This window comes from Rattus norvegicus, chromosome 10, assembly GCF_021556685.1.
Source record: "Rattus norvegicus strain SHRSP/BbbUtx chromosome 10, alternate assembly SHRSP_T2T, whole genome shotgun sequence".
NCBI classification, from domain to species: Eukaryota; Metazoa; Chordata; class Mammalia; order Rodentia; family Muridae; genus Rattus; species Rattus norvegicus.
Window position 1 is genome coordinate 103,517,054 of NC_141543.1, and position 72,089 is coordinate 103,589,142.

Sequence of the window (72,089 nt, forward strand, 5' to 3'; positions counted from 1 at the left end):
ACGCCTGAAACTCAACCTTTTCTCTCAGGCTCTGTTAAGGGTGTTAATCTAATGGGAAGAGTTCAAGGAATTATTTGAAGGACTCAGAATTCCCAAAGCAAGAATGGATAAACCTGGGAGATGGAATAAAGAAACGGAATCACATCGCAGGATGTTTTTAGGCATTGAGACATAAGTAAATTCCAAGGACAGTGCCAATTCTCTGGAAAGTTCTATCCTTACCTATCTTCTATCACTTAGTTTCTTCAATTCCCTTCAGGCCCATACTGGCTTGGCTCTGCCCTGATTCCTGATCTTGACAGTTTTGCAAAATCAAACCAATCTTTATGACCTTCTTGAATCATATCCATGTGTGACCAAACATGTCTCTTCTTCCTGTCAGCAGAGAACTGGCTTATGTAGAGAGGGGCATGTGACCCTTCTAATTATCTGCATAACCCAAATCTAAGTCCCTTTTGAAGGACCAAGTGCTCCCCCTGTGTTTTATGCCTTATCCTTGGACTTGGTTTATATTTTTGTTTGTTTGGCTGGTTTTTTTATTGCAAGAATACCTATATGATTTGCTGACAACATCCAATTTTAGATACCTGAGCCAAGGACAGCTGAAATTTGGCAACAGAGAAATCTCTCTTTACAAATGGAGGAGGTCAGCTTTGAATAGGTTCCATAGTTCCCTTTAATCCAGGCATATGTTCAGGTTGAACATCAATTAAGCTAAGCCTATAGACACCCTCCACTAAACAGCTACCATGAGTCTTTGTCTTCTTCGTGTCCTCGAGTCGCCACAGTACATGAAACCACTGTCTAGTTTCTGATGTTCCCATTATTCCAGAGAGGCAAAGAAAATATTGTCATAACGTTCAATTAATAAGAAATACCTGTGGCAGGGGAGAAGGCTCAGTTTGTGCCATTACCACAGCGTAAGCTTGAAGGCTCAAGATTGGATCCCTGGTTCGTTCACAGAGCCTTGAGTGGCTACAGGTACCTGTGCGCAGTTATGAGAGGTGGGGTTTGGAAGTCAGAGACAGGAAGATGGCTGGAGCTTGCTGGCCCGCCAGCCTAGCCAAAACATAATAAACTTCCAGAGTCAGAGACGGACTCTGCTTCAAGGGAATAGAGCAGAGATGAACAGAAGAAGGCACCCTACCTCCTGGTCTCTGTAGAGACCGACCTGCTTTCTTCCACCTTTACACCACTATGCGTAAACACACAGGAATGAAATAAAATGAATAAATTATAAATTCTCACATTTAAAAAAATGTGGTGTTAAAGGAAAAAAGAAAACGTTTCCTTACTTAAAGCTGAGGAAGGAGGAGTGAGCCTAATTTGACCAAAACTCCGTCAGTGATATTCCTCTTTCAGTCCCTCATTATTTTGATACTCAAATCCTAGAATGGCATTTAACTACGAAGAGTCCAGCACTGTAACACCGGGTCTGGGTGGCTGTCTTGGGACAGTTCTTGGTATTTATTTTGTTCTGCTGGCTCCCTCCCTGCTTTCTAATCAGACCTCAAATCCCCCCTCCAGAGAATAGAAAGGCAACTTGAAGAAAGACATCATCAATAAGACCTTCAAAAATGATACTACGTACGTTGGTTTATGCTGTTTCTTGCTGGCCATCCTTGTCCAAGTCTCTTCAACCCTGTATGGCTTTCCCCACATCTTGGGTGATAATTTTACTTCTGGTTTTGTTTTGTTTTGTTTTTCTCAATACTTCATCTGATGCCACAAATCCCCGACACAAGGTAAGCTCTGACTTCTTTCTATATTTTATTGCCACAAATTAACGATACTTTCACTAAATAATTCAACACATTAAGTGATTAATACTTATCTTTTACAACATTGCCAGGAGAGTTAAATTAAGTGCCATCTTGGAAGTGGTGGTTACTGTCATTGGAAAAGGTGTACATCACCTTTTAGAAAGCCCCAAGATTATTTTTTTCCTCTGCTATTTACTGACCAGTGACCCAGAGCATACTTCTTGTCTTTATGTTTTGGAAGAAATGGGAAGAAGAATAAAAGTAACTCTTAAGTGTATAATGGATGACTAGATAAGGTACTCATGTGATTTTTTTTCTGGACAAATTAACATACTCCCTGAGTGTAAATGTCAATGCTTCTCTGAAATTCCTTCTTTCTCTGAAGCTGCCTAAGTACTCCACTCTCAGTAATTAATCACAGCTTGTTGATTGACACTGCTGCAAGCATGGCTTTCTTTGCCCTTTCTGTCTCCCTGAACATCTTCTTATCTTCAAAAGGTAGCCTGGCTCTCTGTAGGTCAGATCCTTCACAGAGAAACAGGTGATGTTGGTTGGAGAGGTTGAATGCCTGAGACAGCACGTAGCATTCGGAAACAGAATGGGAGAGGCCACCGAAAGGATCCTACCAACCGGAGTAGAAACGCGTCACCACAAGGAGCTATTTTGGGATACCAGGGCCAGAGAAATAGTGTGCAGCCAAAAATGGATAGCATGCTGTCAGCTTCGCCTTTTAATAATAAAATAATTGAAGAGTTGATGCAGTTAGGGGCCTTTTAAGAGCTCTAATGGGATGCTTGCTTCCATGAGAAGAGGAAGGAGCTCTAGAGGAAGAATCACCCTGTGTCTTTTCTCTGGACTTTTTTCAGATCTTTCCTCTCTCCTTCCTGTTCTCCCGGGCAAGGTTTTTCTACAACATCCCCTAGAGGGCGCAGTGACTCTCTTCCTCTTGTGTTCCCGGTTAGAGACCCTGGGCAAATAGAAAGTGAATGTGTTCTAAGCAAACTAGGTTCAACTAGTCCCCCATGCAGCCGTTAACAAGCCAGACTCAAGCCCAGCTTGATAGCTTCAGTAACTGGCACAAAGTGCCTACTACGTGCATAACTTTTTCTGTTGGCACCATCTTTCAGTTTAGACACATTAATAAATTCCATCTCCAGGCTTCACTGTCCAAAGGATCACTCCCAGAATAGTAGGTCGACTGGAATTTTAACATGGACTCTGTGTTATCTCATTTAAAATCAATTTCATCTGTCTCCCTCCCTAGATCAAAGAGGGTTTAAAATGTATCCTACTTTCTCACGACAGCCTATTAATCTTAATGTAAATGGTTCAAAGTGTCTGTGGTAAGATTGCTCTGTATTTGCCATTCCTCATATGATGTTTAAAGTACATCGTTAAGGTAGGGTGTGGCCCTGTGTTTAGAACTTCTCAGGTCCAAACAGAAAGATTGTGAGTTCAAGGTAGCATGGCTATCTAACAAGACCCATTCTCAAAATAAAACAAACAGAATAACGTATCCTTTCAATACCGGCATTTATTCTTTACTGGTAGAATATCTCCATGTAATAAAAGTAATGCTGAGGAGTACCTGAGGTGTGTTTGGTTATTCCAAAACATTGAGAATATTAGTCTACCTCTCAGAAGATTGTCCTGAAAGCAGATGGGACCATTTACATAAAATACTTGGCACAAAGCTTGTCAAAGTCACATAGTAAACAATTGGTAAGTACTAGCTGTTTTAGCATAGCTTGTGGCATGACTCTAAAACTGTTTGACAAAGGATAGCTTTGTATCAGTGCATTACATAACCATTTTAATTGTTGTCACCTTTTGGAGGTCAGTACTGACTTAGTGCATATAATTCACATGTGAGGAATGACTAGAAAAATGGTTGAAATCATACAGACTTTTCGCTTAGTTTGACTGAATCAGTTAGTAACCTAGAGGCTGAGATATTGTATGTAGTTCCTTCCATTTTAGTAACACCAGAATAATAGGTTTGGTGAAGAAGATTTCACACCTTCCCTGAGTATTCACTTGGATTCTCTTTCCTTACACAGAATCAAGATCATCCCTTGATCTTGATTAACATAACAATATCCAAAGCATTCAAAAAAATTTACAGAAAGCCCTAAGTAACCAAGGCTGTCTTCAATTCACTCTGTCAAGGATGACCATGAACTTCTTATCTTCCAGCTTCCGTCTCCCACATGAAGGGATTACAGGTGTCTACAATGATGCCCAATTCTTAAAGAGCTGGGATAAATCCCAGGGCTTCCTGAATGCTAGGCAATCACCCTTCTAAGTGAGCTATACCCCCAACCACTCAAAACCTCTTATTTATCTCAATCATTCAATTAGGATCAAAGGTCATGGAAGTTGGGATTCCGGGGACAGCCTTAACGTTGGGTCTGCAAGCTTCTCCACTATCCTACTGTGGTGACAGGGATTGACACTGGGACTCAGGCCATTGACCTCTGCTACCTGGTATTTCCATGACTAAATATATCTTGGTCCATCTAGGCATACATGTCACCAACTAAGTTTATTTAAGGTTACTCATGTGTGCATGGGGTTGGGGTTGACCATGTAGGATCTGGAACGGTAAAAGGGGGCTCATCCCAGGGGAAGACTGATTCTCTCTCTCTTAGCAGCTATCGTAATCACCCATAGCTCTTCATGGGTGACGTGTTTGTGATTTTTTTTTCCCCCATCTGTGCTGCCTGGACAACTGCAGGTCTATAGCTCTTGTCTAGGCAACCATATCGTTGAGATTTATACTTGGTGAAGTTTCCAGGTAAACTCATGAATTTGAGAGAGGGCACAGGAGGAGTTGGAGGGAGGGAAGGATGGGAGGGAGGGAAGGATGGGAGGGAGACAGAGAGGAGCTGAATGATATAACTACAGTATCCACCTGTGCATGGAGTTTCCAAAAGTAATACATTTAAATGTATTAAGGGCTCGTGGCTAAAATCTGGCAGCAATAGGGCAGGGTATCAATGCCTTCCAAGTTACATTTAAAAACTTGCCAGGTGATCAGGCATGTGGGATGATGTCACAGGTGAGGCAGGTACAAGATAGAAGGAGGCCTGTCATTGGACGAGAAGGAAGGATGGGCGGGGAGAGAAGTTTGAAGGAAGAGGAGAAGACTGGAATGGAAAGGAGGAAGAGACAGGAGGGAGAGGGAGAGAAGCCGTGGCAGGACAAAATGGCGGGTGACGTTAAGATTCCATGCTGTGTATTTACAGGTTGTTATGAGTGTTCTTAAGGGGTGGATGTATACTGGGCTTTGTATGTTTAGGTGGGCAATTATATCTTATCAATTGGGTCAAAGGTTATTGTGTTGTGTGCTCTTTTATGTGTAGATTTAAGTGTAAAGGAGTGTGGGGCGGCTGGTCTGGGCCACCACAGAGTTGGGATGTGTGTTTCTGGCATGGAAACCTGCCTTGGGAACTAGATAGGCAGAGAGATTGCTGCCAGGCTCAGAGAGAGGCCTTTGACAATGTGATATGGGATGGAGCAGAGCAGGTGAGACGCTTTGCTGACTGAGACTTAAGCTATCTAGCAGATATAATGAGGCACCGCAGTGCAGGACCTAGTGGGGATAGAAGACAGAATTTTTATTTTTTTATATTTTTACGACAATACAGGTATGAGTTGCAGTACTGTTTAACTACTTCTATCCAATTAGACCTGCAACCCTGACCACTTAGTCATGCTCTTCTCCTCCTATCCCCGGTCAGTACCTCTCTCAACCTTTGAAGTACAGATACACGCCCACGGGCACAAGTGTGTCTGTGACCCTCTCTTCTTGTGGGCACTTCACCCAAGGCATACGTGATTTGTGGCTTTGGCACTCTGGTTTGGGTTTTGCCCTTGAAAACGTCTCCAGTTCTCAAGTGTGTATATAGCAAATGAAGCATGTGAGTAGTGTAATTAGTATACAGCAGATCATGCTGTTACCCTGGGCTGCATGGACCTCAACAGAAGAATGACTTAGGAACAGCACGTTGTATTTTGCCTCTTGTAACCTCCCTGAGTCTTCCCTTCCAGATAACAAGCACAGAATTGTGGGTTGCGTGGCTTCTTGACAGTAGGTTTTATTCCAAGCAAACTTAATATGCTTACATAAAAAGCCTGTATGCTGCATCTGAAAAAAATGATTGTCCCAGGCACTGGGATTCTGGTCACTGGTCTCCACCTGTCCCAAGGGCACCACTGTATCAAAGAAAGGAAAGGCTTGGCGAAGTAGGAGAATATCCACTTCATCCGTAGAAGACAAAAGTGCTCTGTGTCTCCCTGGATGTCCAGATAACAGAGAATCATGCTCTACTTAAACTTAACCTAGAAAGTGACATAGGACAGGTGCTTCAAAGGTGAGGTCAAATCTGAATTTGAGCTGAGATGAAGAGGTATTTGATCCCAAAGATGACAATCTGGGAAGGAAAGAAACTCAGAATATATAAGAACTAATACCAAAAGGCACAACATGAATTCTGAAATACCAGAGTGACAAGTGCATATCATCACAAAACATATACTCCAGGGAGGGAAGGCCACTCTCCTAAGGCATTTGCCTCCAAAGAGACTTGGTATGTCTTTAAGTTGGAATAAATTTGATAATGTATTATGAGATGTTCAATACTAGACCCCAGAATGACCTGAGTAACCTGGAATGGGTTGGTGTATGATCGAATCAACCAGAAAGTTAGAAATATTTCAACAAAATTGTTCTGGTGGGTTGTTGGAACCACCCCACCTTCCCTTAGTACTGAGCTCGCCTGCTATGTATCTTCAGAGGAGATCCTTGGCCGAAGGATTTGCCATAAGACAATCTACATTGTAAAAATAGCTTGAAGTCCGAATGTAAAATTGATACTTAATGGACCTCTTTTCATTTCATCCACTTAGTTAATACCTTGGCATTGTCTCCACACATTTTGAGTTAAAATGAACATTGCCAGTGAGCAGGGGAATACAGATGCCCAGTTCTTTGCCATATTTCTAGGTTCGTGTAGGGATGTTTTCCAGCTCATTACAGTAAAACGAGCAGCATTATCACACTCTAACAACAATAATGAAATCATAAGCTGGGTAGTAATTAGCTCCAATAGCTTCCTTTGGTCAGGAAAACAACTGAGAACTCGTGCTGCAGAAAAGCTCATTTTAAGATCTTACATATGAGACTCTTTGCCCAAGTCTAACTCCCATTGCTTGGATTGACTAGATGGGATAGTGTTCTTTGGGCTCCATCCCACCAAGGACTTTGGAAATAGAACAGGAAATAAATGCTCATGCTCGCCCTTGTGTGCACTTGTAAGCTGCAGAACTCGGTTGTCTCCTCCCACTCTATCCATCATTGTTGCAAAGCTTTCTTTTTACACAGCATCGATTAAAAGTCTCTTTCAGAATTAGTTTTTAACATCCATGTTCCTATGGTATGATTTTACTAACATTGGTCAGAACGATGTACTAGGTCAAGCCTCTAGCTCATATCCTAGGACCCAAGCAATAGACAAGACATTTTTTTCTGAGGACTGGTCACTCTTCTGAACTCAGTGGCACTATGTGTTCCTGAGGATGAACAGCAGGTCCCTGGGCTGGACAGTAATTGCTGCTCAGGATAGCATCACAATGCTATACTGCCCTTACAAACATCTGCCCATCAGCACTGGAATGCCCGTCAGTCACTCTTTCACAGATGGTGGAATTGAACACTATATCCCCAGGGACAATGTCAGTTCACAAGCCCCACTTCTATACTAAGAAGGAGTCTTTAGTAGTATTTAAGCCAATCCATCAAATGTTCCTTAACATCTCAAGCTGGAGATGGTTCTTTCCCATAAACAGTATTAAAAGGGGGGGGGGGGGAATTAGAAGTTTTCCATCAAGTTACTTTTTTTTTTGTTTTTTGTTTTTTGTTTTTTGTTGTTTTCTTTCTTTCTTTCTTTCTTTTTTTTTTCTTTTTTTTTTTTTTTTGGAGCTGAGGACAGAACCCAGGGCCTTGCACTTTCTAGGCAAGAGCTCTACCACTGAGCTAAATCCCCAATCCCAAGTTACTTTTTAAATAAGCCTATTTATGAGTAAATTCAAGAGATACACATTTTAGAACCCAAGGGACATGGCACAGTAGGTCAAGTACTTGATGCAGACACATGAGGTCTTGAGTTTGCATCCCCAGTACTCATGTGATTAAGACTGGTGCATTGGTGGGCACCTATAATCCCATCCCAGCATTAAGAAGGTAAGGACAGCGGAACACCACGGCCTCCCTGACCACCCAGTCTAGCTGACTCAGCAGTAGGCATTAGGTTCTGTGAGACATTCTGTGTTAAAATGGAAAAAAAACGTAGGTAGAGAATGAATCCTACTATGCTAAAATCCCACATAGTGTGTCTTCCCAGAAGTCCATCATGGAGAGGTCAGCCCTGCTGGCCACCAGAATTGCCGTTCCCAAAGACAGGTGAAACAGTGGAGAAAAATGATGGCTTACATGTACTTTTCTGCATGTGCCTACTCAAAACCATACAAGTACCAAAAATTAGAAAAATTGAGTAAATAAGCTTTTGTTTTATTCTTGGTAGTATTATCGAAGTGACAGGATCAAGCAGTGGCATCTTCTGGTATCACGAACATCTTGTAGAATGCGTAGACAAGAATCATACCAGCGTGCATCAAACATGCTGTCCTGTGCTAGCTGCACTTAGGTCTGATGCACTAAGAAGTTGGTAGCATGCCTCCCGTGTACAATTTAAGCTTCTGAGATAAAGTATATTCTCAAAGCTAAAATAACAAATGATGATTAATAACCTCCAGGTAGTGGCATGGACTTCTTCCCACATACACACCCAACGTATTAACCTTCACGCTTCAAACCAGTCCGACAGGCATGAAGTATAGTGCAGGAAGGAGAGACAATTACTGGAAAATTGGACCCACATAGGAGGTTGGAAGCTGCCTCAGGAAATATGGCTTCTGGTAAACACGAAATCATGAATGCCTTAATTTTTGTCCCATTATGTTCCATTTCTAGCTGTGTAGCCACAGTCTCAAGACAGTACTGACTACATTGGTATTCATACAGGTATAAAAATTGTCAATATTGTCACAAGCTTTTCTTAAGGTTCCTTGTGAAATGTGTGCCCCGCCCAGACTGGTTGGCTACTTTGGTTATTATGGGGCTACATATAAAGGGACCATGCACTGCTGAGTACACGGGCCGAAGAGATAGATGGCTCAGGGGGTAAAACCATCTGTAGCCCAAGTACAGTCTCCAGAACTCACACAGCAGAGAAGATGTACTGGCTGCACACCTGAGATCCCAGCATTGTACACATGGCAGGGAGAGAGCGACAAGAGAACCACCGGAAAGCTCACAGGCCAGCAAACCTGCAGGATCAACTATGTCGGAAAAGAGAGGCCCTGACTCAGCAGGGTGGGAAAACCTGAGTAGGCAAAGTTGCTCTCTGAATTCAATACATATATTGTGGCACATGAACACACACACACACACACACACACATACACACGAAAGAAACACCAAAATTATTTGTGCACTTATTTTATATCTATATCTGTCTGCCTTATCTATGTCACTCTCTATATACATACATAAATAAATATAAATAAACTTGTATTATTCAACATAAATGTGAGTCTCTGGCCAGTCACGTTCTGCATTGAATTAACTCTCAACAAACATCTGATGGTGAACAGGACAACCTAGCGAGGGCCTGATAATTTTCCATTTGAAGAATCTTAGGCAGGATGAAGACTACACAGGAGTATCCGTTACAGTGCAGACAGAATCCTTGTTCCACAGACATTCTATTAAAAGATATAATATCTTCATTGCCGAAGGGATAGAGAGAAGGAGGGAGGGGAGGGGCGAAGAGAGGAAGATGGGAAGGAGGAACAGAGGGAGGAGGAGGACATTCTCCCAATTCTGCGGCAACTAGATATCAAACTTCTTCATCCAGAACATTCCAAAAAGGACCTATTTACAAAACTAGATTTCCGGGGAATTTAATTTTATGGTGTGGGAGTCCTTACCCTGCTGTGGAAATGTGAAACAAAAACACAAATTTTACAATAGTCATTGTAATGTAGTTAGGTTTGTACACTGGATAAAATTTCAGTTCTTTGAAGTGGGTTTTTGAAAGACAGGAGAGAGAGAGAGAGAGAGAGAGAGAGAGAGAGAGAGAGAGAGAGAGAGAGGAAGAGAGAGGGAGAGAGGAAGGAAGACAGTGGAAAAAAGAAAAAAAGAAGGAAGAAAGGAAGAACAAAAGAAACAGAGAGAAGAGAAAAGAGGAGAGAGAGAGAGAGAGAGAGAGAGAGAGAGAGAGAGAGAGAGAGAGAGAGGAAGCCCAGAGGTTACAGGCTAAGGCTCTAGACTTGTTCAGCTTCCAAGGACACTAAGAAGTAAGAGGGCAGCAGGACTCAGATCCAGCAGATACACTATTACCTAGAGTTACTTTTATGTCTGGTTAATTAGACAAGGCGACCAACAGGCATTCAGGACTGTGCAGAACAAAGATTTTCATCTGCATTTCAAGGACCAGTCTTTCTTTGGCACTTACTAAAGCTCCACAATCCTTACCATACTATCTATTCTTCTGTGTCACCTCTTAAAGCTTTCCACACACTTCACCACACCCCAACTGCTCTGTCTTTCAGCTTCAGACTTTGTATCGACAGCCCTTCTAGAATATCTCTTCCTTCAAATTTCCAATGCTAACTCCATACTTATCATCTGCTGTTCTTCCCATTCAACGTCTGGACCTTTGGAAATCACTGTATCCCCTGCTCCTCCTGGGCTCTGCGGCAGAGCTTACACCCCATTATCTGAGCTTATTTTCTCCTAAACACTGCCAGCACTTGCTAACTTCTGCCCGCTGGAATGCACATTCTGTGGAAGAGGGAATTATGTGTGGCTTGTAGACCACTGATGATTGGTCATGATGTATGTGTTCTTGACCCTTAAAAGGAGTTAGAAAGTACAACTGACCGGTGTAGGGTAAAATAAAGACAGCTTCCCTCTGTGCTCTCACCATTACATCGTTGTCTGGAATAATGCAGACAACAATGTGTGAGGAGGAGACGCTTCTGGATCAATGCTGGTCCTGACATAGAAGAGACTCTGCTCCAAGGTTTTATATTATTTTAGAATCTTCTACCAAATGAGTCTCCCCAAGACAACAGGAGCATCGTTCAGGATTTTGATAAAATACTTTTCATACTTCTGACATTAAGAGAATTTCCATAGCCTACAAAATATCTCTCCTCTCAGTCTCAGTCTTTAGAACCTATGACTTATGGAGTTAGAATATATATCACAAAAGGCACTGAGACAAATTTGACCCAAGGAGTCTGAACCACATAAGAGATGAAAGCTAGTGACGCAGTTGCAGGAGAATAAGAAGACTTGAATGTATTCAGAAATCAGACCTAGAGACACTCGATTTCATAAAATCACTATGTTGTGTTGCGGAATTTTCTGAAGCACTGCTCACAAGAAAGTGGGCCCAGAAATGAAACCTCCAGCTGGGTTTCAAAACAGAAAAAGAAAAAAAAAAGAGAGAGGAAAGGAAAGAAAGAAAAGCCTATAATGAAGTTTGTTGCAAATGCAGGCAGATAGCTGAGGAATTAGAAGGCCAGGTTGCCTTGGGCAAAAAACCACAACAATGGTCAGTCTGATAAAGCCTCTGAGAAAACCTTTCCACTTCAAACCCTGTGCTCTGAAATCATGCCCATTGCTTCTATGCCGAGACAATCATATCTTCCAAGGAGAAGCATTCCGGGAGCTGTGGGAGAGTCACAGGGGAAGTGTATCAGGATGTTGGTAGAGAATTGGAAGCCATGAGGGCAGGTGTAGAATCCACTTCTAAACAAACAGCTGAGGGGAGTGGAAGGTAGCCTGAGAAGCCCCAGTGTGTTCTAATCAGCCAGGGGAAGGAGGGAGGCTAGAAAGCTGTCCTTTCTTCCTGAATGAGTTCTTTAGTTTCACAAGTGGGTCCTTCACGAAGGGCTTCCCGCAAAGAATGGGGGAAGCTGTTCAAATCGTCTGAAGATTGCATGTGGCTGTCTGAGCGGAGTGCTGTGTTTCTCACCAATATTTTATCTTTAGGTTTCAAGATTTGGCTTAGCTTTATCCTAGCAATTTTTCATTCCTCCCTAAAATATATTCATCTAACATAACAAAATAGCAAATATTAATTGAGTGACTTTTGCCCCCAAACTGTCAGTTATCTGAAGCCATTTCTTGTTCAGTTGACCAATTAATTCTCTTTTATGTGTGTGTGCACATATGTGTGTATACATACATACATACATATATATATATATATATTGACATGTAGATGTGTGTACGTATAGCTGTTGATTGAATATTCATTTATTTATAAGCTTGTTGATTATCAGTGCCAATTCATGTATCTTCCATAGTCACATTTCCTGTACTTAGATGCATTTCCCTCAATGGCTCCAAAATCATGACAACACACACACACACACACACACACACACACACACACACACACACACACACACACTGGAGTAAAGCCCATAGTACAATTTCCCACTCCTTTTCAGGGATACGTTTATTGCTAATTTCTTTTTTAAAGGCAGATGGGCTAAGGGCATCTATCCAGAACAGAGAAACTTGTTTACATTGATTCATTTATTCTTGTGTCTGTGTGATCCGTGTGCTTAAGTGTGTGTACGTGTTGTACATGCATTTGTTGTGTCGTACTTACATGTATGTGTCAGTGCACGTGCACATGTGTGCACACGGAGGCCAAAGGTTGACACAGAATTGTTTCCTTGGGACCCCTTCAGCTTAGTTTTTAAGACAGAGCATCTTAGTAAACTTGTAGTTCTTTTTTTATCCCTTTTTAAAAATCTAGAACAGGTCTGTGTTGAACTCTAGGGGGTCTCCTGTCTCTGCTCCTCCTCCTCCAAGTCTCAAGGCTATAGATGGGTATCATGCTGCCCAGATTTTGTGAGGTTGATGGGGGTTTGAACTCAGATATTCCTGCTTACACCATAAACACATCATGAGCTGAGCCATCTCTCCAACACTTGTTAAATCACTTGGATGCAAAAGGAAACAATAAGGTTCTTCCAAGGGAGCTCTGTCCTTAAAAATGGATAAACTCATGGACCTGCTGTTCTATAATGAGAGAAGCTGATCACATCTCTACGTAGTGAATTTTCAGGAGATGATATAATCACTCCTTTCATTAACTACTCAATTAGTTTCAAGCCTAGAACTTTCAGTGGGATTCTCCTTAAACATGAAGAACTTTGTTATTGTAGTTTGAAAATGAAACTGGCCTCCAGTATGCAGTTAGTCATAAAGAAAGGAACATTTTCAGGATAGCCATGGGTATTTTTAAAAATAGTGCCCACAAAAAGGTCATGATTTTGATGCAATTTTCCAAGGACTGGTTTCATTTTTTCCCTGCAAGTTGGTAATTAGGTCATTGGGCCAGTTGTCCTCTGGACTGACCAGTGTCCTCTTACGAGGTGTGCTTCCAAAATTAGTCTCCTCCAGGGATTGTTAGCCTCTCTCTGCTTTTTAAAAGTTAATTTGGCTCTCCTCTAAGGTGCCAATTACACCTCCCTGGAAACTTCAATTTTCCATGTATTCATAGAATCAAGATCCACCAATCGGCCCTACCACAGTCTGACTTTTCCACCATCCTGATTTGGCTGAACTAACTGGGAAAGACAGTTTATACTGTAGACTTTGGACATCTCACCCTGGAATCAGCCAAAGCTTTGGCACGCATCATTTTGTTTTCATATGAGCAATCTCCTTGGAAATCAGGAAAACATTTCTGAGACATTGCCAGTAACTGCCTCAAGATCATTGGATATATGTCTACCCGTAGCTTGGCTATTGCTCTCCCTAAGATGGACAGATGTATGTATGTATGTATGTATGTATGTATGTATGTATGTACGTACGTATTATGTATGAATGTATGTATGTATGTATGTATGTATGTATGTATGTATGTATGTATCTTTGCTTCAAGGGTAATGAACTACTTTCCCAGAAAAGGTGACTGAGTTCAACAAGAAATACCAGTGGGAGGGCAGAAGAGAGTAAAGAAAGAGGTTTTCTTGAGAGCTGAGGCCTGAGGGATGAATATTATTTAGATTCAAATTGCCCCTACAAAGTATACTAATTTTATCAAGCTAAGAGAACTGTTATCATCCACTGACACACAGACATGGTATGAAGAAAGAACCAGCTGTCCTTCTGCCTCATAACTACCTGCTTGCAGCGCCCACCCAGATCCAGAGAGGGATAAATCTTCAGTGCAGTTTAGGAGAAGGGACCCTGCACTAGGTCACTAGGAACACGGATGTAAAAAAAAATGCCTAGTTCATCAAAGCACAAACACTTTCAGTCTCTAACTTACTGTAAGTGCAGGTATAGCCTTTATGAGAGGGTGTTGCCTCCCTCAACTGTCCTCAACTGTCAGAGAACCTCCTGCTTTTACAGAGAGAGAGAGAGAGAGAGAGAGAGAGAGACAGAGAGAGAGAGAGAGAGAGAGAGAGAGGGAAAGACAGATAGACAGGAAGGAAGGAAGGAAAGGAAAGGAAAAGAAAGGAAAGGAAAGAGAAAAGGAAAGGAAATTTCAGAAAGGAGGGAGGTAAGGAGGGAGGGAAGGAGGGAGGGAGGGATAGATAGATAGATAGATAGATAGATAGATAGATAGATAGATAGATAGATAAGGAAGGGAGGAAAGAAAGAAGACAGATAGGAAGGAAAGGAAAAGAAAGGAAAGGAGGGAGGGAGAGAGGAAGAGAGAGAGAGAGAGAGAGAGAGAGAGAGAGAGAGAGAGAGAGAGAAGAAATAATGGTTTCATGAAACAAATTTGTTTCTCAAATTGTAGTCCAGAGTGTTCCAGGAGAAATGAATTTATATTTTTCTGAAAATTTAAAAGTGAAGGAGCTTGCAGCAATGTCTGAGTAACTGAATTCCCCTCTACAAACCATTTGATAGAAATAAAGACTTGACTCCTGTAAGTTGTTCCTTGTCCTCCACATAAGCAACATGACACAGGCCACACACACACACACACACACACACACACACACACACACACACACACAAGACATAAGACATGTGTACATGACACACATGTGTAGACACACACATATGCACACACGTATACATGTACACAAAAATAAATGATGTAATTAAAGTTAATTTTAAAAATTACTTTCATGATAATGCAAAAACATAAAGTTGAATATCTCCCCTGTGTTTCATATGTGTACTGAATTCCCACACATAAGTCCTTTGCTATGAATCAAGGAAATTCCATTTTTTTTCCAGTTGATAAGATATAATTGCCCACTTAAACATACAAAGCCCGGTACCATCCATCCGTTAGGAACATTAATAACAACCTGTAAATACACAGAGCAGAGTCTTAACATCACCTGCCATGGCTTCTCACCCTCTCCTCTCTCCTGTCTCTCGGCAATTCCATTTTTAAAAAGGCAATTTCATCTGAATTTTGATAAAGTAATAGAGAATATTGATTGTTGCTATATCTAGAATGTTCATACATGCCTCTTTCCAACTGCATGTGATAAGTTCAGAGGAGTATATGTAACGTTTTCTTACTTCCTGCTGTGACACTGGGAGAGATAATATAAACTATAGTTCAGAGTTTCCAAAAGAAATGACACTTTTACTTGGGAAAGAAAAGATTAATTGTGACCACTCAGATGTAGACATTTAGCAGACAGTTTTTCAGAATTGGTGCAACAAATCTGTCAATCCCAGGAAAACAAGAGGCAGCAAGTGTTTGCAATGCTACAAGTGTTGAGTGCTAACCAACTCTACCCCTAGAGCATGCTTTACTCTAATGATAAAATGTAAGCTTTCCAGTGAAAAATGAATACTTGGGGGAGAACACGTCTCTACCATCACCCGCTTGACAGCAGGCCACTAGGTCAGACTCTTTTGCCATGGCTGCTGATGGTAAAACAGTGTGACTGTTCCATAAAATGAGATTTGTCAATATTTAATGACTCTAAATAACTTACTGATATTCTTCCCATGACCAGTATAGCTTGGAACAACATTATACAGTGCTGGAAGACCCATTCAGGAGGCTTAAGATTCTCTCTCTCTCTCTCTCTCTCTCTCTCTCTCCCTCTCTCTCCCTCCCCCCTCTCTCTCCTCTCTCTCTCCCCCTTCCCCCTCTCTCTCCCTCTCTCTCCTTCTCTCTCTCTCCCCCTTCCCCCTCTCTCTCCCTCTCTCTCCCTCTCTCTCTCCCTCTCTCTCTCCCTCTCCCTCCCTCCCTCTCTCTCTCTCTCTCTCTCTCTCTCTGTATGTATCTGTGTGTGTATGTACATGTGTATGTATGTATATGTTGCTGTGTGTATGTGTGTATGTGCCTGCTGTGTGTATATGTGTGCATGTGTGTATGTGTTTTTGTATGTGTGTAAATCTGTGTGTGTATGTGTGTGTGCTTTAATTATGTGTGGTCATGTGTATATTTTTGCTTCTATGAATGAGTGCCTATGGAGTCTAGAAGGGGCACATTGAATCCCCTAGAGCTGGAGTTACAGCAATTGTGAACACTGAGAAGAAACCTGGATCGTCTTCAAGAGCAGCAAATGAGTTTAATGTCTGACCCATTTCTCCAGAATCCTCAGTTGCCTCTTTAAAAGCCAGATACTAGATTTCCAGAAGTGTTCACATTATGCTTTTTTAATTAATTTTGATAAGTATAAATTTTTCTCATTAAAAATATGCCACTTATATTAACATGCAGGTGCTTATTTGTGTTATAAATATACCAACCAATGTACACCTTTAATTTCTCCCTTGTAATTACTGATATAACAAATATTGATAAATCATACCTCTAGCAAAGGCTGTAATCCCAGTAGGCTATTCATTTTTTCTTTGCCCCCATTGTTAGTTTTTAAACAGAGCAAAGGGTCCGAGAACCAAAACCTCTGAGAAGCCATATTTAAGTGATATTGCTATGTAGGCTTCCCATGTGGATTGACAGCAGATCCTTACAAACACCAAAGACATTAAATAGAACAAGCACACTCATTCCTTGTGGCCATATGAAGATGGTTGTCTGTGTCCTCAGGAATTATTGCAGAAAACCTAAGTCGTTCTCAGGGTGACCACTGAATCAGATCCAAACCTGGTAGGAAAATATCAGAAATAAGAATAATCCCTTTACTAAATCTTGTTTTGCCCAATCCCTCTGGTTCCCAAGAGCATAGAATCTCTTCCCCTTTGTCCAGTTGGCTTCATCGTAACAATTGCATATTGTTTGGTAAAAGGCCGGGTCTATTCATTGCCATCCACCAAAAACAAAGACACTTTCCCTTGACAGCTACCAAGGTGATCACTTCTGTTAGGAGTGCTTTTTTATGGTGCTAAATGGCTCCTGGGTTTCCTCTTTGGAAGCTAAGGTATTATTCCCAAGTAAAGGTCTGTAAATACTAAGCATGAGGGCTTCAGGATATGCTGTCAATATTTCTATTCATGGTGCTCCATATACAACAACTCCAGCCCAGCTATTAGGGATAAACTGTTTTTATGCCTGTAACTCTCTTCTCTTATGCAATAAACTTGGAACTGTAAGTAATAAACTTGATGGAAAAGCTGAACGCTGACTACAACATAGCCTCCCCCCATTCAATAAATTCATGTGGAAGACCTACTAAGTGCAAGACTTAGGAGTCTCCATTGACTCCTAATGACACCCTTCCTTCCTCTGATTTAGCCCCATTGGGTTCCATTTGTTCAGTTGACATAACAGAGAGGGGTTGGGTGAGACATTTGCAGAGTTGATATTAAAACTGAGATTCGTGTGACCTCAAGTGAATGATTTCTGTGGGTGACAGGGCTCATGAAGATTACCTTAGGGAAATCGGCAGTGGCACAAAAGGTAGAAACTTGCTGCATCACTAGAGGGAAAACCATTATGAAGTTTCTCTCTCTCTCTCTCTCTCTCTCTCTCTCTCTCTCTCTGGAAGAACTACTCAATGTTTTCTAAACAATCTGTGCTCTACAACCTCTCCAAGTGCCCAGCAAACCAATCTGACGCTGTTCTTTCAGAAGTGCCTACCTTTTCGATGTTTCTTGACACATGACTTAGCAATGTCCTTGAAGAATGGTTAACAGGAAAAAAGAAAGAAAAGGAAAATTGGTGCTTCATCACAACCATTATCTAAATGTCAGCTACATACACATTTTCTCTCATTTATTGATATGTTTAATCTTTTGGAGATTTATTTATTTTTACATGTAGGGATGTTTTGCCCAAATGCCTGTGTACTCTATGAGTGCAGTGTGCACAGAAGCCAAAAGAGGGTACCTGATCCTCTAGGACTGGAACTACAGAAGTTGATAGACACCATGTGGGTATGGGGAACTGAACTTGGGTCCCCTGGAAGAGCAGCCAGTGCTCTTAACCTCTGAGCCATCTCTCCAGCCCTCACACATTTTCACCGGAAACCAGAATGCTGTATTCTTGTTTTCTTTAATGTACACAGTTTAATTCTTGATTTTCTTTTTCCTCTCCAAATTAAAAAAAAAAAAAGATGAAGCCAGAAGACTTACACAAGCCTTTGCTTGGACCTCCATAGGAAGGAGAGATTTACTTAATGAGTTGCTAATGTTCTATGGTTAGAGAATAAACAATATATGAAGGCCTAACCCTAGGTGTAGAAAGTACAACTTGATAAATCGAAAGACCTTTCTTGGAGAGGGAGGGATGTTTTTGTTTGAGAATGTCACCATTGATGGGTGGCACATTCCACTGTTAAGGACCCCATGCCCATGAATATATGGGAAGCACTAATTATTGAGTAGATTAAAATATAATTAATTAATTAATTAATTAATAAGAACATGAAGTTGAGAGGGAGATGTGTTGAGAGAGGTTCAGTGGGAAGGACTCATGTGTAGGCATGTAATCAAGATACTCTGTCCACATGAATTAAAATTTTCCATGAATAAAATATATTATTTTTAAGACCCCCCCCATTATTACCTTTGCAGCGAATTAATTTCTCAGTGTTTAAGCCTGAATTTTTGTATTTATTAACTGGATGCAGTAATAATACCTAAGTGAAGAAGTTGGGGGAGTTGTTAATAAGATCCTCCACAGAAGGCTTTTATCCCAGTATCTGCCCCTGGAGTAGATGTCTAATGATCTCCTATCTCATCATCACCACCCACATGTACAGAGCCCCAACTGTCAATTACCTGTGCACTAAGCAGCCCAGGGAGAGATGGCTCTCATCCTCACCCATCTCACATCAGACATATTGAGATGGACATGGAGCACTGAAATCAATAAAGACTGGGATGGTGTTTTGGGATGCTGCCTTCCAACGTGTGGAAACTGCCCGTAGAAGAACAGGGTAGGGGAACTAGAGAGATGGCTCAACATTTAAGAGTACTGAATACTCTTCTAGAAGACCTGGGTTCGATTCCCATCACCCACATGGGAGCTCCCAACCTTCCGTAACTCCAAAGCCAGAGTCTATGATGGCCTCTTCTTCTGGGCTCCAAAGGAGCTGCACACAGTTGTAGACAGACTTCCATCCAGGCAAGACACCCATACACATACAATTAAACAAAACAAAAGAAAACAAAATAATTTTTAAAGAATGATAATTCCATTCTTTGAAGGTTTAAGTTTTCTACATCGTGCTAGTAAAGTACATCTATTTTTCTTTGCAAAATCTTGCATCCCGGCTATTTTAAATTATTAATGAAGTTGGTTTTGTTAATGTATTGTGTCTTGTTTTATTTTATTTTATTTTATTTTTTTACTGTAATATCCCCTTCTAGGGCAAACTCTTGCCAGACAGATATTTGCCACTCTGTTATTGTTTTAAAGCGTCTGCCCCAGACACATAAGCGTTGATGGAATGCAATGGAAAAATCAATGTTTTAAATCTCGAATGGGGTAATAAACTGCAGCCAGAAGCTAATTGTCCTGAAACCTGAGCTTTTATAACATGTTACTATTGGAGTGGGACCACTCGGCACCACTTTGGTGGGGTTGTTGTGTAATTGGGAGTAGATTACATTGCAGACATATATGTTTTTTTAAAGATGTCAACTCAGACATCTCTGACTATGACTGTAGCCCCCAGCCCAACTCTCCGAGCGATCAATGCGTTTTGCCCATTAAAGTCCTGATGGGGAGCATTAATTCATATAATGTTTAACGGCTCACTGTGGACTTCTTCTCTGCCAACTTTCTTCCACCCAAGAAGTCCTGAAGTGCTGCCATTCCTGTCAAAAGAAAGCAGTCATTAATAAAAACACAGCGAGGGCAGCGGTGAGCGGGAAGCAAGGCCGTGATGATATATAAGGACTTCACTTCTCCTTAATTGGATGCTGAGTTGCATGTGCAAGAGAACTAGAGGGTCCCGCAGGATCCTAACAAAGCTTTGTAAAGAGCACAAAGGAGACGGTGCCCGCTGCCTCTGTTTATGGAATGGTTAGGCGATCTAAGGTACCGTATTTTTTGTTTTTGGTTTTAGGGTCTACATTTTTCATGTATTTCAGTGTCCGTAAGAACAAGGAGTTGTAGTATTCCGGCCAAAGCCTGTGCACCCCTGGAGGCCAGAGAAATGGCCACACTCATGTGTCAATGTCTTAAGTAAATTAGGTCAAGCCCAGGGGAGAATAGACACATGTCTAGGGGTATGCGATACAATGATAGGGAGACCACATCGCAGGAGCCATCGTCTCAGGGTCTGCTCCTTTATTGCTGTTTTTACTTGCTTTTTCTCTTCATCTTTCTTTGGAGACCACCTGCCTTTAAGGGACTCATTCTCCACAGAAGTTTGCAACATGATGAGATATGGGCATTAGAACAGAGATTTGTCAGGCTGGTAAAAGACTCAGTAGACAAAGGGGGCTTGCGGCCAAGCCTGAGAACCCGAGTTTGATACCTAAGACATAAATACTGAGAGAGTACTGATTTCTGAAAGTTGTCCTTTATCCTCCACATGTATGCTGTGGTCATTCTCTCTCTCTCTCTCTCTCTCTCTCTCTCCCCCCTCTCTCTCCCCTCCCTTCCCCTCTCCCTTCCCCTCCTCCTCCTCTCTCCTTCTCCCTCTCTCCCCCTACCTCCTCCCCCCTCCCCTCCTCCTCCCTCCTTCTCCCTCTCTCTCCCCCTCCTTCCTCCCCTTTTCCCTCCTCCTCCTTCTCCCTCTCTCTCCCCCTCCTCCTCCTCCTCCTCCTCCTCCTCCTCCTCCTCCTTCTTCTTCTTCTTCTTCTTCTTCTTCTTCTTCTTCTTCTTCTTCTCTCTCTCTCTCTCTCTCTCTCACACACACACACACACACACACACACACTAAATATTATCTACAATATTCTGAGGCTGTTTAAAATAGTTGGAAACTTCAACAGGCTAGTTTTTTTTTAAGTTTTCAACAAATCTCACAATACAAAAGAATTCTAAGGTACGAGAATTCTAGCTCTGAGATATTGCTTCCTGTTGTCTAGGGTTCATAGGCTTTACCCTTTCAGATGAAGATGCTCAGGACGGTAATTAACGTCCATGATCTCAGGCTGATCCCTTCCATGATCTTGTGAGGTCCTTGCTATTATGGATGTCATTACCAATTTATAGCTTAAGCCCCAAATGGATTAAACACTTTGCCCAGTTACTTTATCACTGATATGTCTAAGAAATACAGATGTAATCCTACAGGTTCCAAGCCCAGGAATACTTCACTGAAGGATTAGAAATGGGTTTAGACACATAATGTTTTAAGCCACAAATCAACTTGAATAGGCATCCTTTAATCCAAACCTTTTAGGGAGATTCTTCAATTGGCCCTGAAAACATTTGATTTGTGAATGTCTTTTGGCTTACAAATAATCTTTTGGCTCTAAATTAGTTTAAAGTATTCATAGTAAGTGGGCTGGAGAGATGGCTCAGTGGTTCAAAGAGCTTACAAGTTTTCTATAAGTCCTTGGTTTACTTCCCAGAACCTGTACTGAGTAACTGACAACCACCTATGATTCTGGTTCCAAAAGAGCCCTCTTTGGCCTCCTCATATACCCAAACACATATACATTCATATAAATAAAAAATACATATTAAAATATATGTACAGTTTGATGCTTTCCTAATGAGCTTTCTTATTTAATGTTAAGTATGTATCGTCCATCACAAGAAAGACTTGGTGAATATTCAACATATATTTCTGACATTTCCCATGAAAATGTCTGAATTATGCCATAGTATGTGTTGATACTATGCAAGACTGTAGACCTAATGGGTAAAATCAGAAGGACATAAACCAAATTTTCCTTTTAATTTGTAGTCCAAGCTAGAAGAGATGTAAATGCATTTATCAGTGTGGTGTTATTCTGCAGACGTTAACAGCCAGGAGTAGGGTTAGAGCTCACTGGGATGATGCTCTCAATAGTGTTTGGGAACCATAAGCTTAAAAACATGAGTTGGAGGAACTTCTCAGGAGTCAATTATAGTAATCTCGTTAGGAGATAACGATGGCTTGGACCAAGTAAGGGATAGCTTTGATATTGAACTATGGCAGAATACAAAAGACATAACAATTACTCTCTTAGTTTTGGGTTGCTGTACAGAATGTCTGAAGGTAACAAATTAGGAAAGAAAGATTTATTTTGGCTCACCATATCAGAGAAAGGAGTCACATGGAAAATATAAAAGAAACACAAACTATTCACAAGCAAAACTCAAAATAACTACACTTGAAAACGAGCAAACCGCATGGTAGACATTATTCAAAACAGCATGGAGGTTTAGCAGAGATATGAAAACTACAACTCCCCTAAGGTTCAGAATCCTATTATAGCAAATCGATCCAAAGGAAAGGAAAATCAGTGTGAGAGAGCCTATATACACTCTTGGACTCATTGCAAAATAGTATTCATAGCACCAAAGACACACATGTAGGTGATGTCTTCACCAAGCGACAGATTTCAAAGAGGTAAATAGACAGTGGAACATTATTTTATTTATTTATATTTTTATTTCCATTTATTTATTTACTTATGCCTTTTACATCCTGATTCCTGCACCCCCTCCCAGTGCTCCCCTCACACATTTCCTCTCCCCTCCCCTCCTCTTCTGAGAGGATGGGCTCCTCCTGGGTATTTCCCCCAACTCAGGAGCATAGAGTCTCCATAGAATTAGGTGCGTCCTCTCCTACTGAGGCAAGACAAGGCAGCCCACTCAGGAGGACCGATTCCACAGAGAGACAACAGTTTTATGGACAGCCCCTGCCCCAATTGTTGGGAACCCATAAGAAGACTGAGCTGCACATCTGCTACATATATGCCAGGGGCTTCTGTCTAGCCCATGTATGTTCTTTGGATGGTGGCTCAGACACTGAGAGCCCCCAAGGGTTCAGGTTAGTTGACTCTCTTGGTCTTCCTGTAGAATTACTAATCCCCTTTGGGGCCCTCAATTCTTCTCCCAACTCTTCCATAAGATTCCATGAACTCAGTCCAATGGTTGGGTATGGCTCTCTGAATTTGTTTTAGACAGTTGCTGGTCGAACAATCTCAGAGGACAGGTATGCTAGCCTCCTGTCTGCAAGCATAACAGAGTATCATTAATAGTGCTAGAGATTGGTGCCTGCCCATGGGATGGGTCTTAAGTTGACCAGTTATTGTTTGGCCTCAGGCTCTGCTCCGTTTTTGTCCCTTTCAGACGGGGCAAATTTTGCATCAAAAGTTTAGTGAGATTCCATCTCACTCCCACCAGAATGGCTAAAATCAAAAACTCAAACAACAGCACATGCTGGCAATGATGTGGAGAACTCCTCCATTGCTGGTGAAAGTGCAAACATTACAACCACTCTGGAAATCAATCTTACACTCCCAGCATGTTTTATTTTATAAAAGATATAGCACAGTCAATTTGTTTTTGCAACATTTAAAATAATACAAAACATGCTTAAAGAAAATGGATAGAATATAAATTTGTACATATAAATATGTAGATATATTTAAATTATCTATATTTGAATAATACATCTGTCTCCTTCACACTTGTATATGCATATGTGTGTGTGGTGCATGTGTGTTTGAGTATGTATATGTATGCATGTGAGGGTATAGATATGAGTATATATCATTGTTTTTATTTCATATATATATATATATGATACATAACATATACATGTCCTGTATCTGTATCTTTGTACATGTATTTGTATATCCTAAGGTACACAGCCATGTGTAACCGTAACATATCCATACACATGTGCATATTTGTAGATATTCAAGTACATGTTTATAGGACTGAATACATTTCTTATTTCTCATTTGAAAATAAGTCAAGAGTTTCCTTCTTTGAACCATCGATGATATTCTGTCAATCAATGATGTCTGTTGTATGGCCAAAGGACAACTCTTAAGATCAAGCTATTACTAGCAATACTAAAATGTAACTATATCTCTTTTCAGACAGAATTGCTAATATTAATGGACTTCTATTTAATAACGTAATGTAACTAAGTAACAAGCATTGGAATGAAGTGCAAGGTATGAGATAGAACAATGGGTGGGTCTGGAAGACCATTCCCTGGATCTAGCTCATGGTAATTTTAATCACGAAGACTGTCTACTATGCATCATGCCTGAGGTGCATGAAGAATGGATTCAGGAATTAATTTCATTCAATTACTTAATCCTAAATATGGGTGATTTTACATTGTGAAACTATTAATCACTCTCTTAAGAGAGCCAACAATAAAAAATAAATCGTAGGGTCTTGAGTGTCTTTCAGCCTAAAAGTGTTCTGTTTACTTTTTCTTTGATCATGGAAATCCACAGGCAGCCATAAAATTTTTACTGGGGCTATAATTATTTGAAACTTTCAGGGTGTCTCTAAAGCACTTTATAAGAACCTCAAGTATCATATGTTGATATTATTTCTAGTTTTCTACTTACAATGAAAATAAGAATTGTGAGTTCTATTCATCATTTCCATATGAACAAACAGTAGAAAAAATGGTATGTTGACTCACTGAAAAAACACGCAGCTGGGGTTGATTAACCACACATAAGTACTCATCTTTATGATGCTCAAATATAGATAAGGTACAATCCTCAGGACCTCCCAGAGGACAGGTCAGGCAAGGCCTTGGATCACAAGTGAATGGGTATTCCCTAACTGCTGTGCAGCCCATGATAAGTCACCCTGCTTAAGTCATCAGTTCTCTTCATATCTGACCACATAAAAACATAGAGTTAGCTTAATACCACTATCCAGGACTCAGTAATGCCATCCCTTCTCAATTCTGAGATGCTGGGACACCACCAATGTTCCAAATTAAACACACACACACACACACACACACACACACACACACACACACACATACACACACACACACACACACAAACAGAAGAGACATAAAACAAAGTTCTTTGGCCTTGGCTACATGAAACTGACAGTCTTCTCAGAGATAAACCATAAGTAAATATCATATGTAGGTTCTTTTTTTCCATCTCTCCTCCCCCTGCTTCTATGAGGATGCCCCACACACACTCCCACCCCCCCTGGCATTCCCCTATTCTAGGGCATAAAGCCATCACAGGACAAAGGGCCTCTCCTCTCACTGATGCCAGACAAGGCCATCCTCTGCTACATATGTGGTTGTAGCCCTGGGTCCCTCCAAGTGTGCTCTTTGGTTGGTGGTTTGCTCCCAGGGAGCTCTGGGGGATCGGCTTGGTGATATTGTTGTTCTTACAATGGGGTTGCAAATCCCTTCAGCTCCTTCAGTCATTTCTCTAACACCTCCATTGGGGTTCCTATGCTTAGTCCCATGGTTGGCTGTGAGCATCTGCCTCTGTATTTGTCAGGCTTCTCTCAGGAGACAGCTATATCAGGCTCCTGTCAGAAAGCATTTGGCATCTGCAATAGTGTCTGGGTTTGGTGTCTGTATATGGGATGGATCCCCAGGTGGGGCAGTCTCTGGATGGCCTTTCCTTTAGTCTCTGCTCCACACTTTGCCCCCATCTTTCCTTTAGACAGGAGCAATTCTGGGTTAAAAAATTGGGGATGAGTGAGTATCCTCATCCCCCAACTGGGGACCTTTCCTACCCTCCCAATATGGTCTCTACAGGTTCTCCCTCCTCTTTGTTGGGAATTTCAGCTAATGTCATCCCTGTTGGGTGCTGGGAATGTCTTGCTTTCCTGGCATCTGGGGCTTGCTGGTAGCTACTCCCAATTCCCCATTCCCCATTGCTGCACACCTCTGTTCATGTTCCTGACCCTCTGTATATCATCCCTGTCTCCTCCCAGACCTGATCCTGCCCCTTTTTCCTTTCCCCCTCCTCTCTTCCTCCAAAGTCCCTCCCATCCTCTACCTCCTGTGAGTATTTTGTTTCCCCTTCTAAGATGGACTGAATCATCCACACTTCTTTAGCATAGAACTGAAGAATATGCCAGAGTGATTTAAAGGAAAATTGTTGAGTTTAGTCAAAGGCTTTTCATGGTTAAAAGAGAGTTTGGCGGAAGAAGACATTGTTAAACAGGGAAGTTTTAAAAAGAAGGGTTATGTATGTATGTGTATGTGTATAAGAGAGAGATGAGAGAGAGAGAGAGAGAGAGAGAGAGAGAGAGAGAGAGAGAGAGAAAGAGGAGAATCTCAGTAAACATAATGGTGGTCAGTCAAGAAAAGTCCTTGTATAAACAACACTGTATTTTAGAAAGAGATGTTGGGAAGGCATGAGTGGTCTAAGACCCAAGAAAAGGAGAACCATTGCTTTTCTGGTCATAGTTTCCTCTGAAAAGCTGAGGAGAGTCAACACACCACCTATGACAATAGCTTATACATGAATTCCCATAGTCCATATCACATACTTTCAATATCAACTGTCACAGGGCTAGATGACACCCACAATGACAATCTTCAACTGGAAGGCCATCCATTAGCCAGCCTAGCAAAGACAGCCAGCCTCAATGCGCTGAGTGAATGCCTTTCCGTCTTTTACCTCTGTTGTTCTACTATCAATATTTTATTTCTCTCTGGTACCTGGTCAATGACCAAAGAAAAATGAGGGTCCATGAGATGAAGATAAAAATTCTGAATTCTTCCCAAATTCTGCTCCATGTTGACCATAGTCTTTCCTTAGTACTTTTCTCCACTAGATCAAAACAACCACACTGTCATTCCCTGGGTGTGTATCCTTTAGCAGAGAAGAGAAGTACCTCTGACGGCCACTCATCTTTCCCTTCATGGATTTCAAGATTTCATTACCTTTTCTGTAGTGCTTATCTCTATGGTAACGGCACATATGACCCCTCCAGCCTTCTTGATTTGGCTACCTGATTTTATATTTCACTGGAGCCTGAATTCTATAAGTAGAGAATCTGGGTCTACCAAGCCCAGTGCTTTCCATCTCCACTGCTCAGACTGAAGAGCTTGATTGACAGATAAAAGAGTACTTCTATGTCCTCACATCACCCCAGATCCAGCTTCCACTGTTGTTTCCCTCGCTGTGGCCTGAGGGTTAGAATGCAGGGCTCTGAGTCGCTTGCCAGATAGATTGTCTGTGATGTTAGCCAAAGAAATGCAATGCAAAGATGGTGATTAGAGGCAGGGGAAAGGCCAGGTGCTCTTTCTGCCCCACCTCAATAGGCCTTCAGACCTTCATTTTTAACAATAGTAGTATTCGTCCGCAAACAGCTCTCTGGTCAGGTACCCTCCTCTTCTGGGGTTGCAACTATGCTCTGTTAAAAAGAATCCCTCCTCCCATCCCTTCCACCCTGGGGAGGCAATGGCTTCCTCTTGCTCCTCATATCTCCCCTTGAAACTCTGCCCACATATCATTAAGTAGACCCTTCATTAAAATCTTTTCATTTGTACCATCTGCAGTAAGTTCTCTCTGTTGGCCAGGACCTCTGCCTGATAAAGACTCAATAAAGACTTGCTGAAAGACTGTTGAATGCACAGAAATTCTTGGCATCCTTTGAAAAGTTGACTGATGATGTCTGGCAGCCAAGCCCTGAAGAGCAGTGAATACCGAGTAGGTGATTGAAAGGCCTGGCCAACGCTGAATGTGTCCACATAATGCAATGGCTACTGGTTTGGCTAGTAACACATTCAATACCCAAGCAAGTGACTTTTCTTCATTATGTCAGTCAATGTATCTAGATTTTTCTATGCAGGCTGAATATCACCGCGCTGATAAAATACCATGTTTGATACAGGGCACCGTGCTTGCCGGGTGAGGTGTTGGAAAAGAGGAAGCAATTAAAGTCATTGTTGAAGTACAGCTTGCTACTGACTAATTTGTTTAAGCTTTTCGGAGCGCACTCCTCTGGAAAATGACAGAGACTTCACGGAGAAGTTTGAGGCAAAAAATATTCCAATTGCAAAAATGTGCTTGCTCTCTCTCTCTCTCTCTCTCTCTCTCTCTCTGTGTGTGTGTGTGTGTGTGTGTGTGTGTGTGTGTGTGTGTGTGTGTGTTATGTGCACGTGTGTGGATGTGCCCCTGGAAGCCAGACATCAATGCTGGTTATCTTATCTTTCTTAATTGTTCTACAACTTACTTTTGAGAAAGGTTCTCTGACTGAACTTGGAGCTCATTGACCAAGCTATGCTGGCCAACCATGAGCTACATGGATTCTGCCTTTCTCCTTAACGCCATCATTGGTGTCGTAGGTATGTACCACCAACCTCTGCTGTTACGTACATACAGATGATCTGAACTTGAGTCCTTAGGCTTGCAAGGCAGGCACTTTACTGTGTTGTCTCTGCGTCTCCATCTTACTTACTCCTTTGTTCTCCAAGTCCCCTGTGAGTACTAGAATTTGAATTCAGTGTCATGAAATAATGTGCTAATTACGGATTATGAGGTTTTAAAAAAAATGGAGGCACCATAGATGGTGATTAGAGACATACAGGATGTGGTGGCATGGGAAACATTTCCAGTGAAAAGCTGGCACTGAAGACCACTCGTTGTCTTCTGGGTTCTATTGTAATTCCTTCTTCTCAAGGGCTACACATAAATTGGGATCTGAGAGAAACTTTTAAATCCCTTGATGGCATCTTTAATATTATTCTGGGCCAGAAAAGAGGAATCATTTATTCCTTTGTGGATGAACATCAGGACTAAGGTCTAGGGGAAGGTTATAAGGAAAGTACAGTGTATCTTGGAGATGCTGAATGGTAGCTCTCCCAAACTAAGACTCGCCCAAAAGGGTCTACACCACACACCATACAATCAACTCTCTCTGTTTGGTTGCTTGGCATGCTAAGCAATATTCCACAGGCATTAGAGTAGCATACCACTGGGTCAAAATTGAGTCCCTTTCAAGAATATCGAACAAGGGAAACTTGGCAGCCTTTCTTTGCCATGGGGGAAAGTGAGGGGCCTTTTTGGGAGATTATTGGTGCGAAATCCTTATTTATAGCTTTTTAAATTCACCGCTGTGTGCATGTTAAGGCATGTAAATATATTTCCACTTGAGCCTACACCTTTCCCTCTGTCATTTTTTTTTAAATTTTATTTTCAGCGTTTATCAAGCAAAGATTATTTTGTAGAGGAGGTATGGAGAGAGGTATTCATTTTCCCTGTTAGGGAATTCGCCACACTGTGGGATAGAGTAACGGACCTGTTTGCTTCAAACAAGACGCTGATTAGGAACATACAAAACCCTCAGGTCCCCCCATGGTGTGCAGTGCCGGGATTTTCCATGCTCTCGGGAACTTCTTGTGCTGAAGTATGACCACCCAGCACATTATAAAGCCGTGGTCACTTCTGAGGGTAACTGTGAAAGGGGACTGGTGGGATTGTGCAGACAAATCTGATCTGAAGACCAAAAAGAGAGCCAGGAATGTACCCGGGAGATGGTTCAATGGGTAACGTGCTTGCCGTCAAACCAGTGAGCACTCAGTCCCATCCTCAGAATCCACAGTAAAGTAAGTCACATATGGTAGTTGGACTTTACATACACACACGCATTCACACACACACATACACACACATGCATTCACACTCACACACACACTCACACACATACACACACATACATACACACACATACACACTCACACACAAACACACACACTCTCACACACACACTCACATACACACTCACACACACACACATACACACTCACACACACAAACACACACACTCACACACATACACACACAAACACACACTCACACACATGCATTCACACTCACACACACTCACACACATACACACATACACACTCACACACATACACACACACTCACACACATACACACACTCACACACAAACACACACTCACACACATACACACACATACACACACATACACAAACACACACACTCACACACATACACACACATACACAAACACACACACACACACAGAGTCAAGGGGAGTGCAGCAGAGAAATATTGGATTCAGAAGAAAATCCAAAGAGCCAACAGTCTTTTGACTGGGCCTTAGAGAACTGTTTGCCCTGCCAACCCAATTTATTGTCTAAGACACCTTCATCTGTTTAACACTAATAAACAGTATTAATCATGGTGTTACTTCTTGACACTTACCCCCACCTCACTGAGAATCAAAGCCCACGTCAAGCCGTTTACATCTTGCTCACCTAAAATCCCATCCACAAGGCCCATCACAATAAGTGCTTGGTCCTCACCTTAGCACTGCTCAGGGGAGTTCCAGTTTGGTTTCCGAGGCTATGACAAAACAGTCTGAAAAGCTCTGACCCAAAGCACCGAAGACGAGAAGAGGGGTTGAATTTTAGCTTCCAGGTCACAGTCATTGTTGAGAGGAATCCAGATAGGAGCTCTTGCAGGAACACGAAGCAGAAACCATGGAGAAATGCTTCTTGCTGGTTTTCTGGCTGGTTCATGTTTAGCTAGCTTCCTTCCATAATCCAGGACAATCTACCTAGGGAATGGTGCTGCCCACAGTGAGGAGGGCTCTTCTACATACAATACTCGTAATTCCACAATACTACCCCATTCCATGTCAAGGGCCACTGTGAGCTTGGATGCTACAGCAGTAGCCGTCTATATTTGTGTGTCCTTGACAGATACACTTAGACCTTTCTGGAAAATAAAATTAAGGCGCCTTCATGCTATCATCAAGTGACCTCCCAAACCCAGCAGCAGAGGAGCAGAAACCATAGCTAACATTTCTTTTCTCCTTAGACTTTTCCCCTGGCACTAACCAGCACACGAATTCCATCTTCCTAGGAGATCTCTCGCAACAGTTACATAACATCCGCAAGCTTTAAACTTACTCCAGCGGTACTTTAAAAAGCAGAGGTGTTAACACAAGAACCTGGTCAACAGGCTTCAGAAATGGATGGCTTGAGCGTAAGCCTCCCTTCTCAGATTCTCACTCCTATAATCTGATGAGGAGGTACACCTGACCCAGGTCGAAGCAACCCCGCTCTCTCTTGGATAAATTCCAAGATGGGAGTTACCACAGCTGGTAATAGAAATAGGAGTCTTGCTTGACAAGATGTTTTTAATTTTACATATACTTAAGGAAAGAGTCAGGAATTCTAGAAAACTGGAAAAGCAATGATTAGAGCACACCTGTAAGAGACCCAGAGTGAAGAACTTGTGTGGGTAGAAATTTTAAGAAAATAATTCTATTGTTCATAGCATCCTAAGGCCAACTACTAGGTCTTTTTATAAGCCTGGTTGTGTTTTCAACCAATATCGTTCTACCTTAAAATGATTTTCTCTACTCTGCTTTCAGTTAACTTAAAGCAAATTTTCTTTTTAGTTACTAGAAACTAAAAGATTCTTGGTTAAAACAGTTGTACTTGACTCTTAAGGAGAATGGCGGCTTTCACTCTTTTAGTTTTCAATGCACCTCACACAGTACTTGGCGCGTGAGAGATATTCAATACTCTGGTTGCAAGAAACAAATAGGATCATGGGTGAACTTCGGTGGAAGCCCCAGAAATCACACGTCCAGCAATAAAACTGAATAGTGAGCAGGCTGAAAAGCTCTCGCCTGACGCTTGTTTTAGTCAGTAATTGCTCACTCATTTAATCCATTTGAGAAATAGCCTTAACCACTACACGAATTATTGGTGTGTGTTTCTCTAGGATATGTAGTAAGGTATTAATGCACCTTGAAACATTTAGGCCTCTTTATCGCTCTCAGATGTTCAAAGTGGCGGGGCAAAGGGGAGGGAGGGAGTAAAGTTCAGAATGGATAAACTGGAGAATTTTGCTCTCAATCATGGGTAAATCTAACACCTCGTCCTCTCAAAGGGAGGGGCCAAGTGCTGTGGGCTGTTGTTTCCCGGGATGTGCATTAAGGAAAGACTAAATTTAGCAAAAGCCAACATCCCTCTTGTAATGTTTTATGATTGTTATAGTATCTGGTAACTTCTGTTTCCCTCTGGCTGTGATGTGAGAGGCTCTCCCCCAATTCCCTCCTACCCCCCACGACAGCAATCTTCAGCTGTAAAACAGTGAGACCGTCAGCCAGCAATAATTTGCAATCCAAACAGACTTGACGCTCCCTGACATTTATTGAAACCTCAGACCCCGTGCACTGGTTTCAGTTTTCCTCGGTTGCTCTGTTTTTACAGACAGACAAGTGCTTAGATTTAGGTTTAATAATGAGGAGAAATTTCTTCTTGGCCTCCTCTTGCTTGTGTTGGCTGCACTAGACCTTGCAACAGACGGGTGGTTGGAGTTAATTATGCTAACTGGTGAGAACATTATTTGACCCCACTGGTTCAGCCCCAGAGGCCGGGTGCCTTCTCAACAGACATAGGCAGATGGAATGCTTCAAGGACTGGGCAGAGGGCAGGAGGCAGGGAGAGAAAGCTCTCTGCTAGAGAGCAAAAGGATCCCTGCTCTCACTCCAAGTGAGTTCAGGATGAAGGGTTCTGATACGAAGAAGCCAGTAAGGGGCAAAGGAATGGAAGCTAGGAAGGACTGTATAAACACCTTCTCGTTCAGGAGTGACACTCTCAGGAGGAAGTGTCATTTTGGAGACTGCAATGCCCTCACCGTTTTCAAGGAAAGGAAAATGAGAAGGCTTCACCACAAATCTGGCCTGACAAGCCAAGTAGACTCGTGTCCTTGAGAGATGCTGATGAGAGCCATATTGTACTTATGTTAAGGACCATTGGAGCTCGAATGAATGATATTCATGCCACACACATTTTGTCATGATTGTTACTCTAATTATGATCATGACAATGGTAACAGCACACCGAGCACCTCATTGCTCTAGCAATAAATTGTCATTCAGGAGCCTCAACGAGAAATCTGGCCAATGTATCTTAATGGAAATTCATGTATACATAGATAGTATGTTGGGTACTCTCAACCGAGCTTTGGCTGTTAAATTATACCTCATTCAAAAGAATAACTTGCCAAGAAAGAGAAAATATTAAGCTGTTGAGTTAACTTTGGCACGGTATCTTCTCTAGAATCGTGCTTTGCTGATGAATACCCGCCCATGCAGATTCAGATCACTGAGAAAGCCTTGGGAGTGCCTTGGCTCTAATGCATTCCATGATCTGCCCGACAACACAGACTCTTTATAGCAGCATCGTGCAGTTCCATTCCTTACAATTGTGTAAAGTTGTGTTGTCAGTGCCGTTGCTGGCCTGTGACAATTTATAAAAAAACAAAAAAAAAAAAAAACAAAAAGAAACCACCAAGATAATAAGGGAAAGAAAAAAATAAATTGTATTGCAAGCAAATTTCCCCATCTATTCTATTTCTATCAGTCTGGGGCCCTGGCTTTCTCTATCTCCCTACCCCATCCGTGTATATGTGTGTGTGTATGTATATGTATGTGCATGTTTGTGTGTGCGTGCATGTTTGTGCCTTGTCTGTTTGTATATGTACATGGGAAAGGTCAGATGTTTATCTGTTGTGCTCCAACTTACTTTCTGAGACAGGGTATCTTACTAAACTTGAAGCTCACTCTTTGTCATAACTGCCAGGTGAGATAGCCCCAAGAATCCTGCTGCCTCTCTACGTGGCACTCTGATACGTTCTATTTTTTTTACAGGGGTGCTGGTAGCCAAACCTGGCTTCTTAGGCATCTGCAGCAAACACATTATCCACTAAGCCATCCCCCCAACCTCTGCCTGTCTTTTAGACATCTTTGACTTCTGCAATGTAGTGATTATCACTTTCTCCTTTCTGTATGTTACTGAAAATAATAAGATAATAAGTATTATAAGTTAACATGGAAAGATCTCGTATTCTATGCAAGTTGGAAAAATCACAGCCAAGTGTCTGCTTGTATGTAATGTGTAAACCTTGATGGCATTTCTTTGTAGGCAGCATAATTCACTCCACTCAGAGATCATACTCCCTCTACCGTCCTACTCAGCCAGCATCCACTTGACTGTAATTATACCTTGTCATAGTAACTCATCCTCTGTGTAAACGATGTGAAGTATATGTGTTTTGTGAATCAGGGATATCCATTATAGGGACGGCATACGACAGCCAGCTTAGCGGCCATATCATGAATGACACGGGACGTAGAAATTACCCTTGCTATCCAAACCTCATAAAGGATTACCACAATCTATAAAAGAAATTTGTTTTGAACAATGTCTATTCAAGTGTAAGCTGTGTGTTTTCCCCAGTAAAAGATAATTAAATAGGACTACGTCATTGCAAAGCTGAGAGCCAATGGGATTCGAGAGCTTAAATGTTGTTATAATTAACCATATGTACATAAGGAACACACAGAGACACAAACTATACTTAACAGAAGAGTTGACGTATTTTTAAAGGGACAAATGGCATTTATTGGAGTGACGTTTCATAATTGAATGATGACAGTTGTATCACACTTTCTTGCCACACAGTGTGAGAGAATTTCATGGGGAACTCAAAACTGAGTAGATAAGACACAGAGTTAGGCAGAAAGACAGTACCAATACTAAATCAAAGACCTGAAAGCAAATATTTCTGTGTCATTAGAGACATAGCCAAAGTGTCCTCAGAACCCACTGCAAAACATAGTCAATGGATTTAATTTTGGGGGCTGCTGAGTCTCCAAACCCTGGAGGTGGGGGAAATATTGATGGGAATGTATTCTTACTTGAGGACCAGCAGGCTACAGAAAGAACGGATTTCAACTCACTTGGGAAGCTTGGCTATGGCTGAAGTCTTTAGAGTAAGGGTTAGCACTAGGCTGAGAGCAGGGGAACATGGGAGGCACATTCAAGTCCTAGCGGCTGTCTTGTTGACAGCGAAGAGCTGCAGGATTCTTGAAACGGAGTGTGTTGTATGTAAGTCATGAGGAAATCATCATAAAGATGAAGCTGGGGTCTGAGAGGCCAGTCAGGGAAAATGTATTTTTGGAACATTTTAGACGAATCTGAACTATGTTTAAAGTAGAAAAGGGAAGGAAGGAAGGAAGGAAGGAAAGAAGGGAAGAAGGAAGGAAGGAAGGGAGGGAGGAAAGTTATTAACTACTGAAGATTCACAGCACAGTGAAGATTTTTTTTAAAGCCTGCTGTAATTCTATGTCTTCTGACTTGAATCTCAGGTATTGAAAATAATGGATGAACAGCAGGAACACATAAAAATGAAGGAAAGATTCTAAGGAAAGAGATACTCTATCTATCTATCTATCTATCTATCTATCTATCTATCTATCTATCTATCATCTATCTATCTATCTATCTATCATCTATCTATCTATCTATCTATCATCTATCTATCTATCTATCTATCTATCTATCATGTATATGTATGTATCTCTATCTATCATGTATATGTATGTATGTATGTATGTATATCTATCTATATATCATGTATATGTATGTATGTATCTCTATCTATCATGTATATGTGTGTATGTATCTCTACCTATCATGTATATGTATGTATGTATGTATATCTATCTATCATGTATATGTATGTATGTATCTCTATCTATCATGTATATGTATGTATGTATCTCTATCTATCATGTATATGTATGTATGTATGTATGTATGTATGTATATCTATCTATCTATCTATCATGTATATGTATGTATGTATCTCTATCTATCATGTATATGTATGTATGTATATCTATCTATCTATCATGTATATGTATGTATGTATCTCTATCTATCATGTATATGTATGTATGTATCTCTATCTATCATGTATATGTATGTATGTATATCTATCTATCTATCTATCTATCTATCTATCTATCATGTATATGTATGTATGTATATCTATCTATCTATCATGTATATGTATGTATGTATGTATGTATATCTATCTATCTATCATGTATATGTATGTATCTCTATCTATCATGTATATGTATGTATGTATGTATGTAAATCTATCTATCTATCTATCATGTATATGTATGTATGTATCTCTATCTATCTATCATGTATATGTATGTATGTATCTCTATCTATCTATCATGTATATGTATGTATGTATGTATATCTATCTATCTATCTATCTATCTATCTATCTATCTATCTACCTACTATCAGTCATCAGTCCATCCATCCATCACACAAAATATAGGAAACTTAGTTTAAATAGCATCTCATTCCCACATTTTGAACTTCATATACATCTTTAGAGACAGATTAATCAAATGGCAGAACATAATTCTAATATGTATTGCCAAACTGCCATTGCACATGGCTACATCTACTTAAAGACATTGTTAAGGAGCATGTCTAACTATATGCTTTACACTATAAACGTACCTTTTAACACTTAGTAATTTATACTGAAATAATGTTCATATTTACACTGAGTGTGCCTGATTGAATATCCAAACATTCCATGATACTTAGTGTCAAATTCATTCCACACAGGGTCTTGCTATGTTGTCCTGGATGGCTTGGAACTCACTATGTAACCAGGCTGGCTTCAATCTCACAGACCCTACTGTCTCTGCCACAGAAACTGTGGGACTAAAAGTAAATGCTGCTACACCCGGCTCAAAGGTATTTTTAAAATCTTTTGTATATTTGCTTAATGTAATCTATATGTCTGTCATTTGTATCTTATAAAATACTCGTGAGCTTTTTATTTTTGCTAGACCTTTTAGACACTGTTCAGTTGAATAATTTACATATGTAAATCTCTCAGTTTATTCTTTAAGTTCAGAAACTCATAAAAATATTCTAATACACTGAGTTCAAAGTTGATATGAGCACCAAATATCAGGCATCCATTTTTCTAATGATTATCAGAGCCTGATTCTACCAGAAGCCAGGGTACCTACAGAGAAGCAATTGGGAAATATTACATCAGAATGATGTGTGTCCATGCAGGCAAGCGTCTATTTTTAAACCCATAGAGGCAGGCTGTTTTCTATGACTTTGTTCATTCTTAGTTTTTATTTTTAGATATTTTTATTTTCATTTATGTGTTTTAGAGATTATATTTCATATGTGTGTGGGGTGCCCTCAGAGACTAAAGGAGAAACACCAAGGATTCTCTGGAGCTGGAGTAACAGGTGGTTGTGGGCCACTCAGTATGGGTTCTAGACAATGAACCCAGCTAGATCCTCTGGAAGAACAGTAGGCCCCCTTACACCCTCAAGTCACCTCGCAAGCTTTGCTTTGTAAAAGCCTTTCTCTCCTTTTACAGAAATGCTGAAAACAATTTGCAATCAAGGAAGATTTAGAATTTAAAACACGTACCAGAATCCTTTCTTTCTAACATACAGCTAACAGATATAAGCCCAAGGGTCCCATGGATGATTTGGATATTCTTAATAATCAACAAAATGGGAAAAACCTTCCACAGTTTCAAGAGATCATTTCTCTGCCAGAATTGCTGTTCTCCATCCTCATTTATGTTTAAGCAAGTGGATGTTATCTCCTTCAAAGGTCTGTTGAAATGTAAACTTTCTTATCTTCACCAAGATAAGAATTACTTAAGACACAGACTTCAACCTGAGAGTTTTAATGAGATTCAAATGAGGGCTGCAGACTTCAGCCTGAGAGCAAAGATATTAGGATTTTTCAGAAGCAAAACATGCTGAGAGATTTATGGTTGCATCTACGTGCACAAGCCTTCAGACTTTGTGCCCAAGCATGACCAAAAAGCAAGTAATAACAGATCTTATTAATAGATGTTTATTTAATTTAAAATTATCCCATCGAGGATGTTTTCCCTGCTGAAGAGAGCTCATTTTGATAGGTCATTTAAATAATCTTTGAACACACAAGAAATACATTCATAATAAGAGAAGATGGTGAATGAAAATTCAGAAAATCAACCAATGCCTATTACTCAAACCCCCTCCACCCCAAAAGAGAAACCCATTAGTTTTGGGTTTTCTGTATTCATTCACCTAGAAGCAAGAAAAGTTCTCATACCTCCAGGCTTATGACAAGCCAGAAAGGATCAACTACTTCAGCAAGGAATGAGTCTTTAATTCTCCTTTGTCTGTATTTAGTCATTGCCTGAGCTGAGCAACATATTTCCTTCTTTTAACATATGATTTATTTTTTTTAAATTATGTTTCAATTAGAAGTAAAAGCAGGCTCTAGATAGAGGTGCTCAGCACATGGTACACTGACTGACATTAATGATTTCCCATAGAAATAAAATTTATGAATATCCAGCTGACCATAAAATGACCTTGGAAAGACACCCTGTACATAGTATTTATTTTCATTTAGTGTTTTGATTAGATGGGTTGCATCTTGCTTAATAAGGGGCTTCTGTGACCAGACATGCATGCATTCACACACACATACATACATACATACATACATACATAAATACATACATACATACATATGTATGTATATAGACTTGTTTCCCCCTTGGCTAGTTTGATGTAAATTTGACACAAGCTAGAGTCACGTGAGAGGAGGAAACCACATGGAGATATTGCATCCATATGATTGGGGAGTGAACAAGCCTGTGGAGAATTTTCTTAATGAGGAATTGATGTGAGAGGGCCCAGCTTATTGCTCATGGGTCACCTCTAGGTTGATGGTCTTGGGTTTTATAAAAATGCAGGCTGAGCAAGCCATGCAAGCAAGCCAGCAAGCAGCACTACGCCATGGCCTCTGCATCAGCTCCTGCCTCCAGGTTCCTGCCTCCTGTTTGGGTTCCTGCTCTGATTTCCTTCAGTGAAGTACAGCGATATGGAAGAGAATCCAAATAAACCCTTTCCTTCCCAGCTTGCTTTTAACCATGGTGTTTCATAACAAATAAAGAAACCCTAACTATGAGAAACACACACCAATATACATATGTACACACATGCAATAGTGTATAGAATATATTTCATTGAGATAGTGTAATTTAACCTCAGTGTATCTTTGATATTTTATCAGACATTAAAACTAAAATGATCAAGAGAATGGTGCATTTTATTCTGTGTTCTTGATGTTACCTATACTTTTATTACAAAAATGATGGTAAGCACTATTGGGTTGAAAAAGTATCACCCCCGGGCTATCATTTCTGGGAACAAGGCTGAGAGTCTAAGGATCTTCATGAGCATCTTCATGAGCGAAGAGCATAGACTATGCTTGTCTATGACTTCACTTTGGCAGTGCACTCTAAAGCTAATAAAAATCAGTTCAAGGAGCAAGAATTCACTGTCCAGCATTTGCACAATCCAAGGACGTGGCATCTTATGGTTAGGAATCAAAGTGTTATAACTGGTGTTACCAATGAAATACAGAAGATGATTAGAACGTCCCCAGCAACTTTTAGACCACACAGAAACATCCTATTTTGACTATTTTCCCCTGCAGTGGAAACCTACGTGACATTCACAACATCCTAAATATTGTCATAATTATAGCTGAGTTGCTAAGATTTTAAATTCTGCATCATATGTTTGGTAGCTTTCATTCTTCCTTCAGTAGCCTTCTGCTTACCTTTGGTGTATGAGACATCCTTGTATTTCATTTAATCTTCCAGATATTCTTGATCTTCCTCATTTGATAGTTTGCAGAAGAGATGCAGAATTTAACTCACTACTTGAATTTCAAACATTAAGTACACTCAGGAGACAGAAGAGGGAGCAGTAAAGACATAAGTACCAGCCTTGGAGAAGACAAAAGAAGCAAGAAAGCACAAAAGAGATCACCACGTGATGATTGACATTTTATGTCTAATATATAAGTGTTGTTTTGTTGAAGGAGCGTAACCTAATATATGTTTCCCGAAAGCATTCTGTTATTTACCAACGAAAATGTTCCCTTCTAAGTTATAAACAACATCTGGAATAGCTGTCTATGTAAGCCACACACTTTGGACAGTTATTCAGTGATTCAATTTCCTCGGGCACTGCACAGCCATCTATGTGATTGGCAGTTCCTCCCCGGACTCTACCATCCTGGAAATAACCTTGAAGATGAACTTCCCTCCACACCATGCCTAAAGTTATAGTCACAATGGGAATATTTCCCCACAGGACTGACTCAGACAGAAGAACCCAGAGGCGAGGGTATTGATAGACTTCTCCTGTGGGAAAGTGAAGAAGATGAAGAAGACGCAAGCTGAGAAGATGGTTTAGAAGATGGTAATCTTGATATGCTAATCTTTGGTTTTGGATGCTCCAGGGCAGAAGTAGAGGACAGATATACACTGAGCTGCTTTTCAGATACAGAGAGGGACTATTGCAGAATGCAACAAGATAGCATCGTCTATCACCGAGAGAAAAACCTCACAGTGTTACAGCTTTCAGATGTGATTCCTTGGCAGGTGAAACGGGACTCATTCGCAAGTGCAGACATTGACTTATCCTGCAGTCACAACCCCTGCTCGGTCACCTGCTAACTAATTCAGTCACTTCAGCCATCAATTGAAACACTGGATGAAAAGTTGCATGCAGACCTGTGGAAAACATGCAACCTTGGAAAGTAAGAATGACCTTGTTCTTCAATCTGAAACAAAGATAAAAGTTGTCTTACTTTGAAAAGCCAGAGAGTTTAGCTATGGAGTGGAAAAGCAAAGTAGATAGATGTAGAGAATGAGTCAGCTCTAGGAAGTTGGTGGGAAGGAGTGGCCAATTTCGTGAACAACATCTTAATCCCAGTCGAAGACAAATGGCCTGTGTTAGATCTCAAAGGCTTAACATGTGTGAAGGATTCCAGCAGTCTTCCTCTTTACACAGGGATTAAGTTGTTCCCATTAATCAGCCAAGGTCAGAGTCTCTAATTTCAACTGATAAGTTTTTTATTTTATTTGTGTGAATATAATGTTTTATATTCATATATATACATATATGTACATATATATGTATTTATGTACATATATATGTATTTATGTACATATATATGTGTGTGTACTGATTGAAAATATTTTTAAATAAGAACAATATCTCACAGAACTAGATGAGTCTGGAATGAGAGCTCTCTGTATGTTAGCTTGGTGAGGCTGCCATGACGCTACATTGTGGACTTGGGTAAGGGTGGGAGATGAAGCTATTACAATTATGTCTTCTTATGATCCTGGAAGCTAGAGATATGATCAAGGCATTAGTATGGCCAGGTTTCGTTGTGGGTCCTGTTCTATGTTTATGAGCTACCTTAATTGTGGTCATATCCGTCCCTTAGTACAGTATGGTAGAGAGAACTCTCCCCTCTCTTGTCTGTAGGACTCAGGTCACAGTTCCTGGAGGGCAGGGCACAGTGTTTATTTGGCTTAAACCTTAGGATCAGAATCAGTCTTTGAGGGAAGTCAAGATAGAAACTTAAGTAGGAACAGGCAGGCAGAAACCATGTTGATGCTCTTATCTAACTTAGGTATATCCCAGGGCCACCTGCCTAGGGATGGTGTTGCCCACAAGGGGCTTGGCCCTTCTGCATTAATGAATAATTAACACAATCCCCTGTGGGCTAACCTGCTCTAGGCAATTCATCCATGGAGACTTTCCTGCTTATGGCTTTAGCTAGTGTGAAAGTGACAGCAGTCTGAGCTAACTAGGAAAACCACCAATTGGGTCTACTTAGGAGTGTACCTGGTATCATCCCATTTAACTTTAGTTGCTTTCTAAAAGGCCTGCCTCAAAATAAAGACCATAGAGTTGTATCTCAATATATGAACGGGGGCAGGGTCAGCGGGTTGCAGGCTGCTTAGCTGGAGTAGAAGAACATGGACGGTGGACCTCGTCCTGTGTAAAATAGTTGGTTTAAGAGCTGTGTGGAGTCAGTCAGTCTTTCTTTGTAGAAAGGGAATAAAACATTTCGGGAAAATGTTGTACGAAAATCAAACACTTTTCAGAACACTAGAAAACACCCAAAGGCAAGGAAGGATTTCTGAAGTTCTTCTTAAAAAGCTGCTATGGTAGGAAGAGGGAGGAGAGAAAGGGGGAAGTGAGCTTGTAGGCTTTCTGCCTGAAATATGCTTATACCCACTTGCAGTAAACCTCTAACAGCTAAAGAGACTTAACTAACTGGCTTAGGGTTCAGTAACAGAGTAAAAGGAACAGACGAATGGGGAGCGTCTCAAAGCAAGTGAATCATTGAAAGGCTGACATGATTCATTCTGGGCACGACTGCTAAACTGAGGTGCATAAGGGAGACAGAAGAGAATCTGAGAAAACCCCCAAGCCTGGAGGACCATTATCCTAAAAGTTCCACAGCAAGCAGTGTGACAATGATATGTCTTTGGTGTCAGGATTTTAACTGCTGCGTAGAGCATGAGTTGACCACTGAAGAACCCTACACAGGGAACTTTCTAGAGAATGAAGGACAGAAAAGGAAGGAAAGCTGCTAGCATAGACAGAAGTGGTTATTATGCACTACAGGAAAGCTTCAGTGGACGAATTAAAGGGGTAATCCAATAATAGATTTCAAATATGAAAATAGGAAATAAATTCAACACCATGATTAGACAACAGCAAAATATCATCTCTATATCCAATATATAATATATATGCACATGTATACATATATATTTGAAATATATATATATTTCCAAATATACTACATTAAATATGGATGGTTTAAATATTAGTTACACAGAAACGAACATATTGCTAAGTGGTCAGAAATTTTGTAAAATGGTGGTGCTTATCATTACAATTTTAAGCATAGTGTTGAAACAGCAATTTCTTGACCAATGTCTGCCCAAGACAAAGGAAGTTCTTTGTTGATACAGATGGAATTTTCATGGGATCTGGAAACGGTACAAAATATTCACCAACTTCTGAATGAATCACATTGTCATCTAGGCACACAGTGCGGTAGAAATTCGAATGGATACACGCAACAAAGCAGGTGGAGTTCAGAAACAGCATGCCACTGAAAAGAAACTCAACCCCCAAAGACTACATACTGCATGAAATTCACGTGGAGATAAAGCAATGGCGGTGGAAAGGAATAAATGAGCTACTGGGGTCAGCACTGGTTGCAGACATTTGCTGTTAAGAAACAAAAGCCCAAGGGAATCTTTGGGAATGGATCAAATATTCTAAAACTGAAACTGGATTTGGTGTCACATTCAAGACTGATTATTTTCTAAAATGTAAATCCTCAAAAGGAAGACTCCTTTTGCCTTATGTAAAGTCAGCCACAGAAGTGTTGGTCTGTATCCCAGTGCTGGGAAGACTGAGACAAGTACCAGACCAGACCAACTCAAGTCACTATTGTCTGTGCTGACAATAGCGATGCCAGTGGAGGGCTGAGTGGTAGCAATATCAGGCCACATCAATCACTGGAGACAGTGGACATTATTAATGATGAATACTTCACACACATATCTTCATGCTCCTTACTTCTTTGCTCACGGAGACCCAGTGTTTGCTTTTAGACTTGGTAAGCCAAGAAATGAACTTGGCGCTCCCCATGAGGGTTCTCACTACACAAATGGAAAAGGTCAGCTCTCAAGGCTCCACAAAGGAACTCTCCATCCGCCCCTACTGAAATCCATCCTGACGCACTCAGCTGTTTTAGTAAACCAGCCCATTGTGTGCTGACATTTCACTTTTATGACCAGCAGGAAGGTTATGGAGAAGGAGCTGGCCTGGGCATCCTCCTGCCTAAGCCACAGGCTTCTCCCTGGGAAATGCTCATCTGCATGCTTCACTGTGGACTGTGCCACTTTGTCGTATTTTGTTTCTAAACAGAACAATGCTTTTGTTTTTTTCCCCCTTTCCTTTTTTTTCATTTTTTTGGTCTGGGTGCTGTATTGCCTGAGGTGAAAGGGAAATGTCTGTTATTGCTTGCTAAACATCTACCCTGTTGCTAGCCAAACCACAACCGCTAATCTCAAATCTGGGAGTCAACGTCTCAAGAAAGAGTCTTGTGGCTTACATTCCATTCAAACATGGCAGTGCGGGCTTTCATACTTCTAGGTCTAACTTTCCTATGGACCCTTCAGAGGAAGCGTCTCATAGCAGATGGATGCTCTTGCAGATTTACAGTGTTGCATCCGAGTTTCTATTTTGGAGAGAAATGCCACTACTTTGGATTCTTCTGCCTATTCTTCTGGGCACACAGGGGACAGACCCTATGTTTTGGAGAATTATTTTAGATGCTCCTTTACACCTTCACTCAGAGTCCCCTCAGGAATGCTACACAAGGGGAGGCAGAAAGAGTATAAGAACCAGAGGAGATGGAGGAAACCAAAGGAACAGGATTTGAACAGAACATCAACGCACATATGAACCCACAGAGGCTGTGGTAGACCTCCACAGGGTCTGCATACGTCTGCGTCAGATGGGGTTTCAGTGCTGTGAGAGGAAGTGGGCACTCCCCCAACCCTAACCCAGAAGCTTGCTTCTATTCATAACCACATGCAAGTGAAAAATTAGTTTTCTCCAAAGGAGACTCATTGGAAAACAATCCACTCTCAAGCTTAGGCCCCATACCCAGCAGCAGATGGTCAATACAAAACGAAAACTCAACAACATCTTGGAAGCTCTTTGACCCATAATGTTGCGTTAGCCCATAGTTCAGCTGTAGATTCACTACACCAACACCAAACATGTTTGAGTAAAGTATGGAGAAGCAAGAGAGAGGAAGCACAGATGGGGGTCAAAATAAGAGGCCAAGAGCCAAGTGATACCGAGAGATACAGACAAAAGGATGGCAATGTTCGTAGGAGCAATGGGTGAGAACTATTTTCTCTATTTTATTCACTTTGGTCCATCCCTATTATATCACTGAAAGACCTTTTCTACTGAGATGTCTGTAGTTCTAGCCTGCAACAGGTCCTCAGAATTCCCTAATTTCTTGTCTCCTTCTTTTCTCTCTCTCTTGATTTCTCTCTTTCTCTCTCTCTCTCTCTCTCTCTCTCTCTCTCTCTCTCTCTCTCTCTCTCGATTTCTCTCTCTCTCTTGATCTCTCTGTCTCTCTCTTTCTGTACAGGCTCAAAGCACCTTCTTAGTTATTACCATTCTTGTGTCTGTATATCAAATAGAGTGTGTGTGCCTGCATATCTGTATGGGCACCATGTACTACAGAAGCCAGAATAGGATGCCAAATCCCTTGGAACTGGAGTTACTGGTAGTTGTGTGACAGGTAGTTGTAAGCTACCTGATGTTGGTGCTGGACATTGACAGGTCCATGAGAAGTGCACTCCACTGAGACATCTCTCTAGAGCCTGTAATATTGGCTTTAGTCATTTGTTGATCCTTTGGCAAGGTCAAGGTCTATGGAGATAAGTAATGTTTTGCTACCTCCTTTTGGATGTCAAACACATTCCTCAAGATTAATTTTCCCACAGTCGGTCCTACTGCCAAATGTATACCATTCATTCGGGTGAAAACTTAAGTGCATCATAAAATATCATCTTTCCTTCTTTTCATGATCTTCAAATCTTACCAGGGTAAGTTAATTCTTGGCATCCTTTTGAATCAGGGGTTCTCAACCTGTGGGTTGTAATCCCTTTGGGGATTAAACAACCCTTTCATAGGAGTTGTCTTAGACCATCCTGCATATCAGATACAATTCCTAGAAGTAGCAAAATTACAGTTATGAAGCAGCAATGAAAATAATTCTACGGTTGGTGGTGAGTATAAGAAGAGCATCTATATTAAAGTTGCAACTTAGGAAAGTTGAGAACCACTCTTTTAGGTTCTTTCTTGACTTTCTATGTCTGTAAATACTCTTTATGCTGCCTTTGTTCTTCCCACCTGCCTTCTTTTTTCCTAATCTTGAACTTAACCAGCCTTTCCTCACCCCAGCTCAGAACCCCTGTGTTCAGAGCGTCTCATAGCTAATTTGTCTACTCACCTGGTCTTGAGCATTCCTGCTTTAGATCTTAACATCCTCTTACAGGTTTTCACGCTGCATTACATGGCTATAATAATTGGGTTTCTTTCTCCAGAAGGGACAAATGTATGTTTTATTCAGTCTTGCATGTCTAGACTCTAGAATTGTAAAAGGGTTAGAACAGGACCTCAATCAACATTCTCCATACTGCATCTACACTGAGAATTAAAAATCAAATATACAAAGCATTTTCCTAGTTTAAAATTTTCTGTGATACGGTTTGTTATCAGATTAATTCTCTTTCTGGATCAGAATAAATCTTGACTGAGTTCTGTACTCACATTTGAGCTAATTAAACAATCTCTGGGCATATTATAAGCTTGAGAGATAAGGATTCATATCACATAGTTGGCTTACAAAAGCTTACCTATTTCACATCCTAATATGAATCATAGGTAAATCATCCAGAGGCAAGACCATATTGTTTTTCATTTTAGCACTATTGCCAGATTTCAATAATTAATGATAAAGCTTCTAGAGTTGGCATTCTGTTTATAGATTCTTCATTTTAAGGTATTCGTAAGACTTTCAACAAACCCTTTACTGATTCTCTGGATGACCCAGAAGAACAAAGGCAACTCCATTTCCATCCTGATTTCTTGAAAACCATAACCTGTGTTCTCATCTACTCATGCTTTGGAACTGGCCAACATTGGGCACTCAGACTAAGGAGCTTATCCTAAACAATCACCCAGGAAATGAAGCACAGCTGAACCATGCACTGGGCAAGCAAGCTAGAACTTGGGTTATACCTGACTACTGACTCATTCCCTGGCATCAGGACTTATATGAATCTTTGCCTCTCTTTAACCTTAGCCGAAGCCACAGGCATTGTCTGATCTTGCTGCCACCTGCGTTTGCACTCAGAATGATGAATGCAGAAGCTTTGGCAAGGTGTTCAGTCACAGCACCTATGATGTGAAACAGGCCCAAGGGACACCCACGAATCAACCTCAGGCCAGCTAGCAGCCTCAGCATCGAGCCTCCACTGCTGTGCGCATAAACTCAAAAGCGATCTGCTCAAATGAAATGGGGCTAGAAAAGACGAGAGGGCCTGGGATACATACTAAAGACATTTTAAAAACATTTTACAAATATCGCTATCATTTTGTTGTTGGCTTGGTGGTGGTCGTTATCAGGGAGACAAAAATTGTATTCAGTTCCTATGACATCTACCTCATAACATAGTCTTTTTGATAAGCCCCTCAGTAGTGGATCAGTCAATATAGGTTAATCCCTACTAAAGGAAAGTTCAGCAAGGGAAACTATCTTGTTTATTTATTTTTTAAGAATAATTATATACATATATATATACATGCATATATATATATATATATAATTTGTGTGTTTGTGTCTGTGTGTCTGTATGTCTGTGTGTACAGCACATTCATGTCAGTAACCCTGAAGAGCAGAAGAGGGCATCATATCTCCTGGAACTGTTATTTAAGGTAGCTCTAAGTTGTCATGTAGGTGCGGGGACCCAAACCTGAGTTCTCTGAAAGAGAAATTCTTTAATGATGAACCATCTCTTCAATCCCAGGAGCTAGTTTATGAAGATATTAGATATCTTCTAGCTCATCTTTGTCCATATTGAACCAAACATTAGCCTGACAAGATTGAGGCATCAAAGTAAGCCATAATAGTGGTACTACTGATTGTTCACCTGCTCAAGGATGGGTTTGGAATCCTCCGGGGTCCATTCTTAGACCCTGCCTATGAATCCCATGTCCTCAGAAATCAGAGCCAGTCTCAACGCTGTAAAACCAGAACTTTCGGTGGGTGATCCTCCTGCACAGCTCTGCAAGGAGCTAGCTTCTGTAGCCCAGATCTCAGCAGCCTCTGCTTTCAAGTAGAAAATAATGGGGAAGATAATAAGTCCTCAGGAAAGTGATTTACTTGCAAGAATGAGGGCCTGAGTCTGACCCCAAGAACACAAACTATGTCACATCCCTGGACTTCCCCAGAGATTTTATCACTGGGGAAGGAGAGACAGCTAAGATCCCTAAAGGTTTGCTAGCCAGTCAGCCTCGCCTACTTAGTGACTTCTAAGCCAAAGAGAGACTGTGTCTAAAACAAAAATCAAAATGAACAGAGTCTGAGAAACAACAGGAAGACAAGGTTGTTCTCTGAGGGCTACACAAACATGCACACGCACTGCATGGACCCAAGTGCACAATTCAAATAAAACAATGGTGCCACTTGCTGTTTTACGTCTCTCTATGTGTCCTGCACAGTGCCCTCTTGTGATTTTTATTAATACATGTGTTTATCTGATTTCCTGATTTTGGTACCACATGACAATACAGTGATAACCTTCCATCAGTGCGCTGATGGCATAGTCCAGCATAGTCGCCAATAGAGTCACTAGATGCATACCAAAGACATGCCTTATTGTCCTTCCCCTTTTTGTTCCCTTGTGTCTGACAGTGTGATCAGGCTTATGCACAGAAGAAATCATTTCTTCATTGGCGGAAACAACTATATTTTCCAATGCTTTTCCAACCAGCTCCTTAATTTTGTAAGTCTATCCTGTACATGTCTATAATTACAAGCTCTTACAGCTCCTCTGGTTATGGCTGTGGCATCCATTATAAATTCACGAAGTTCAGGTAAAGAGGGATCAACCACTGTGAGAGAAAGGTTGGGAGACAGAAGAAGTAGGTGGTTGCCACATCAGGACTCCTCTGCTGTTTGGAGAGTACCAGTCAACAATAGTACATTTTCACAGCTCAATGTTCACTGAATCCTGTACATACAGGTTTTCATGTTCCTTTAATATGTAAGAAACAAAAGTTTAAAGCTACATTCTTCAAGCCCTCTCTAAATTCATGTTAAAGGTGTTTGAAAGAACTTCTGAGTAGATCTATAAGCTGTACATAGTTCCATGCTCATATGTAAGTAATTCCAAGGAAGCCTCCCTTCTCCATTATTAAATGGAATTATCAATATTGCTGTTCGTCTTTATCATTTCAATCAGTTGGTGCACATGCCAATCTGAAGGATTTCTAGATCTTGGGGTTTCAGTGTACACTGAAGGGATAGCACCACTTTAAATATGCATGTGGGGCTAAAGTGGAAATTATTTTGTGAGCCCTCTTTTGCCTGGGCACTGGGTTCAACTCCCAGTGACATACAGAATAAATGAAAGGAAAGAGGTCTGTCATCAACACTTTAAACCAGTTGGTAGAAAAATACGGGTGAAAACAGAACAACCCTGGTTCATTTATTAAGATTGCAATGCTATCGGAAGTCAAGTCCTTGGATGCTCCAACACAGCCATAATGCTAAATCTAGCAGGTTATGAGCCTGAGCCCTGAGAGACAGCTGGCCATCACTCCGGGCAGACCCTGTCTAGGAATGGACTTGGGGAGAGAAGGCCGTGCTGATGAAAATCCCCTGGGAAAGAAGACTTTGTGAGTGGACTCACTGACATCTTATGAAGGGGTATGCCAACTTTCAACTCATGACTATTTCAGATAAGCTGGTTATAGCTTTAATTATGCAATTCTGTGTGTCTGCAGATAGCACCTGGGGGACTGGTTGAAAGAGGTTTTTCCTAAAGTCCTTGGGAACTGTTATAAAGTGAATGCAGAAATCTGTGTGTGCAGTGACACATGGGTAGGAGTAAAAGTGAGATTGTCCCCTTGAAAAGGCAGCGGGGGCTGCTGAGTGTTGACTGGGAGATTCAGAGGTTGTGAGCACATGAGGACAACTGGCCTTTTAAATGGACACTCTGAGCATCAAGTTCAGGTCTTTTGGCTTGTACAGTGGACGCCTTGAAGACAGAGCTATCTTGACAGCCTGCATGCATGCTTGGTAGTTGCGTTCTAAGGAGGAATCACAGGTTTATCCATGGATGAGGGCACCATGTTGGTGGAATGAGCTATGAGGGCCTGGGTTATTGAGAGAGGCCCCGAGTAACCTAACTTGAAGAAGCCAAGAACATGCTCGAAAGTCAATGAAATCACCCCCGTGGATTCCTGGAAAGAATGGGAGAGACTTTGCTAGAGATTTGGACAGAGCTTTGCAGAGGACCACAGGTTGCAAGGTACGTAGGAGGGCATACATGACTTTTATGTAAATGTGACCCAACTCATATCCCTAGGCTGGTGTGGTCTGAAGAAACAAAGGTTACATAACCTCTTCTGGCTGCCAGAGCCTTAACCATTGTTTCCCTTCAGGAGTCCTCCTGAGAGAGCCACATGAACTTGTTAAAAGAGTATGTCAAAGGGGCTCAAGGGATGCCTCAGTGGGGAAAGGTGTTTGCTGCTAAGACTGAGGATCCAAGTTCACTCATGGGGTCTACATACTGGAAGGAGAGAGGTGACTTCTGAAAGTTTTCATCCAACTGCAACACATACACTGTGTAAATTATGAGAGAGAGAGAGAGAGAGAGAGAGAGAGAGAGAGAGAGAGAGAAAGAGAGAGAGAGAAATCCTTTTTTAAATAGGAAAAATCCACCAAAGAGTCCACAATGTAGTTCAGTGGGTGTATAATTGCCTGACATCCAAAAGGGGTACAATTCCCAATATCCTACAAATTAGGTATGGTACTATCCACTTGTAATACCAACATTAAAGTCGTGAGTAGGCAAATCAGGAACTCAAGGTCAACCTTGCTTATATAATACAAGGCTAGCCCAGGATACATGAGACCCTATATCAGAAATAAAATGTCTAATGATTACTGGTTACCTATTATGTCTGTGTTAAATGTGCTGTAGAAATATATTTCAGACTTATAATGGTCTGGAAACTGGATTTTTCTTTCCAATGCTTTGTGATTGGTTTGTAAAAATCGACAGAAAAACATATTGTGTACCTATCCTCATTCTTAGGCATGAAAATGTACATACAATACTGCATGCGTACGTGCACACATCTATATTCATATTTATGACACGTATATAATGCACATATAAACATGTATTTACTTAATTTATGTGTGTGCATTTGCCCTAAAAGCATAGTTCATATGACGAAAAAAATCTAGAACACTTAATAGTGCATTGTTACATAGAGACACTTCATACAAACTCTCAACTTTGAGATGACTCAAAAATTTATAGAAGCTGCATGAAGCAAAATCTAGCTCAAATTTTCTCTTTAACCATTTGTGCAGATGCAATCTGGTGAGAGACCACAGGAGGAGCCTGGTGTCCTGTGTCATCCTCCCACCATGGTACTACAAGTTAGATAATCTTGAGCCATAGCACATTCTCTTTATCTGCAGTATGAGGAGACTTTGAGTAGGTAATTGCTGAAATCTCTTCAGACTCCTAACTCATGAGAGTCAAAGGTCTCTGGTTCTGCCTGCTGTGGGGTGAAAGCACACAGTTTAGCTCGAAGAGATAAAGCACAGCTCTCATCCTTAGTGGCTGAAGGAAGCCTGAGCTGCTCACATACAGAATGGAATTTATTATTTTTCTAGAGTTTTCAGAGCCATATAATGACATGCTAAGTTCACAGAATATTCCATAAATTAAGAGACACAAATTAAAACTCATTTTACTTTTGTTCTCCCAATTCATTGTCTTATGAAAAATTAAAGTGCAGGGAATACTAAAATCATTTGGAAGTGTAAGGGAGTCAGCAATATAGTCAGTGCCCTAAGGTCAACTATGAACATTTTCAGACATTGAGAAGACTTCTCTACTTGTGATCATAACAAAGAATGATATCTTCCGATGAAGTAGGATGAACTGTAACCAGGCTTTCTTGAAGAAATATCATGTGAAGAAAAAGAAAGCTAAAGAAGGCATCTCACACGATATCACTGAAGGAAATGGAGTGGTGGAGAGACTGCAGGTTCCAAAGGAAAAACCATGATTATACATGGTTTTTGGTAGTTCATGCTATTATATACAGACAGCCTGGTGTGTTTGCTGTCCCTAAGGATCAGGCTAGAATCAAGATACGGAGGTGAGCTATGATCAGCAAACAAGACTAAAGTAAAGACACAGAGCTGACCAGGATGCTGAAATAACTGTCAAGTTGGTCTGACAGGTCCTGTGTTGATGGGATGGCCTCCTGTCTATACTACTTCCCCATTGCTGCTATCCTCAAACCTAGATGACCTTTCCTGAGCATGGTTCAAAAAGAATCTCACACTGGATTAGAGGTTGAAGTACACGCTATTTAGATTTCCTTGTAACCTTGAGACTCTAATTCCAAGAAGGAAGTGGGTTAACAAGGATTACATTCTGAAAGCCAGTTTCATCAGAACGGCTATGTTATGACCTGAAATGATAAAGCCTATTTTTTTTTCTCCCACAAACAATAAGACAGCCTTCTTCCCAGCTCAAGAATTACCCTGAGGAATTCTCTGATGTTGGCACCTGTTGAAATCATGCTTTGGCAACATGAAAGTGCCTGGAGCAAATATATCCAGACCCCAACTGGTTTGGTTCCTCCCGAGCCCCACCTCATACTCTTCCTTTAGCTAGTACATACTGTGTGACTTGATTAATTAGATGAGGTCACTGTATATTTACTAGATTTCCAACCCCTTTTAAAAAGTTAATAAAATTAATTCTTTGATGATTTCATATAGTGTATAAAATCCATTCCAGTTAGTCTCACCCCCTAATCTCTCCCATTTCCCTCACATCTGTGTCAAGATCCACATGAATTCCTTCCCTGTGTTCATTTTGTTTTGTTTGGTTTTGCTTTTTGCTCTGTGAGCGAGAGAGTTTAACTAGGGTCATCCGCGTGAACATGAATATGAAACTCCCATAGGAAGCTGGCGAACCCGCTAACATGTACATAGCTGAGGTAGTAAAGCCCCCTACCCCAGCATCTAGCAATAACTGATAGCTCTCTATCAGGGCCTCATCAGGATGGGCCTGACAGGCCCACTCCAATCCATAACTGACCACTGACAGACAGTCCAGTGCAGGCCCAGTGCAGACAACCCAACCAAGGCTGTCTCATCTTTCTCCTCTCCTCTCCTCTTTTACTCTGCTAAAGGGTTTACCCAACTTGGATACAATTTTTCAATTATTCAAATATAGTTGGTTTTGGCCCTGGCTTCAACCACACATTTGGAATTGTGTTTTATTGTTGTGTCTTTAACAGTGACAAAGGAATTTGGGGGACAGGGAACTTTAGCCAAAAAGCATGCTTCTTTGCTTCTCTTTCCACAGCTAAACACATAAGCATTTGGGGTGGGGGATGGAAATCTCATTCTAAGACTGAGAGTCTTTTGCTCAAAGACTAGCTTTGCTTTGTCCCTGTTACCTATGCTGTGGTTTTTTGCAATAGCCTTAGTCTTCCATTGATCACCTCTGGGTATTTAAACCCTTTAGACATCTCTCCTTTTAGAGTGATTCGACTTATTCCCATTTTTGAATATTCATACCCTCATAGGCCTTTCTTGTGGGCTGGATCTCATGACTTGCTTCTCAAGAGCAGAATATGAGAAGAGAAATGCTATTTACTTCTGGGACAATAGACATGTAGGTGAAGTCACCATCTGTTCTAGATTCATTTCTGTTGCTGTGACGAAATATTCTGAGAAAAAGAACTTGAGGAGAAAGGGTTAACTTGGCTTATATTTCATGTTGCATTCCACTATAACAGGAAAGCAGAAAAGGCGGGAATTTGAAGCAGGCAGTCCCTTCACAGTAAGAGAAGAGAGAATAAATGCTTGCTTGCTTCATTTCAGCTCCATTCTTCTAATCTTACACAGTTCAGGACCACCCTGCATAGGGAATGGTGCCTCCCGAAATGGACTGTATCACCCACATCAACTAGCTTTTAAGACAATCTATAACAGTTGTGCCCACAGGCTGACCCAATGTAGACAATCCATCACTCTTCCTAGACTCTTCCCAGATAATTAATTCTAAGTTGTTTCAAGTTGGTAGTCAAAGCTAATCTTCACACTGTCTTTTTACATCTTTTTCCTTTTTCTTTTTCTCCCCCCGCCCCGGCTATGTGGAAATAAACTGCCAACTTTCAGAGATTCCAAGATCACAAAACTGGAGTTGGACACTGTCAAAAGCCAGAAGGAGGGTGAGAGACAGTTTAGCTGGCAAATGCCGGTTTTGCAAATAGGAGGTTCTTAATAGTGTCTTTTCTTTGTTTATTATTTTTACACGTGTGTGTGTGTGTGTGTGTGTGTGACTGTGTGACTGTGTGTGTGTGTGTGTGTGTGTGTGTGTGTGTGTGTGTGTGTGTGTGATGTATATGTGGATTCAGGGCTGAGCGCTCTGCACTGGACAACAATTAGAAGACTCCTCCCTGGGAGAAGTTAGTTCTGCTTCTCCTAGAAGTCACCGATTGCCATTAGCTCTGTCTATAAATCTGAGGTTCATTCTCCAGTGAATATTGTACTATGCTTAGATTCCGAGTGTCACGCTTGAGTTGATTCCAACTACATAAAACTTCTCATTGACTTATTTTGTAGTTTTTGATATCTACATGCGGGGAGTACTAAATTTGTGTTTTAATGGCATCGTTTTCTTTATTGTTTTTAATAATGGCAGAAACTAAAGTTAAAATTCTGGGGACATGTTGAAAATGCTAGGGGGAGGGGGGTGAAAGGGGCAGGATCATGTGTGGGAAGAAATGGGGGAGAAGTACAGAGGGTCCAGAATTTGAATGGAGATGGACCCAAGAGGTTCCCAGGGCCCAACAGGGATGACATTAGCCAAAATACTTAACAAAGGGGAGATAGAAACTGTAGAGTCTCTATCCAGTGGATAGGTCACCCAGCTGAGGAACAGGGCCATCCCCCCATCTCAAAAATATTAGTCCAGAATTGTCCCTGTCACAAGGAAGTGCAGGGAGCAAGAGTGGAACATAGACGAAAGGGAAGGCCTCCCAGAGACCGTTCCACCTAGGGATCCATCCCATCTGCAGACACCAAACTCAGACACTGTTACTGATGCCAAGAAGCACTTACTGAGAAGAGCCTGCTATGGCTGTCCCCTGAGAGGCTCTGCCAGAGCCTGACCAATACAGATGAGATGCATGTAGCCAGCCATTGGACTGAGTGTGGGGACCCCAATGTAGGAGTTAGGGGAAGGACTGAAGGAGCTGAAGGGGTTATCGACCCCATAGTAAGAACAACAGTATCAACCAACCACACCCCCCCCAAAGCTGCCAGGGAGTAAACCACCAACCAAAGAGTACACATGGAGGGACTCATGACTCCAACTGCATACAGAGCAGAGGATGGCCTTATCTGGCATCAATGCGAGGGGAGCCCCCTTGGTCCTATGGAGGCTCGGATGATCCAGCATAGAGGAATGCTAGGGCACTGAGGTGGGAGTGGGTAGGTGGGTGGGGGAACACCCTCACAGAAGCAGAAGCTAGGGCTAAGGGATAGGGAGTTTGTGGACAGGAACCTGGGAAGGGGGATAACATTTAAAATGTAAATAAATAAAATAACCAATAAGAAAGGAAAATACCTTTGACATATTCATTTAATGCTAAAACTTGTTCTCTTGTTCTTTGATATTTAGCACTTGAGCCTCCCTAGGGGAAAAAACAGAACTAAAATCTTCCCTTCTGGCTAATCACTATAGACACTTCTGAGATATACAAGTTACTAGAGCAGTAAACTTCAAACTTCACATTGTAACAAGACAAAGTCTTGTGTATTCATCATTTATCTAAGAAATTTGTATTAAATGTAAGTCACTGGTCTGGGTATTACAAACAGTTCTTTGTCCTTGTTTATCGTGAATTAAAAAGCAAGCAGCAAGGTCACAAACGGATACGACTTGAACGGGAAAGAGATGGTTATAAAGCTCACCAGAAGATTCCATTTCTATCAAGGGAACATGAACCTTATTAGCTTGCGTCCTTGTATCTTCAAATTTCCTGTGAAGACGTGTCTAGCCTGATATTTATTTAGACTGCCCGAGGGTGTGAGGGGCCAAAGACGTTGCTAGAAACCTCTGAAGGGAGACTTAGAATATGCACCCTGAAGCAAGTGCAAAGTGATGAATAAGTGGGAGGGCATTTTCAAAGATTCTGCTACTTAAAAATAGCCCAGGCTGAGGAACCAAGTGCAACAATGTTGTGCCGAGTGCTGGCACTAACCGAGAAGTCCTTATGCATAGGACATGAGGGGAGTTTGAGAAACTGTTACCACAGAGACTGTGGTTCCTCTCAGGATTTATTTGTAAGACCTTATCAGAGAGGTCTATGTGCAGTGTGTGGTTTCTGACAAGGTGAAGGGTCTGAGTAGCCAGTCTTCTACCAATCCTGCCCTATCCCCTTGATTCCCCACCTTGAAAACATATTGATAAGAGCTCATTTATATGGCAAAAAAGATATCAGTGCTAAGCTGCTTGAAGATGCTTTGCAAACTTTAAAGCGGAAGTAATCCCATGCATTAAAAAGATAATGTTTATGTAGGTAAATACGTCAATAAGATAAATTAAAGCCATATCCCTTTTAGAGAGTGTGAAAACTTCTTCCTATTTTCCTGCAAGCCAAACTCACTTCAAGACATTCATTGACTCAAAAGCACATGGGCATCATCTTTCAACAGAGAATGTGGGGGCTAAACAGAGAACACTAGCATTTTAAGGACAAAAGCCAGTATGGGATGGAGAAGGCAGGGAAGAGAAGGTGATGAGGTCCTGTCCCAGGTAAGATGCTGTGAGGGATTCACCTTTCCAGGACTCTTAGAACTGAAAAGGTAAGTAGACCTTTTCTACCATTCTTTGGCATCCGCCTCCTTTCTTTGCTGACACTTGGCTGGTACTACCTAACGATTTATGATTTTCCATTTAGTTTTTGCACACACACACACACACACACACACACACACACTCTCTCTCTCTCTCTCTCTCTCTCTCTCCCCTTCCTCCCTTCCTTTCTCTTCTCTCCTCAGTCTCTCCCCTTCCCACTTTTGCTTTTAAACTCTGTTCTTAAGGTACTTACATTCTTTCGATTTCAGCTTCACTTCACTGTCAGGTTAAAATGCACAAAACCAGATTCACTAAGGTCAAGTTACACTTTAGTTTTCCTGATGCATTTGCTAGCCTGTGGGTTTTTCGAGCAGAATCCTGGAACTTGCTTTTGGAGACAGGAATGAGAGTACAGATGTTGCTAGTAAGGGCCCTCCCTGTTTCCCTGCCTTCCCCAACAGTTCCGCAAATAGAAACTTCCCTTAGTTTTTACCCAAATGCTGAGTTGGAGTAATCACTATTTTTTAATACAGAATCTTCAGAAAGAAATGGGAATAAGGAACTTCAAAAATGTTCTTAAAAACAAATCAGCAGAGGTTGGGAATCGAGCATGTGCAAAATACTGAGCTAAATGTCAGCAAAATGGGTCTGGTGAGATAGGACTGAAATGCTAGCATTCACGAGATGGGAACGGGAGGTTCTGAAGATGAAAGTCATGCTCAGCTGCTAGTGGTTCCAGGCTAATCTGAGATCCATGAGACCCAGTCTCAAGAACTGTTAGCATATTCACAGCAGTGAAGGAAAACCAGCAATGTTTCCTTGTATTGTGAGAAATCTCAGTTAGCCAGAAGGCAGCTGCTATGTTTAGTCATTCAGTTGAGGACATACCATTTTCAAACACAAGTGCTCACACTTGTAAACTGCAGTGAGAATTATTTTAAAGGCAAAGTAAAAATGTAATTAAGGAGTATGCTTACCCCTAAACAGGACATTTGCGCTTTGCTGCATAAAATGAATTTCAAAAGGCTGGGGAGATGTCTCAGGTGGTAAAGTGCTTGTTGGGCAATTATGAGGATGGAAGTCCAAGTCCAAAGAACCTACATAAAATTCACATGTGGCTGTGCATGACTATGAAGCCAGCCTGAGGTAGGAACAGAGCCCATAGGAACACTGGAGCTCACTAGCCACTTAATGCATTATGATTTGTGTGCTGTAAGTGCAGTAAGGGACAGTGTATTAAAATAAATAAATGATAGATAGATAGATGGATAGATAGATAGATAGATAGATAGATAGATAGATAGATAGGATGGATAGATAGATGATAGATGATAGGTAGAAAGATGATAGATAGATGAGAGAGACAGAGAGACAGAGAGACAGAGAGATAAAGTCGAACAACAACTGGGGAAGAGGGACATATTGTTCATCTCCATGCTCTCTATGCATTCACACAGACAAGCACTTGTAGACATAAAGATATACATATGTATACAACATCCTCCACCCCCATTCATAGGCACACATTTGCCTTTTAAGAACACAGAAGTTTTAAGTGATAAAGCTTGATTTCTTTTTTTCAAAAACAAACTAGAGAAAATCAAGGTTAACCCTTCTGGAGGCTAACATATACTGTGGTAACAACAAACACAAGGGCCATACCAGTTTATTATCTTCTTTGCATGTAAGTGAAGATCAAAGCACATTAGAAAACCTAGCCACTAGAAACACTCAGGGTTTTGATTTCATTTGACATTTGTTGTTATTTTCCACAGACTCATGGCCCAACCCAGGGCGTCCTTGAATAATTGAAATGCTAACCCATGGGAAAGCATGAAATTCCAATCAAATCTGAGAGTAAACTTCTCCTAGATCATTTCTTTCTGGCAATCCCTGATAGTCATGCTCTTGCCTCTAGAACTGGTGTTAATGCTACCGGGTGAAGGGGTGGGGGACCCTTCAAACTCAGGTTCATTGTGGGCACTTAAAACCTCGCCACCAAATGTAGGTTTTGACTTTCTGCCCAGTGCAGCTTTGAAAGCTAGGCTACAAAGTCCTAATTGCTAACTGAACTTTCTCTCAATGTTTCTTAAAAGTAGAGGGGGAAAACCCCTGTTAAAAGCAGAAAGGAGAGCTGGAGAGAGAGCATGTCATCTGTTAAAGAGCTGGAACCTTCGGGTTGATTTCCAGGCAAAGATTATCCATCTGCATAAAAATCGACCCCTTTTCGTTATAAAATTGAGAGATAACACATTCTTTGTGTTTTTCTTTAAAAGCAGTTCCCTTTTCATCCTGTACCTTGTCATCCACCCTACAAAGAGATGGGAAGATTTTCTACAATGGTATTTGCCAAAAGTCTCTGTTTCCAAATCTGTTAACACATATCAGAGTCCATAACAGTTTTGCCTCTGATGACAGGAAAGTTTGATGTCCAACTGTAGGATGATGTCGTTATGCAGCAAGGCAGGTCCCGGGTAAGGTGAAGCCTATCATTGAATGAAAAGGAAGGGTAGGCAGGGAAAAAGTCCAGGAAGGAGAAGGGAGGAGAGGAAGGAGGAAGTCAAGGTGGAGATGACAGAGCAGGACGATCCAGATCCGGGTGGACTGGGCCAATTTTATCTTGTCTTGGAGGGCGGTTTCTATCTTTATTCATGGGCAGTGAATTTATCCTGTGAGTGTATTGTAGACTGAGAATTTAACAGATAAATCTAATTATTAAACTGCAAGTTTCCAGAGCTTTGACTATACTGGGCCACAGGGGATGTGAGCAAAGGTCCCAGTGGGCAGAAAGACAACCTCAGTTCTGGAAGCTAGGCTATAGAATGCCTGGGGCGAGCATGGCATGGTGCCATGCTAGAATGGCCCGCAGAACTTGGTGAGTGTGTTAAGGGCAGTAACAACCTGCCAAGGGACAGTGTGAGAAAGTGGCTGGCAGAGAGACAGCCAGAGCACGTAGCTCCTGAGAATCCGCGTGGAGTGGAAACGCAGGCGCACCAGTAGCAGCCAATCCACTTTTGATTTTTACCAAGAAGCCCTGATAATTAATAATAATGGATATGTTTCACTAATAGTGATCAAAAGCAAATAGACTATTTAGACTCTTCCTCAAGGGAAGAGTCTGTGTGATGAGACAAAACTAAGAAGAGGGTACAATGGAGACAAACAGGGTCTACACTGAGATCTCAAAGAATAAGCTTAATGTTTTGATGTAATTAATGTCCTACATCGCTGTTTTGGATAGTTTGACACCAACTAAAGTCATCAGAAAGGAGGGAACCTCAATTAAGAAAATGACTCCTCAAGACCAGGCTTTAGGCAAGACGGTAAGACATGTGTTTTTTATTAGTGATTAATGCGGGAAGGCCCAGTGTATTGTGGGTGGTGCCTGGGCAGGGAGTTATGAGTGTTAGAAGAAAGCAAGCTGAGCAAGCCATGGCGAGCAAGCCAGTAAGTAGCGCTCCTCCTTGGCCTCTGCATCAGCTCCCACATCCATGTGCCTGCCCTGTTTAAATTTCTGTCCTGACTTTCTTCAACGATGGACTAGGATATGGAAGTATATGCCAAACAAACGTTTTCTTCCCAACTTGTTCTTTATCCAGAACAATAGAGACTTTGGCAACTAAGAAAATAACATAATAATTCATTCAATAAAATTCTGAATGTCCTGTCTTCTCTGTATTATTTGTAGCTATTGACCGCTGATGAACATCCCATAGGGTACATGGAAAACCCACCCATTTACCTACCCTTAGCAGAGAATCTGTAATTATGATGTGATTGTCAGAAAATGCAAGGAAAATTCATTTTTACCTAAAAATGGAAAACAGGAAAATGTAAGTAAAATGGATGTGATTAGGAATATGGAGAAAAAGAGGGATGGGAATGAAGAAGAGTAGAGGTGAGGAATATGATCAGAGTATATAATATACTTGTACAAAAACTGCATGCTAGTTTTAAATATTCAGATTGCAGGCTTACCCTTGAGAGTCTCAATGTTATTTCAACTCCACATTTTGGGTGTCGTTCTAAAATCTCTGACATATTTTCTTTTAAACATGTGTTCTGCTCCTAGACAGGATGGAAAGAGTCAAGTCCCAATGTCCTTTCAAGTATCTAACTTCTGCTCAAAAGTAAAATCCTGTGTGACTAACTCAAGCGGGGGCTAGTAGGAAGGGAGGTTTGAAGTGAAAGTCAGGGTCAGTCTATCACTTCTTGTGTTCCTTTGGGCAAATGATGTAATTCCTCCAAGTTATTTGTCCTTCACCTGAGAAGTACAAGATGTGACCGTCTGCTTATTAACTGAACTCCCTTGAACTGTGAGCCTAAATTATTAAACTGATTCTTGTTAGGTGTTTTGCTCTGGATACAAGAAAGTGAATATGACCTGAAAACAGTACACAAACATGCAGGAAATTATTCTAGCAGGTTGTACTGTCAATGTGCTTGCTTCTACACTCTGGTAGACTGTTTATGGGTGGGCTATAAGATTCTCGGTATGTAAGAATCAATGTTCAATTTTCTGAACACTAAAAATATATTTAAAAGTCAATCTGGAGACATAAGGTTTTAGTCATTAGTCAAAAGTCTGTTCAGAGTAGCAAGGGTAGAGCTCATGGGATAGAAAGGGTAATAGGCTTGCTACTCTCCCCCCCAAACCGTCTTCCCTGTGTTGGAATGGAACCCTGTGTTGGAATGGAACCCTGTGTTGGAATGGAAGAGAAGCAGAAGGTGGCCTATTCTTGGTGGTGGTCTTGCTGCTTATATCTGTGATGGGTTCTGTGAGGTTGGGAATGCCATCTCTGATGCTTGCCCTGGGAGGTAGTAGATATCAAGGAAAACTTCCTAAGGGGCAAAGGTAGAGAGGCTATCAACGTGCACTGGCTTTCACGGCTCCAGTGGACAATTCCATGTCTGATCCTACTGTAGTAGCAAAGGACAGGGTGAGAGCAGAGAAAACTACTGCAGAGTGGCCCCTAGAACTAACAACTCTCCAACACTGAAATGGGTATAATTGTAAGATTTCCTGCCTCTGAATTCTCCTGTAGATGCTCTATGGAAGGTTGCTCAAACCACAAAGCAACTAGATGATATGGTAATGGTTTGAGTAGCTAGATTCTTGATGAGAGTCTCCTTCCTCCCATGCAGAAAATCTTTAAAGAACAGACCTAACATGATGCTGAGATCTCCCTGTACGATGCACAAATATGGATGTGTGACTCTGGGTTCTGTGGTCTGGGGAAAAAAATGTCCCTGATTCTTGAACTTACCTAAAATATAGGAAACAGAAGTCCGTGTGAATGCTATAAATAATTATCTGAGTTAAACTCTCTTTTCAGACCAAGAGAAAGAACCTAAAATATTCTCTGGGGAAAACATGATCTTTCCCTGTGTTTTAGTTGTCAGTTTTGACAAGAACGATACAAGCTAATTAAATTTTTGTTAATTTATTTTGTCTGATTCAGTGACTGCCTGTCATACAAATCCCTCAATAAGTAAGATTTCTCTCTGCCATAAACTCTCTACTCTTTCTCTGCAATGCTATTAGGTAAACGCAAGAAAAGTGGACCCGTTTTACTCAAATAAACAGTAAAAGCACTTAAACTCAATCCGCCCCCAGATACTTCAACCCCTTGTGTCCGCTGTGGAGGGAACCTACCTTTTTCCAGCTTATAAATCTCCTCAGGGCCATTACCCTTTAAGAAAATGAAATCCTTTATGTCGATGGGGCACAATGATGAAGTTTAGAATTGATGGCAGATAAAACAAGGGATAGGAGCGGCGGTCCCCTCATTGCCTTGAAATTCCTACGGAATGTTCTCTCGTGTCAGGTTTTTCTTTGAAATAAATCCAGAGAATGACAGGTGTCATCACTCCCCTCCTCCTTATCTAAAATGATTGAAGCCTTTGTCTACCTGTCAAGAGCAAATGATGACTTCTCCTTATCAGACATTCAGACATACAAAGACCTTGATGTTTAGATGGGTAGCAACATGTTCCACAGTAAGTTCCACAGCGGTGGCTCTCCAACACTACTTTCTCTCCCACATTGCCTTTGTCAAAGACTGTTTTTCCTCCTTCCTCCAGGTACAACACAAAAGAGAGTCCACTTCACAGCTTACACTCACTACTTCCGTGATCACTAAGCCATGGCCACTGGGAACGAGCTCTTTGCATTGGGCTCTTCTCAGTCTGTAGGACCCTAGTCAGGCTTGCACATCTGTGAGGTTTTCAGAGTCCATTGAAATCATATCCTCAAATCCATCCCTGACAGCATAAGAATGGGAAGCAGTGTGTGTTCATAGGGATAGCATGGAGCAAAGTGAGAAGACACTCAGAAAGGATGATAAAGAAAACATTTAATGATGTAGCTGTTAATCCTGCCTGTAGACAGCAGTGAGTCACAGACTGACCCTTCCTGTGTTCCGTGACGCTTATTTCTTGTGTGTATTCATTGTCACCATGGGGAACATAGTTGTTTCCTTTTTATTTCCAGTGATGATGATGTGTATTTGTATATGCCTGTGGATGCAATGAGAGAGAGAAAGAGAGAGAGAGAGAGAGAGAGAGAGAGTGGATATCATGATGAGCATGTGGAGATCAAATCCTAACTTTCTTTAAACTATCTTCTCCTTCCACCTTGAGTTCAGGGTACTCAACTTAGGCTCTCAGATATTCACAGAAACCACTTACACCAGATGTTCTTAACCGGTGGGTAGTGATCCCTTTGGTGTCGAGCAACCCTTTCACAGGGGTCACCCAAGACCATCTTGCACATTAGATACTTATGATTCATAACGATGGCAAAATTGCAGCTACGATATAGCAATGAAATAGTTTTATAGTTGGGGGTCACCACAGCATGAAGAACTGTAGTAAAGGGTCACGGCACTGAGAAGCACTGCTCTGAGCCCTCATATCCTGCAGCCCTCGTAGCCCCCTGAATTGTACAATGCATAAGGTCATGATTCCATCGGCCAGCACCCTGGTTTGACTGTATTCAGAATCAGCCTTCAGAATGTCAGCAACGCCATTGGTCTGGTGTCGTTGCTCTTCTGTATGCCTGCTATGGATAATCGGCTAATCTTGATTGTCGATATGAATGGATTTAGAATTACCCTGGAAGCCCATTTCTCCACCACAACATTTCTAAATTAGTTAAATAACCTAAATAAATCTAAATCTTGGCAGCACCATGCTGTGGGCTAGTGTCCAGACTAAATATAAAGGAGAAAACAAACTTATGACCAGCATGCATCTCTCTGCTTCCTGACTGTTGATATGATCACCTGTCCATCAGCCACTGTTTACTCTATCTTCTCAACTCAACGGATAGCTTCTCAAATTATGAATGAATGCAAACTTTCCTTTACATTTTTACAACAATTTTGTTGCAGCAACAAGAAAAGTAATATAACACCCAAACAAGAAAATTATTCGTTACACTTATAACACGATGATTATACCAGCTGTAGTAACAATATTGCTATCTCTAGACCCCAAAACTTTCCTTATGAAAGCAACTTAATATTTAGAGTACTCCTGTCTTAGTTTCTTCTCTGTTGCCAGAATAAAATATTCTGATAAAAAGCAACTTGAGAAAGAAAAGAGTTCACTTCAACCCTCATTCTCAGTTTATAGTACACCCAACCAATAGCAGAGAAGTCAACATTGCCAGGAGCTTAAAAGAACTAACTGGTCACATATCCACAGTCAAGAGTGAGAGCGATGGACTGCCACACACCTGCTTTCTGGCCTCTTCTTTCTCCACTCCTACAAACCTCAAAACCCCTGCCTAGGGAATAGCACCACCTGTAGTGGGCTGGTATTCCCACCTCAATGAGTAGAACCAGGAAAGTCCTTCACAGATACTTTCAGAGTCCCTTTTCTAGGTCATTCTAGAGTATGTCAAGCTGACATTAAGGCTAGTCATCATGATTTCTGTGGAACTTTGACCTCACCTATTTAAAAGACTAAAAAGCAAACTAACGGAAAGATGATATAAAATAAGTTACCCATGGTCACATGATTTGTGTCAGGGCCCAGATTTATCCACAACTGCAAAACCTATATTCTGAACAACTTAGGAATCAACCAGTGGCTGTCAGAAATAGGAGCTTCAGAGGAGGTAAGTGGTGAAGTCTCTTTATTGAAATTTGATGAACCAGTTTCATGTTGAATATTTGGCTAGGACTTAAAGGAAAACAATACTGAAACATTATACTTTAATCTATCCTTGTGTTCTCAAGAACCTCTTCTGCCAAGCCTTACAGTTTTGTAGCCTTCTATGCCCTCGCCTTTAGATTATAAACATTACACAGTTTTATTCATCTTACTTTTGCTGAATAAAATACCCTGCAATATTTACCCACTCTAAATACAATTATGGGATAAATGCACTCATTTATCCCATATTAATTTTAAATTATAACATGATTAGACACATTTTAAAAAATTATATATATATATATATATATATTCACATATCCATGTTTTCAGGTACTGACAGAGGCCCAACAGAGTCCCCCTACCCCCTGGAGCTGGAGTTACAGGTGGTTGTAACATGGGTGCCAGGGCCCAAACTAAGGTTCTTTGGAAGAGCAGTGTGTACTCCTAACCAACCACTGAGCCAACTCTCCAGCCCTGGATGTGTTTTTAAATTGTGTATGGGTATGGAAATTTTGTGATGTGCTATCTCACTCTTTGGAAGTGCTTTTGAAGGAACTAGACAGGGAATTTCTCTCAAGGGAAGCCAGCAGAAGCTGGGAGGCTCAAACCCATGGCATTCATCCGAAAGAGTTAAGGGTTTTCTTTGTTTGAAATTAGTCACTTCCCATTCAAAGAACCTTTTACTAGGAGGACAAGCATTTTGTTTTGATGTCTTACGTAATGTGGTCACTTCTGCATAAAAGAATCTACGTTTGTTTTTTAATTCCTCTTGGCAGCTCAGGACCTGAGTACGTGACTTTACCCTCACAGATACTCTGGCTCATTAGCTGTTCCTTCCCAGGTGCCCTCTGCACCTTTGCTCCCTTCTCTGTAGCTGGAATTCATTCTCAGAACATGGTGCACCCTACCTCAACCAAGAATGAAATTGAAGAGCTGCTTATGACCAAAACATGCCGTCATGAGTTCACGGAGTTACCTTGTGCTGTTAATTGATTTACCAATGCTCCAGTAAATTCAGTCTTAATCAGAAATGAACATGCACAAGTGACAAGGCAGAGCAGACCTGCTGGTGTCATCAAACCATTGAAGTTATTTGTTGCTCTCTCTCTCTCTCTCTCCCCCTCCCTCCCTCCCTCCCTCCCTCCTCCCGCCCCCCCCCCCGTGTGTATGTGTGTGTGTGTGTGTGTGTGTGTGTGTGTGTGTGTGTATGTGTGTGTGTGTGCGCGTTTTCAGAGACGGTCTAGCACATGCTAACCTCTAGTTACATGTGTAGCCAGCAATGACTGAACTTTTGATCATCCTGCCTCTACCTCTGTAGCGCTAGTATTACACTTCTGTGCCACTTGCTCGGTTTATGCACAGGGATCAGAGCCAGGGTTTTCTGTCTGTAAGGCAAGCATTCTCTCACATCTTAGGGCCAAGCTGATGTTTGTTTTAAGGTCCTTTTATTTTATACCATTGGGGGAAAAAAGTGAAATTGAGTGAGTATTTCTCCTATCCTAAGTTGAGATTGCCAAGAATTTTGTCGAGGCTGAAAATTGTTCTGTGTTCCATTTAGGAATAAACATATTCACCTTCATCCCATTTCTCTCAGGAAAGACCATATTGGTTGGTCTCTTGGGGTGAGTATCACTTTTGTGGTTCAGTGTTAGCTTCACTTTACCAATTGACACCTGAGAGGACAGTAGTGGCACAGTCACATCTCCAGACAGCCAGTTGGCACCTCCCATCTGTCAAAGAAGTCCAGGGCCATTTCTCTGGGGCTGAGCCTCCAGTGTAACACGAACATCCAAAGTTTTCTCTCTTATGACTCTTCTTTCCTGGAACATGGAAATACTGGGCAAATGCTGACAAGGGAGGTAAGTTGTGAAATATGAAGAGGCTCTGGAAAGGCTTAGGACTAAGGTCTTCCCTATTTAAGTCACCGGGTTATCCAAATTCAGGGGGAAAGGCATATTACATTTCACTTACAATCTTCATTTCCTGTCTGACCTGGAATGTACCTCGGTGTTCTCACTAACCTGCCCCTGGAGAAACTTAATGTCCATTCCAGACCAAAAAGATGGAGGACTGTTGCATGTCTTAGCCTCTAACTAGTAAGATGGTGGCTTTGGCAGACTAGGCAATGATTTCTGCAGTTCGATGAGACAGGAAGTGCGGAACAGTCTCCATGGAGAGGACGCAGGGATGAGTTCTTGGTCTGGGGGCATAATGGATCACATCCCAGGTTCACAGTATCCTAATCCCCTCCACCCCAATGGCTTTAAATGTTCAGTAAATTAGGCTCTGATGTGATTAGTCACTTCATAAGTGGCCTTCTTGGGGGAAATTTGCCAGGACAACTGTTGAGTGATGTCTCAATTTATGGCCCATGGGGACAAAGCATCTCTGGTAATGCCATTAAGTGGGGAAAGACGGATGCAAATGTACCATTTTCTCCTCTCGGTGGTAACTTTTAACTGTTTTTAAAATATTTTTGATCCCATCATCACAGCATTACTGCCATACGTGCAGGAAGAGGTAAGGGTGCCAGAGGAAGAAACAGCAAAGACTTGCATGGAGATCCTCCAGTTCCTCCACTTTCACCATGCAAGAGATTTTATTTACCCCTTGCAATTGCATGGGGGAAAATAACAATGTGCACTCAGCATCTGGGTTCTTCAGTAAGGGGTGTTAAAGATTTAATTAAGACCTAATACAACTTCCACAATGACTAATAGCACTGACTGTCTGAACACGTCACTAGGCAGAGCTACCGATGGATGACAGCTTAGAAAGCATTGCCTCTAACGTTACCTCTGTTTTTACCAAAGGCCAAGAGCTTCCCTGCGGGGCACTCAAGGGCACGAAATAAGGAGGGCTGGGTAGCTTTCAAGCAACATTAAATTGTTAAGAATAGGAGCGTGCCTATCCCGACTACTTTCCCTTCATCTTGGCTCTTCCTCGCTGGTGAATTAGAACTAAGAAACAGGCCACGGGGCTGGAGAGGATGGGGATGTCTAAAAATAGACTAGGCTGGCTCATTCGACAATATCCTAAAGGTTATGGGTTTTGTCACAGACAAAAACAAGCCTCTCATTTCCTCCCAGGGTCAAAACAAAATGAATTTTGCCAAAGCTTCTGCAGATTAATCGGAGAAGAGCGCTGGCTTCCTTGGACTCCACCCTGTCTAGACATTGCAATCCCAGAGTTCCTCTGGTCACTTTCCTATCCTTGCTTAAGGAAGCCATAAATCATGAATGCCCTGTGCAGGCAATGCACATCCTAGGGATAAAAGGACCTTGGCTTATGGCTTCCAAGGTCTTCAGCTCTAATACAAGTAGATGAAACCACCTTCTTCCTCTTCTTCTTCTTCTTCTTCTTCTTCTTCTTCTTCTTCTTCTTCTTCTTCTTCTTCTTCTTCTTCTTCTTCTTCTTCTTCTTCTTCTTCTTCCCATCTCCTATATCAACCCTGCTTCTCTTTACTCTGTGAGAAGCCATGAAGCCTGCCAATGAACTTTCCCTGTTTTGTATGGTAATTAACAGGGAACATGGTGCAAATCTCTATATAAAGATTAAGCATCGTTACACACAGTTAATAATAATAATAGCAATAATAACTGGATTTGGGGGTGCTAGAAAATCAAGCCATGGTCTTCCCCATCCTACCCATGCACCCTGGCACTAAGCTACTGCCCCCTGATCCATGTAATACTATTACTTTAATACTGCATCAATTAAGATTATACCTCCTCAGTTTTAGTGTGGCACTGAATGATACTAGGACAGTAAGGTCACTTTGATAAAACTCAGAGAAAAAATGTGCATTGTCAACAAAGTCAAGGGGATTGGAGTAGTTTGTCTTTGTGTCTGTGACCTGGCTCATACCTTGGTATGATATCCTAAAGGAGATAAAAGATACGTTTACTGCCAGAGCTACGTTTTTTCATTGTGTGTATGACATGACCTGAAGGGAATGGAGGGTTCAAAACTAATTCACTTAACACCCATAATGGTTATTCATAAAAATACACAATCATTCATGTTGAACTCCATTCATGATCTCACCAGGCACAAAGCATGTTGGAGTATAATCCTTAAGAGTTCCTTGTTTGAGTTCAGCAACAGGTTTGGGACATGTCCAGTAAAACAGACAAGGAGGATTCAGAGCCTGACGCAGACCCCGGAAGCTCCCCTGACTGGAATGAAAGAAGAAAAGGCATCTGGAATCAAACTTAATGAGATGGGTGTGCTTCAAGGATAAGAATATATCCTATCTACAAATACCATGCCGGGTAATCTCAGATCTGTTTTCTTATCATGCAGGTCTTATTGGTTTTGGGTTATATAGATATATATGTTTGTATATTTCTCATTAGAGGGTTAATTCTTGCATGCTGGGTGGGACATACATTATTACCCTACATGTAGCTGATGCAGATCATTGTTCTAAAAATCTCATTGTCAGTAGGGACCTCATGTCTAGAGGCTTAAGAGATAATTAACAGATTGTTGTTGTTGTTATTCTTTATTGCTGTGATGAAAATACAATGACCAAGAAGATAGAAGAAAGAGTTTATTTGGACTTATGGTTCCAGAGGGATAAGACTCTATCATACCAGCTAATTGTAGCAGTGGGCAGGCACAATGGCAGGAACTGGAAGCTGAGAGCTCACATCTTGAACAGCAAACAGGAAGCAGAGAAAGTAACCTGGAAGTGATAGGAATGCTTAACCTCTCAAAGGTCACTCCCAGTGATATGCTTCCTCCATAAAGGCTATGCCTCCTGAACCTCCTAAAATGGTAACCCCCACTGGGGACCTGGTGTTGAAATATATGAGCCTATGGAGAACATTCTCATTCAAACCAACACACTGCCCAAGCTGCACCAAAAAAAAAAAAAATACAGAAGTATACCACTTGATTTGAAGTCCAGTCTCCTATGCACGATCTCAAGGACCTCACGATTCCCCTGTTGAATTGCAAGACTCAAGTATGACTGTTTTGACATTCACCTGTAGGATCCCAAAGGTGAGCCAGAACAGACTGATATCTCAAAGAAACCCTAAGGAACTGCTGGTACTGGTGGGGTGGGGAAGAATGAATCTTAGGTGTTAGAATGCTTGCATGCACGAAGCCTGGGTTCCGTGCCCACCACTACACGAAATGGGCATGGTGGCACATGTAAACCCATGCTTTCTAGAGGTAGACACACGAGGTTTAGACATTCAAGGTCATCTTCAGCTGTGCCCTGACTAAAGAGATCCTGGATCCAAAAAGAAGACAAAGTGAAGGAGGAGGAGAGAAGGAAGGGAGGAAGGAGAGGTGGAAACAGCACCATCAGCACCATCTTCACCATCATTACCAACCACACTATCATTGGCACACATGTTAGAGGTTTCCACTCTTTTGATTCCCCCCCCCCCCCCCACCTTTTTTTAATCCGAGGCTCTAAGGAGGTCTGATCCAACCAGGAGAAAACAGTGCAACCTGCATCTTTTACCTAACACAGGGGACAGTAAAGCCACCTCAGGAACTCTGTCTCGGTCAGAAACCTCTTTCAGCATACCCAAGAAGCCCTTCCTGCTATGAAGAACACATTTAGAAACATCTGAGAAGGAAGACAGTGGCTTTGATTCCAGACATACTAAGGAGTCTGCAGAAAGCTGTTTTTCTCACTTGGATATTGCATTCTTGGATACTATGGGAGCCGAGCAGCACCAGAATGTCTTATTTCACGACAGGTTAGCCTTGGGTAGGGAGGTGAACTGAGGCAGTCAGCAGAATGTGGCCAACAGTTTATCTTTCAACCACCAAGGACACAAATTGGCCAGCTCTGGCAGAGACTGGCAAACTTCATTTCCCCTTTTCCGCCTCTGCCAAACCACCTTAAATCCTGACACGTACCGTGTTTGCTTCCTCAGCACAGGGCCTTCCTAGAGACCAGCATCTGAGACATAGAGCTTCCTTTCCTAGGTCAGGCTGTCTCGACACTGCCCATCATGGCCTTCGTGTGTCTGTCAGATTCCTTTGCATACTCAGTTCAGAGTTCAGAGTCACAAGTGAAAAGACGCACATTCTCCAGGTTTCCTGTAACTCTGAAACAAAAAAAGACAGAGAGAGAGAGAGAGATTGAGAGAGGGAAGGAGGGATGGAGGGAGGAAGAGAGAGAGAGAGAGAGAGAGAGAGAGAGAGAGGGAGAGAGAGAGAGAGAGAGAGAGAGAGAGAGAGAGAGAGAGAGAGAGAGAGAGAGAGGTCCACCATGAATTTCATCTGTGTTCAAGGCTCAGAATATTCTAGTGGGAGAGCAGAGAGGAAAGAATTGTAGCTTTTTTCCCCGAAACCATGTTCCAACAGTGGCTCTGCGATCATGGGAGCTTCATATAAAGGGGGAACTGATGGAGAGTTGATTGATATAGTCCTCGACTTTATGAAGGCATCATATACAGATAATGCAGAGAAATGTGGTGGTTTGAGAGAGAATGGCTCCTTGAGGCTCATGTAGTGGAATGCTTTTCCCCTCATTGGCAGAACTGTCTGAGAACGTTTAGGGAATCGGGACTTGTTAAAGGGAATGTGCCGTGGGGACTGGTCTTGAGATTTCAAACACCTCTACCATTCCCGGCATGCTCTCTCTCTGCTTCTTACGTATTTATGGATGGGGAAACAAGCTCTCAGCGACTGCCCTAGTGCCATGCCTACTTGCCTGTAGCGGTGATCCCCACCTTGGTGGCAATGAACTCCTATTCCCCTGGACTAGTTAGTCCCCAATAAACCCTTCCTTCTATAAGTCGCCTTGGTTGTGGCGTTTTATCACACAGCAATAGAGAAGCAACTGAGACAGAGACCAAGACTTTAAGTGGATGGAAAGCTAAGAGCCAATTTTGGAGCTAAACTCAGGCAAACACACTGTGTATTACTTTGGCTTCATCATAGCTCCTTAGAGCTCCACATGCTCTTTGCCCCTGTCTTTAAAGTGATTAATTTTGTTTCTTTTATATTTACGGCTATCTTAAATTGTTTCTAGAAGGCACCCTATGGAAGAAGAAAACCATGGAGGGAAAGAAGGGATGCGTACCACTCAGCACTACCCACCATTGCTCTTTGAACATTCACAAAGCTACCAGCCTCCCACTTGAGTCCCCTTCTGAACCTTTAACATAGATAAAAGTCACGGTGAACATCACCTTTTTCCTGCAAAGTTCCAGGAAAACCTAAGAGTGTGTGAGTATTTTCATTCGGGACTTGGAAGTCCAGGAATGAGTATGGAAAGAATGTGACCAACCAGATGGACCAAGACCATGAT